The sequence below is a fragment of the Bufo gargarizans genome, chromosome 3 (genome assembly GCF_014858855.1).
Source record: "Bufo gargarizans isolate SCDJY-AF-19 chromosome 3, ASM1485885v1, whole genome shotgun sequence".
NCBI lineage: Eukaryota > Metazoa > Chordata > Amphibia > Anura > Bufonidae > Bufo > Bufo gargarizans.
In genome coordinates this window covers 105272463-105344551 of record NC_058082.1, presented here as the reverse complement: position 1 = coordinate 105344551, position 72089 = coordinate 105272463, and the positions used below count along the sequence as shown (strand labels likewise).

Sequence of the window (72089 nt, the reverse complement as noted above, 5' to 3'; positions counted from 1 at the left end):
GAATTTGTTGAATTGTTCATGAAATTTTATCAGTTCATGTTCAGAGTCAGTCCAGATTATTAGGATGTCATCAATGAAACGGAAGTAGGCCAAGGGTTTTTTGAGACAGGATACCAAAAAGTCATTTTCCAGTTTTGCCAGTTTTGTCTCATTCTGTATGTAAGTAAATAAGGATCGCAAATATGTATTCTGTATAAAAAATATGCCGATGTATCAGGGAGATACGGGCTTAAGTATAATCCTCATTGTAGGAACTGAACTTTGATGGGGTCATAAAACACTTGGAGGCCAATCCCTAGTCTTCACAGTCACTCTGCTGCCATTGGCTGACAGGAGTAAGTCTCCTGCCCATAGGAGAGTTCATAAAAATCTGTGCACAAGGACAGAGGAGAGAGACCCATGGAACATCACCAGACACTTAACTGGACATTGACGGCATATTCCTGTATCAGAAGAACTTTGAGGGTCTCCCCTGATACATACTGAACAGGGTTTGCAAGGATTCAAAAAGGACATATGAACGACCATCTGAAACCCTCCAGAGAAACTAAGTATTCTTTCATCTTTTTTCCCTTTCATTTGAACTGTCGTGATTATTTATATTGTTATTATTATTCTGTAGATTTATAGTCATTTTCATTAGACTTGTATGCACTGCTTTTTACCTCTTATTAAAGATTATAAAATCTAAATGGCCAAGTCTTCCATATTCTAAGCTGCTGAACAACGTACCTTGCCTTTGAAGAGACGTTACCAGGTAGTTAGTTAAATTGCATTTAGGAATTGTAGCTGGGGGTGATTGACTGCGGTTGGTCAGTAAGTGATATCCGGTTCATCCACTGATCTGTGTGATAGTGAATGACCCGGATAGTCGGCTCGTGGACCGGGAACCCACGTGGTGGCAGTTACCGAAGTGTAGTGGGGGGTGTTAGCTGGATGGTAATACCCCGGTCACGTGAGGTCTCTGTGTGTGCGCAGACTCCGTCACAGACCACTACGTCACAGCTGTGGGATCCGGAGCGATCGGATCCATAGTAATGACATTTTCTGGTATCAAACCTGCAATACTCTTATTTTGTTTTCTATTTTTCTATTGGCTAACACGGTACCAGACTTTTTCCTTTTTCTTATTATCCCTCAACATACAGTCCCATGTAAATAACATCACCCTACCCCAGCCACTTCCAAATTTCAGTCCCATGTAATTAACATCACTCCACCTCACTGTCCCATGTAAATAACGTCCCTCCCTTCAGCCCTAACATGCAGTCCCAGTTAAATAACTACAACTCCCAACATTGCTCTGCCTCTCACACTGAGTAATCTTCACTTACCACTCCTCATGTAGCAGATCTCACCTCAGCCTCTTCCCAGGACTTCTCTTAACTGCTGAGCCGTTGTTCCATGATATTTCCCCTACCCGTGAAATTTCCCTACCCTCGTCACTTCCTGTTGTGACACGGCCGAACCGGACATGATGTTCCCAGCTTTGGAAGGAGGTGTGCTGTGCCGCGCAGGCGCACGACGGGGTAGGGAAATTTCACACCAGAGTTCACCGCACGTGCACAGTAGGGAGATTTACCAGAATAAATGGCCATCAGATCTCCCTGGTGTAAAATTTCCCTACACCGTCATTGTGCTCCTGCGCGGCACACCTTCTTCCAAAGCTGGGAACGTTATGTCCGGTGCGGTCGTGTCACAACAGGAAGTGACAAGGGTAGGGAAATATCACGGAACACCATCCTCTCCTGCACTGGTCACATGATGGTGACATCATCCCAGGTCCTTTTCATCTACTGCATTTAGAACTGATCACATGACCTGTGAGGTCATCACAGGGCCTTTAGCACTTGCAGTGCATTAGATTCAATTGTATTTGCCGTCCTGACAGGCAGGACATTCGGGGCCTGGGACAAAACATCAGTGGCCTTGACCCCGAATGTTTAAACCTAGCAATGCCCCTGCCATTGACAGCAAAAAAAATCTGAGGGGTCGTGCAAACGGCAGCTATTGATGACTTAGGTGGCCCTGCACAGTCAATAGCTGTCAGCCGAATGCTTGTTCAGCTGATGGCTCTCTCCGGACTCCCCCATACACATACATGCTCAGTTCAGCCGAGCATGCCTGTGTTGTCCACTAGGAGACAGCTTATGGCCAGGAAGAAACATAGAAACATAGAAACATAGAATGTGTCGGCAGATAAGAACCATTTGGCCCATCTAGTCTGCCCAATATATCTGAATCCTATGAATAGTCCCTGGCCCTATCTTATATGAAGGATAGCCTTATGCCTATCCCATGCATGCTTAAACTCCTTCACTGTATTTGCAGCTACTACTTCTGCAGGAAGGCTATTCCATGCATCCACTACTCTCTCAGTAAAGTAAGGCTACTTTCACACTAGCGTTCGTCGGTCCGCTCGTGAGCTCCGTTTGAAGGAGCTCACGAGCGGACCCGAACGCCTCCGTCCAGCCCTGATGCAGTCTGAATGGATGCGGATCCGCTCAGACTGCATCAGTCTGGCGGCGTTCAGCCTCCGCTCCGCTCGCCTCCGCACGGACAGGTGGACAGCTGAACGCTGCTTGCAGCGTTCGGGTGTCCGCCTGGCCGTGCGGAGGCGTGCGGATCCGTTCAGACTTACAATGTAAGTCAATGGGAACGGATCCGCTTGAAGATGTCACCATATGGCTCAATCTTCAAGCGGATCCGTCCCCCATTGACTTTACATTGAAAGTCTGAACGGATCCGCGCAGGCTACTTGCGCACTTGCGAAATTTTTTAAAGTTATTAATGCAGACGGATCCGTACTGAACGGAGCCTCCGTCTGCATTAATATGATCGGATCCGTTCAGAACGGATCCGATCAAGCGCAAGTGTGAAAGTAGCCTAATACTTCCTTATATTACTTTTAAACCTTTGCCCCTCTAATTTAAAACTGTGTCCTCTTGTGGTAGTTTTTCTTCTTTTAAATATGCTCTCCTCCTTTACCGAGTTGATTCCCTTTATGTATTTAAAAGTTTCTATCATATCCCCTCTGTCTCGTCTTTCTTCCAAGCTATACATGTTAAGGTCCTTTAATCTTTCCTGGTAAGTTTTATCCTGCAATCCATGTACCAGTTTAGTAGCTCTTCTCTGAACTCTCTCTAGAGTATCTATATCCTTCTGGAGATATGGCCTCCAGTACTGCGCACAATACTCCAAGTGAGGTCTCACCAGTGTTCTGTACAGCGGCATAAGCACTTCACTCTTTCTACTGCTTATACCTCTCCCTATACATCCAAGCATTCTGCTGGCATTTCGTGCTGCTTTATTACATTGTCTTCCCACCTTTAAGTCTTCTGAAATAATTACTCCTAAATCCCTTTCCTCAGATACTGAGGTCAGGACTGTGTCAAATATTCTATATTCTGCCCTTGGGTTTTTACGCCCCAGGTGCATTATCTTGCACTTATCCACATTAAATTTCAGTTGCCAGAGTTCTGACCATTCTTCTAGTTTTCCTAAATCCTAAATAAATTCCTAAATAAATGTCTCGTTCACCCGATCCCAGTCGGGAGTTCCCTATAGACATTAGATTGTTTGCTGTTCTCAGCAGTTTCCGCTGTGTTTGGGGGCCTTAAAGGGGATCTGTCAGCAGGATCAACCTTATTAAACCAGACGTTCTGCATGGTAGGATTGATCCTGCAGATTAAAATAGTACCTGTCTTGTGAAAATCGGTTGTGATGTTCCCAAGATAAAAAAAAGGCTTGAATCCTTTGTAAAATATGGAGCCTCAGTGCAGCAAGGGGCGTGGCCAGCACTAAGAGGAGGTCCAACAAGGGGCTAGGCCCCGCCTCTTGGTGCACATAAGTCTTTATTTGCAGAAAAAATAAAATTCTTTTTTCTCAGAAATGCCACAACTGATTTTCACAAGACAGGTATCCTTTTAATCACCAGTGTCAACCCTGCCAGGCGGTGTTGCTAGTGTCATAGGGTTAATCCTGCTGTCAGGTGCTCTTTTAAGCTAAATGCACAAGGCATATCTGTGTGTACGGAGCCTTGTACGCTCTGTGGGGTGCTGTATGTACTAAACGACTTACCTCTAGACGTAATCCTTCCCGTGGACTAAACCTCCCAATATGCAGCATCTGATAGCGCATGCTGTGCTACAGGCTCTGTGCACACTGCTCTGCCAGGTTTTACCAGTTATGTCTTATTGCAATTGGTTACAGATGACCTTGCTGTGGCGATATTACCGCCTAAGGTGAATTATGTTCCTGAGTTCTGTAGAATAGCCCAGTATTCATCTAGATGTGACGATTGTGATGACATGCTACATCCTTGTATCGATAGGCACTTAAGTGGGCCAAGTAATTTGGGATGTGCCTTATGCCACTCTGAGACGCCAGCTAAGAAAGCGTGAAATGTAGCGCTGGGGTCCTAGGTTTGAATCCAACCAAGGACAACATCTGCATGGAGTTTGTATGTTCTCCCCATGTTTGCGTGGGTTTCCTCCCACACTCCAAAGACATACTGACAGGGACCTTAAATTGTGAGCTCCTTTGGGGACAGCGTGATGGAAATGTCCGCAAAGTGCAGCGGAATATAGCAGCGCTATAAAAGTAAGTAAAATAGAGAGTGAAAATGTAGATTCCTGAAGGTACAAACCTTTTGGGCTATTCTAGAATGTACCAGTAAGCTCCTTGTAGGCTACCTCCCCTGCTCAGGATAGCGCTACAGCTTGTAGATCACTGGTGGATTCCCATCATAGGAGAGATATAGCCCTGGGACAATTTATTTCTATCACCCTTGAAATCCATGGCCCCACCTGTATTATCCTAAGTTTAGGGCTCATGCACACAACCGTGATCGGCTTGGGAAACGCGGTCCATGTGTCGGTGCACCTCCGACCCAAACTGACTGTATCATAGTGATTTATGATCCGGGGTCTCTTGTACTGTACTCATATAATAGCCCTGTGATCAGGCTGCACGATAAGTCACTATGATACAGTCCGGTCAGGGGAGCTGCGCTCAGCCTGAGAGATGCAGCCGACCCACAGAACGCATGTCTCCGGCCGATCGCGGTCGTGTGCATGACATGACCCCTTCTGCACATATTTGTTAGGTTGTAGTATTTCCTTGACTCAATTACCTGTTCAAGACTTTTCACACGAGCGATATGGATTGTGTCAGGATCTGTTCAGGAAAAAAATTGATGGTTTTCCACTCAAGTTCAATCAGTTTTTCTGCGATAGCATTGGATGCCATCAGTTTTGATGTGTTTTTCACGCACATGAAGAAAGACTGAAGAATAATCTACATCTCCTAGCAGCCATCAATGAAAAACACATTGACAGACATTTATTAAGCTCTTAACGCCGCTAGTGTGGCGTAAAAAAGTCGCAGATTATGGCGCACACCATAATGATATATCTCCCCCCCATTGCATCCGGATGCCTACCGTTTTTCACAAAAGCTCTATTCATTGCTATCAATCCAGAGCGGAGTGTAAAACACACATTGTAGAACATGCTGCAGTTTGCCCTTAACACAGAATGCTACGTGTTCACTACACGCATCGCACGTAAAAACTCGCTCTTGTGAAAGAGGACTTAGGCCTAGAAACCATCTCACCATATGCACATAATGTAGCTGGTGAGGAGTAGGGATGAGCGAATCAACTTCGGATGCTTCCTTCTAAGTCGATTCGCATAAAACTTTGTTGTAATACTGTACAGAGCGGGAGCTCTGATGAGCCGAACCTATTACTTTGCCAAGTCTCGCGAGACTGTGTAATAACTTTGTGAACTAATTATCACTGTAAAAAACCTTGATACCGAACTCTGGTTCGGTTCCAAGGTACCACTGTAAACGAAACCACAGTTCGGCATCAAATTTTTTTTCAGTGATAATTAAAAGGGGTTGTCCGGGATTAGGGACATTGTTGTAATAGTACTAGAGTGACATACATAATACATACATGTCCTACCTTTGCCACATATTTCTGAAGCCCCATTGTCATATAGGATATTCTTAGCCGGAAGTGACTGTGTTCTTATACCCGGTGACGTACCGGGTCTCTTGCAGGCTAGCTGAAGCCTCTTCTTCCGGCTGCTCAGGGAACCCAGTGACATCACCGGCACTGATGGCCGGGCTTTAGCGCTGCTGTAGCCAGTAAAACTGCTAGGGCAGCACTAAAGCCCGCCCATCAGAGCCGGTGATGTCACCGAACACACTGCTGGGCGGAAGCCTCCGCCTGGCAGTGTGTTATTGTAAACAACAGAGCCTTTGCCTTGCGCAATTTAGCGCAGCGCAAAGGAGAGCATCGGAGCATGAACTGCTCCGATGCTCAAGTCAGGGGGACTGTCTGGGTGAAAATGGAGGTTTGTCCGGGTTCAGCTCTGAATTCACGAAGTTATTACGCAAAGTCTCGCGAGACTTCGCAAAGTAATAAGTTCAGCTCATCGGAGCCAATACATTCTAATACTACTCAAATATTACATTTTATGCAAATCAACTTCAGATGAAGCATCCGAAGTTGAATAGCTCATCCATAGTGAGGAGTCTCTATAAAATATATATATATTTATTGGGGAGGGGGGGGGGGGGGTGATCCTGCTATGTCTCAGTTTCACAGGGCATCTTTAAAAAGTAAACCCCAGCTGAATAACAGCATGCTGGTGATTCAGCATCCCAAAGGCACGTGACCGGTTCCATGTAATCTTGTCATCTGCCCTCCATTCAACCGTTGTGACTTCCGGTCTGGCCGGAGCTCCTGTTTCTCTATGATATTTGAAAATCGTGCGTAAAAATACCCCATCAGGCACGAAACCTATTTCCCACGCGTCTGCTCTGCTTTGGAGAAAATGCAGCGTTACCAAAGCACAGGAACAACTGTAATAAACAGCGCAGCTGCCAATATCATGGCAACAAAAAGAGGACCTGGCAGAGAGGCCGAGCAGCTGGTCCACAGCTTCCACAGCCCGGACAGATAACCATGTGAGCAATGCGGTATAGTAGTCTCCAGCTGAAGGATCTGGAAGCATTTATCTACTCGATCCTGGCGTCTAGGATCCGATTGACGATTGCACATGGAGCCTGGTTTAGTTTATACTCCAAACACTGCAGCCTCCGGCAGTGACTTATTCCGCTCCCCACTGAGAACACATGCTAAGCAGGCATGTGTATGAGGAGAACTGGGAAGAAAGGCTGTCGGCAGAACAATCCCTCAGCTGTGGAAGGTGTATGGGCACCTTGGATAGAAATTCCAAATGCACCAGACTTAAGAGGCGTGTACCTTTTAATAAATCAAGCACAATCATCACCAATTACACCTTCTAATTTCAGGGGCATATTCACCATGGAGATAGACCATTACACTGCAATGGGTCCTGTGGTGAGGGAAAGCATGGTACCAGACATGAAACCACAGCATTTTACTGCAGCCCCAACTAAGGGAGCTGCCATTGAGTTCAGTGGTAGCTGTATAGATGCCTAGGCACTGTGCTCCCCCTAGTGGTGACAGCATGCAAGTTTTATCACATACTTTGTGAGAAGTAGGGATTAGGGAGGTTATTCAGTAAATGATAACCTATCCTCAGGACAGGTCATCATTATCCGATCAGCAGAGGTCTAAGGCCCGGCACCCCCGCTAATCAGCTGTTTCAGGGAGCCGCCGTCCTCTAACAGCTGATCGGGTGTCAGACCTCCACCGATCTGAGATTGATGACATATCCTGAGGATAGGTCATCAATATCTATTCCTGGAAACCCCCTGTAATAGCTGTAGAGGGGGGAAACTTATCAGTGTGATTACATCACTTGTCTGGTGTAATACATTGAGAAATAAGCAGTTCAGAATGAGCCCCATATTTATAAAGCACCTCTTGCAGTCAGGTAAAATGGGTGTGGTGGAGTGAAATGGTAATTTTTTTTATATTAAAAGGATTCCTCCACTTAAAAGGGTTGTCTAGTTTCAGGTCATTAATGACCTATTCCCAGGAATAGGTCATCAATATCAGATCAGCAGGGGTGGGCATCCCCACTGATCCACTGTTTGAAGGGGCCGTGGCACTTGTGTGAGCACTGCATCCTCTTCAGTACTTACCTGCACATAGTATACATGTGGTACAGCGGTACATGGTGACTACACCTTCCTTTCCCATTCACGTGAACAGGAGAGGAAGCACACGTGTGGATTTAACACAATCTGTAGGCAGTAAAGCTCGCCTAATCTACACATTGCAGAAATTTACTGAATTATAGCATTAAACATTTAAGATCATAATTATCCTGGTCCTGAACCATTTAATTCTGATGTGGAGCTAAAAAGGCAGGAAGGCGAATATATGCAAACAGGACGCTAGGTTCAGACTGTGCAGGTAACGCATTGTAAATCCATCCATGGCTAATAGAAAAGATCCAGCACCAAGGAAATGTAAAGCTGTGCGCTCCTTTATTACAGTGGTAAAATTCATGCAGCAAATCAACGACATCCAGTGACATCCATCTGTTAAGTCAACGCGTTTCAAACAAAACTGTTCTTAATCATGACTTGTGGGATTTATCTCCATAGCTGAGTTTATAACTATATTACATATTACTTACCGGTAATTTCCTTTTCGTGAATCCTCCATGACGGCATACCATGAGAGATGATCCGCCTCCAACCAGGTAGGGACAAGAAGTATAAAATAGACCCTCCTCCAGCATATCTCAGTGTCTTCTGGACCGACAGCCTAGAGAATCTATTCTTCCAAGTCATATATAATGTATATTATTTTTTTTTTGGGAGGGGGGGGGGGGGGGGGGAGAATCCCTGCCGTCATGGAGGATTCATGAAAAGGAAATTACCGGTAAGTAATATGGTTTTTCCCTTTCATTCTCCATGACGGCATACCATGAGATATATCAGATCAATATTATCCTAGGGATGAACGATGGCTTCTAAAAACTCTCCTACCGAAGGAAAGCTCCTGCTTTGACTGCATATCTACCCTATAATGCTTTATAAAGGTGTGAGGGTTGGACCATGTTGCTGCCCTACAGTTCTGTTCTATTGAAACATTAGCCTTTTCTGCCCATGAAGTGGAAATCGATCTTGTGGATTGGGCTTTGAAATTTTTTGGCGGAGAAGCCCCCATAGAGTTGTAAGTTTCTAGTATTGCCGACTTGATCCACCTGGCTAAGGAGTCTTTTGTGGCTCTATAGCCTTTAAATTTTCCCAGGAACTGGCAAACAAATAGTCTGATTTTCTGAAATCCTTTGTGGCCTCCAAATAAACTGAGATGGCTCTGCACACATCCAGTTTGTGAAATTTTTCTTCACCTTCAGTTTTTGGATTGGGACAAAAGGAAGGAACCACAATCTCCTCCCGTCTATGAAAATTTTTAACCACTTTAGGTAGAAGAAAGGAGGCATCCAACCTAAACACCATTCTATCTGGAAATATCATGAAAAAGGGTTCCACTATCTTCAGTGCCTGAATCTCACATATCCTGCGGGCTGATGTGATAGCCACTAAAAACAAGACCTTTAGTGTGATATATTTTAAGGACACATCTGACAATGGTTCAAAGGGTGCTATCGTTAACCCTGAAAGGACCAGATTAAGAACCCAAGGAGAGACATAAGGTCTAGTAAAGGGTTTCAATCTATCCGCTCCTTTCAAAAACCTGATAATCCAAGCTCAGTGCTGATACATGCACCCTTAAAGTATTAGGATATAACCCTTTATCTAAACCAGATTGTAAGAATCCTAATACCGTCTAAATGGAAAAAATCTGGCATGAATTTTTAGATTGAGAACACCAAGCACACAATTTTGACCAGACTCTGGAATAAATCTTTGAGGTCACCACCTTCCTGCTAGCCGCCATTGTATTTATTATATCATCTGAAAGTCCCTTGGCTTTTAAAGTTAACCTTTCAGATTCCAGGCAGCCAGGTGTAGTTTCTCTCCTTGGGGGTGACAGATTGGACCTTGGACTAGTAGGTTCATTGTCCAGGGAAGAATCCATGGACTCTCTAATGACAGAATTTTCAACAGAGGGAACCATGATTTTTTTTTCAGCCATAGTGGGGCTATCAGTATTACATGAGCCCTTTCTTGTCTGATCTTCCTCAATACTCTGGGAATTAATGCTAGGGGAGGAAACGCATATGCTAGGCGGAAATCCCACTTTTGTGCTAGCGCATCCACCCCTATGTTTCCGTCGAACGGATTTAAAAAGAACTTCTCGAGTTTTGTATTTTGTGCTGTGGCAAAAAGGTCTACTTGCGGAATCCCCCACGTTGAGGTTATTTGTGTAAAGACCTGCTTCTCCAGACTCCATTCTGTGGATTTTAGAGGAACCCGACTTAAGTCCGCTTTTACGTTTAAGGATCCCTTGAGATTTACTGCTGATAGGGAATTTACGTGATTTTCTGCCAATTGGCCCAGACTCTCGCTCCTTGTTCCTCCCTGATTATTTAGGTAGGCTACTACCGTTGTATTGTTGGATCTTATTTGTATATCTTTCCTTATTATATCCTGAGGCAGAGCTTTTAATGCTTCCCAATCTGCTGTCACTACCAGAGCTTTGAGACGTTCTCACAGCTCTGTGTCTCCACCCCTGTGATGATGTCACTTAGAGTTTGGAGGTGTTCTCACTGTTCTGTCTCTCCGCCCCTGTGATGAGGTCTTTACTCTCAGCTGTTCCTCCTGCGTTTGATTTCCCTGCCTTTAAATCACCCCTCCTCCTATTGCAGGGCGTGGATTATACTTCTCTTTTCAGTTGTAGCTCTGCCTTGAGTATCTTCACTTCTTAAGCTACTAGTTCTCTGGACCTGTGTTCTGCTGCTGTAAGCACTCCGGATATTGCCAGCGGCCCTTGGATCCGTCTTCTCTGCGGCTGCAGCTCCATCAGCTAAGTGTGCAGACTTTGTTGTGTACCTGGTGATTTCCTGACTGGATCTGAGGTGGCCACGGTTCCCTCCATATTCTGAGCAGGGCATCGGTGGCCGTGCCCCTTCCACTATTGTAGGGGTTACAGGGCTCATCAGTCTAAGGTACGCGGGCATGCCTCGTTCCACCATTTGGATCCGGGCATGTGCTTTAGCAGCATAGGGAGAGTGTTGAGGGTCTGACAGGGGTCACCCTTTCTCTTCCCTAGTTTGGGTCCGGTCAGTAGCTCTTCTTACTGTGTATGCTCTGGTTACCCTTAAACAGCCGTGACATCTGCCCAGAGTTCCCTCTGATTTGAGGATTGACTCATCTGATCCATGGACCATCGTCCTTGGCAGGTATGGAGGGAGCAGTAAGCTCCCCACCCCCCACAGACTTGCGTCAGTGGTGATTGTTTGAATCTGATCGGGAAACCAATCTACTCCTTCTCTTAGGTGGTCCGGGTTTAACCACCACTGGAGGGAGTTTTTTTTACCCAAGGAGGAATAGGAATTATTAGATCTAAGGCCTCTTGCCTTCTGTTCCAACATCCGAGTAACAACTGTTGCAGAGTGCGGGTGTGGAATTGGCCCCATTTTACTGCAGGGATGCACGATGTTAGGGAGCCTAACAGTCTCATGCTTTCCCTGACTGAACAACTTGCCATTTTTGTGAATCTTGATACTCTTTTTATTGTTTCTGATACTTTCTGGTCCAGGAGAAACATCTTTTGAAGTATGGAGTCTAGACATACGCCTAAAAAGATTAGTCTCTGTGAAGGGGAGAGTTTTGACTTTTCCTAGTTTACGATGCACCCTAATTGGGACAGAATCTGACATGTTTTTGATATATTTATCTCTAGATCTTCCTCTGAGTTACAAAGGTCATCAAAGTAGGGTATTAAGATATTTCGTCTTATTGAATGTGCCATGACCTGTCATCACCTTCGTGAACACTCTTGGCGCGGAGGTGATCCCGAAGGGAAGAACCTGAAATTGATAAAACCTCTTCCCCAGAAATACCACAGACCTGTCACAACCAGACAGCTGAGAAGCTCTGACAGAAGCCTTTCAGAACCTCCTCCTTGAGTTTCTTTGTTGTGATGTTCAGTTCCTCATCTCGTTAGCCTCTCTCAGCTGTCATGTGGTTGGACTGATTGCATCCCTTTAAATTCCGCCCCATAATGCATTACTGGGCGGCTTATACTTCTTCCTGGAGTGTGTGTGCATGCTGATCTTGTTTTCCAGTCTGCTACAAAGTTAAGTGCTGTACATTTATCTGTTATTTTCTGTTTGCTGGATCCCAGCTGACCCTGACTCCCTCCGTGTCTGGTGTAGGGAGCCGGTGGTCGTGTCCCCTCACTATTGTAGGGTGTTCAGGGGTTATATAGTCGAGGTACGTGGATATGCAACCATCCACCTCTGGGATCGTTGCATAGGCTGAGCAGCCAGGGAAAGTCTCAGGTCTTGTGCAGGGGTCTCCCTTATGGTTCCTTAGCTTTGGATCCAGTGAGTCATATATGCATGTTGCTTTGTCTTGTTTCCTGTACACCGTCCGTGACATTATAAGCCGCCAAAACCGTCTCAAGCATGGATCCGGTTTCACTTTTGGCTGAACGCTTCCAGGGTCTTTCATTGGAGGTAGCTGATCTCCGTAAGACTTTTTCTCAGCTTCAAGTGACCGGTTCAGCTTGCGTTCATGGAGTTTGTTCTGAGCCTAAGATCTCGCTCCCGGATACGTTCTCCGGGGGTAGTGAGAATTTTGTGCGTTTTAGAGAGGCTTGCAAACTCCATTTTCGCCTTCTTCCCCATTCCTCTGGTGATGAGGAACGGAGGGTGGGGATCATTATATCGCTGCTCAGGGGTAACGCTCAGTCTTGGGCCTTTTCGCTGCCGGAGGGGGCACGGCCTCTCCGTTCAGTGGATGAATTCTTTTTAGCCCTGGGTCAGATATATGATGATCCGGATCGTATTGCTCTGGCTGAGTCTAGACTACGTCTATTATGCCAGGGTAAACAATCCGCAGAAATATACTGCTCAGAATTTCGGAGATGGGCAGCTGATACTGGTTGGAATGATGCTGCACTCCGAAGTCAATTTTGCCATGGTCTTTCAGAGGGATTGAAAGATGCATTTGCCTTTCATGAGAGGCCTATTTCTTTGGACTCTGCTATGTCTCAGGCCGTTCGTATTGACAGGCGTCTTAGAGAGAGAGGAGAGATGTCCCCTTCCTGTCATACTCAGTCCCAGGACAGTGCAGCGGTCTCATTCTGTGCGCAGGGGTCTCGGTCGCTGTCAGCCCCTGCTGAGCAGGAGCCCATGCAGCTGGGGTTGATTGCTTCTGACAATAGAAGATTCAGCTCGCATGGGAGGGTTTGTTTTTGTTGTGGAGGTATAAATCATTTGGCAAATGTTTGTCCTTCTAGGAGATTCAGGCAGTTTTCTGGGAGTAATAAAGAAACAAACAGGAAAAAATCTTTTAAAAATGTTCCGTCTGTTACTATTGGCAGGGTTGAGGCGGAGATTGAAGGTTTTCCGTTTGCTTGTAGTTCCCGTTTTGTCCTGCCGGCTAGGGTGGCGCTAGAGAGCAAGAACATTTTTTGTGAGATTTTTGTGGATAGTGGAGCAGCTGTCAATCTCATTGATAATCAATTTGCAATAACTCATGGTTTCCAGGTGCGCACTTTGGGAAAGGATATTCCTGTTTTTGCTATTGATTCCGCTCCACTTTCTCAGAAATCATTAAAGGGCATAGTTCACAATATCCGTTTAATTGTGAGTGATGCTCATGTTGAGGATGTGTCATGTTTCGTCCTTAGCGGTTTGCCTACTCCTCTAGTGTTGGGGCTACCCTGGCTCACTAAACATAACCCCACCATTGATTGGCAAGCGAGGCAAATAAATGGTTGGAGTGACTTTTGCAGAGAGAATTGCCTCACGACATCTGTTTCTGAGGTTGCTACTAAGACTGTACCATCTTTTCTCTCTGAATTTTCGGATGTCTTCTCTGAGAGTGGAGTTCAGGATTTGCCCCCGCACAGGGAGTACGATTGCCCTATTAATCTCATCCCAGGCGCCAAACTGCCTAAATCTCGTTTATACAATCTTTCCCAACCTGAGAGGATCGCTATGCGTGCTTATATCTCTGAGAGTCTGAGAAAAGGACACATACGACCCTCGAAGTCACCTGTTGCCGCTGGTTTTTTCTTTGTTAAGAAAAAAGATGGTTCTTTAAGACCTTGTCTGGATTTCAGGGAGCTGAACAGTATCACTATTCGTGACCCTTATCCGCTTCCTCTGATCCCGGACCTGTTTAACCAGGTTGTTGGGGCTAAAGTCTTTTCCAAATTAGATCTAAGAGGGGCATACAACCTGGTCAGGGTCAGAGAAGGAGACGAATGGAAGACGGCCTTCAATACCCCTGAGGGCCATTTTGAGAATTTGGTTATGCCTTTTGGTTTGATGAATGCCCCAGCCGTTTTTCAGCATTTCGTGAACAGCATTTTTTATCATTTGATGGGAAAATTTGTATTAGTGTATTTGGATGACATTTTGATTTTTTCTCCTGATTTCAAAACTCATAAGGAACATTTACGTCAGGTCTTGCTCATCCTGCGGGAGAATAAATTATATGCGAAACTGGAAAAATGTGTGTTTGCGGTTCCAGAAATTCAATTTCTGGGGTTTCTTCTCTCCGCTTCTGGTTTTCGCATGGACCCCGAGAAGGTCCGCGCTGTGCTTGAGTGGGAGCTTCCTGAGAATCAGAAGGCGCTGATGCGTTTTTTGGGCTTTGCCAATTATTACAGGAAGTTTATTTTGAATTATTCCTCTATTGTTAAACCACTCACTGATATGACCAGAAAGGGGGTAGATTTTTCTTCTTGGTCAGTAGAGGCGCGTAAGGCTTTTTCTAATATCAAGGAGAGTTTTGCTTCCGCTCCCATCTTGGTGCAACCTGATATTTCTTTACCCTTCATAGTTGAGGTTGATGCTTCTGAGGTGGGTGTGGGGGCGGTCTTGTCTCAGGGTTCCTCTCCTGCCAAATGGCGACCGTGTGCCTTTTTCTCGAAAAAACTCTCCTCCGCAGAGAGAAATTACGATGTGGGAGATAGGGAATTGTTGGCCATCAAGTTGGCTTTTGAGGAATGGCGCCATTGGCTAGAGGGAGCCAGACACCCTATTACCGTATTTACTGACCATAAAAATCTGGCCTACTTGGAGTCAGCCAAGCGTCTGAACCCGAGACAGGCCAGATGGTCTTTGTTCTTTTCTAGGTTTAATTTTGTTGTCACGTTCCGCCCTGGAGTTAAGAATGTGAAGGCAGATGCCCTGTCACGTTGTTTTCCGGGAGGCGGGAATTTTGAAGACCCGGGTCCCATTTTGGCTGAAGGTGTGGTGGTCTCTGCTCTTTTTTCTGAATTGGAGGCAGAGGTGCAGGCAGCCCAGTCAGAGGCTCCTGATCTTTGTCCTCCTGGGAGGTTGTTTGTGCCTATCGCTTTAAGACACAAGATTTTTAAGGAACACCACGATACGGTCCTTGCTGGGCACCCGGGGGCAAGAGCCACACTGGATCTCATCGCTCGGAGATTCTGGTGGCCTGCGCTTCGTAAGTCGGTTGAGGGTTTTGTGGCAGCCTGCGAGACTTGCGCTCGTGCCAAAGTCCCTCATTCACGGCCATCAGGTCCTCTCCTTCCCTTACCCATTCCTTCCCGTCCTTGGACACATCTGTCCATGGACTTCATAACGGACCTGCCTCGTTCCTCAGGGAAGACTGTGATTCTGGTGGTGGTGGACCGTTTTAGCAAAATGGTGCATTTCATCCCTTTTCCTGGTTTGCCCAATGCTAAGACGCTGGCGCAGGCATTTATTGATCACATTGTCAAATTGCACGGTATTCCTTCAGACATAGTCTCTGATAGGGGCACGCAGTTTGTTTCCAGATTCTGGAAGGCTTTCTGTTCTCGCTTGGGGGTTCGGTTGTCATTCTCTTCTGCTTTCCACCCGCAGTCGAATGGCCAGACAGAGCGCGTCAATCAGAATCTGGAGACATATCTGCGCTGTTTTGTGGCGGAGAATCAAGAGGATTGGTGTTCTTTTTTGTCCCTTGCTGAGTTTGCTTTAAATAACCGTCGTCAGGAGTCCTCTGATAAGTCACCATTTTTTGGTGCATATGGGTTTCATCCGCAGTTTGGGACTTTCTCGGGAGAGGGGTCTTCTGGTTTACCTGATGAGGACAGATTCTCCTCGTCTTTGTCATCTATTTGGCAAAAGATTCAGGATAATCTAAAGAGCATGAGTGAGAGATATAAGCGTGTGGCAGATAAGAGACGTGTGCTTGGTCCGGACCTGAATGTTGGTGATCTGGTGTGGTTGTCTACCAAGAATATCAAATTGAAGGTTCCCTCCTGGAAGTTGGGTCCTAGGTTTATTGGGCCTTACAAAATCCTGTCTGTCATCAATCCTGTTGCCTACCGTCTTGATCTTCCTCAGACTTGGAAGATCCATAATGTTTTTCATAAGTCCTTATTGAAACCTTATGTTCAACCCATTGTACCCTCGCCTTTGCCTCCTCCTCCGATTATGGTTGATGGGAATCTTGAATTTCAGGTCTCTAGGATTGTGGATTCTCGGCTTGTCCGCGGTTCTCTCCAGTACCTTGTTCATTGGGAGGGTTATGGTCCTGAGGAGAGGATGTGGGTCCCAGTGACGGACATTAAGGCCTCTCGTCTCATCAGGGCTTTCCATAGGTCCCATCCTGAGAAGGTGGGCTCTGAGTGTCCGGAGTCCACTCGTAGAGGGAGGGGTACTGTCACAACCAGACAGCTGAGAAGCTCTGACAGAAGCCTTTCAGAACCTCCTCCTTGAGTTTCTTTGTTGTGATGTTCAGTTCCTCATCTCGTTAGCCTCTCTCAGCTTTCATGTGGTTGGACTGATTGCATCCCTTTAAATTCCGCCCCATAATGCATTACTGGGCGGCTTATACTTCTTCCTGGAGTGTGTGTGTGCATGCTGATCTTGTTTTTCCAGTCTGCTACAAAGTTAAGTGCTGTACATTTATCTGTTATTTTCTGTTTGCTGGATCCCAGGTGACACTGACTCCCTCCGTGTCTAGTGTAGGGAGCCGGTGGTCGTGTCCCCTCACTATTGTAGGGTGTTCAGGGGTTATATAGTCGAGGTACGTGGATATGCAACCATCCACCTCTGGGATCTTTGCATAGGCTGAGCAGCCAGGGAAAGTCTCAGGTCTTGTGCAGGGGGTCTCCCTTATGGTTCCTTAGCTTTGGATCCAGTGAGTCATATATGCATGTTGCTTTGTCTTGTTTCCTGTACACCGTCCGTGACAAAACCGCAGATATCTCTGAGCTTCTTTGCATATTGGTACATGGTAATATGCGTTTCTTAGATCTATGGATGCTAAGAAGTCGCCTTTTTTCAATAAGTTTATGGTTGACCTTAGGGTTTCCATCTTGAACATTTTGTATTTTATGAATTTGTAAATTATTTTTTTTTTTTTATTTAGGATCAACCGGAACTTCCCACTGGGTTTTCTCACCAAAAACACTGTTGAGTAGTATCATCTCTCTTGTTGAGAATAGGGTACTGGGAATAATGGCTCTTTGAGACAAAAGATTCCGGATACCCTCCTCGAGAGATTTCTGAAGGAGGGATGTCTTTTGGATGGGTGTTACCCTGAAAAAAATTTCTGGGGGAAGAAGATGGAAGGAAATATCGAGACCTTCTGCTATGATGTTTAGCACCCATGCATTTTGGGTGATATTTTCCCTTTTTTTTTTTGAAAAAATTGTAGCCATCCCCCCCCACTTGAATCTTGGAGTCATTGTTTAGAACAGGCATGCTCAACCTGCGGCCCTCCAGCTGTTGCAAAACTACAACTCCCATCATTACGTGACAGCCTACAGCAGGGCATTGTGGGAGTTGTAGTTTTACAACAGCTGGAGGGCCACAGGTTGAGCATGCCTGGTTTAGAAGCTTCCGTATTTTTTGGGGGTGAACATGAAACCTCTGTTCCTTCCCATATTTTGATTTTTCCCTTTTGACCACTGTCGTGCTCTATCTGTTCTTTTAGACTAAAATCAACCCCTTTTCATTGGCTTAGAAAACAGAAATTTTCTTTTATTAGTTTCTTTTGGAAAGGACTTTTTTTTTTTTTTTTTTTAATCTGCTGCTTTCTCTAATATAGATTCCAAATCCTGCCCGAACATCAACCTGCTATGAAAAGGCAAATTACACAATTTTATTTTAGATGTAACATCCCCCGTCCAGGATTTTAACTATAGGGCCCTCCTTGCTACTACTGATAGACTAGAGCATGGATGTCAAACTCATGGCCTTCCAGATGTTGCAAAACTACAACTCCCATCATTCCCTGATAGCTGTAGTATGCCCAGGCATGATGGGAGTTGTAGTTTTGCAACAGCTGGAGGGCCACGAGTTTGACATCCCTGGACTAGAGGTTCTGGCGGCTATCCTAACCGAGACCTGCAGACCTCAGATCAGTGGACGACCTCAGTCTTGATTTGCCGTGCCAAATTAAGCTCCACCCCCCTACGGCCGTCATGCAAACCGGAAGTCCCTGTGGAACGCATCGGCACTTCCTTTGACGTCATCACTATGCACCCGAGGAAGCGCTGTGATGAGGAACGTCTTTCTGAGACCGGAGGAACTAAGTAAGTGTCCGGTCAGCAGATGGCCCCTCAAAGCCGGCGCAAGCAAGGAGGTAAGGAGCAGGATACTTACTTCAACTTTTCAGCACAAATACAACTCCAATATAGGAGGTTGGTGCTGCCTGCCCCCTCATGTGCAATAAGGCATCCTCGACTCTTCCCCACCTCTGCCTGCCTACACAGAAGTGGACCCACAGCAAATGCCATGAGTGTTAACCCATCTCCCACCTGGAGGGACAGGAAGACACTGAGGATATGCTGGAGGAGGGTCTATTTTATACTTCCTGTCCCTACCTGGTTGGAGGCAGGTTATCTCTCATGGTATGCCGTCAATGAGGACGAAAGGAGGGGTGGAAAGAAAGGAGGATCATGTGTGATCACTCATTCAGCTAATGGGGAGAAATCCATGGGATTCAGTTGACAGCATAAAAAAAAAACCATACAAAAAAAATTATCAAATAAAACCATGGTGATCATGTGGTTAAAATAGAGAAACATGCTATAAAGACTATGCAGATAAGTCAGCAAAAAGAGTACCAATCAACCACTAAATATACCATATATGGTGGCGCTGGAGTCTGCTGACAAACCGCATAGTCTGAATGCTGGCATATGCTGAAAACATATACTATACAGGGCTGAGACAGTCCACTTGGAGGTCTGTTTGAAATGAGTATAGTATAGCAAGGGCCTCATGTATGTTTTTATGTATGCGTGTCAACTGAATCCCATGGATTTCTCCCCATTAGCTGAATGAGTGATCACACATGATCCTCCTTTCTCTTCCCCCTCCCCCCCCCCCCATTTAGGGGAGGAACCTAAACAGAAATGTCCTTTATAAACCCAGCTATGGAGATAAATCCCACAAGTCATGGATTAAGAAAGTTTTGTTTGAAACATGTTGACTTAACAGATGGATGTCACTGGATGTCAATTTGCTGCATGAATTTTACCACTGTAATAAAGGAACGCACAGCTTTACATTTCCTTGGTGCTGGATCTTTTCTATTAGGCAAGTTTCCCAAGGTCCTACCTTTTCCACGCACCAGGCGATCATTGTGACAGAATGCCTTAAGCAGGTGGGCTGGACTCTATCTACTATTTAAATCCATCCATGTGGGATACAGATTTTCCTATTCAAATGAAGAGGAGTAACACCGCTACAGAGAAGACATGCTGCAAGTCCTCCAGGTCTTCTTCAGTGTCATTATTTAGGGTGGCTGCACACTGTGCAGATTACGTGCAGTTTTTGCATTAGGATTTTTGTGGGAATTAAAAAAAAAAAACGCAGGATGATAATATACCAGCAAAGTGACTGAGATTTCACAAATCTCAAGTACGCTTTGTTTTTTTTCTTAGGTGCAGAAACTGACCTGTTGTAAGGATTTTAAAATCTGCAGCATGTCCAGATTTCAGCAGATTTTCTGCACACAACTCTGTACCCTAAGAGCTCACTTCAGATATCTTACCATCCTGTAGTCTAATAGAGAATACAGACCAAAAAGAAACATGTTCTTTAATTTATTAATATCCCAGCAATTACTGGCAGATCTTGTGGCAAGGGAACCACCCCTAAAAACAGAGCCACAGAGCACTAGTAGGACATACAGGAATCTGCAGGACAGGAGACCCTTCACATGGCAAACAGGATGAGGAAAGCAACCATGAGACAGAACAGTCCCATTGCTTCAGACAGGGCAAAGCCCAAGATGGCGTAGGAGAAGAGCTGCTGCTTAAGAGACGGGTTCCTGCAAGGCAAAGATAAAGACAAAGGATTACTGCAGATGTCACACAGTATGAGAACACGTCCTACTGTAAATGCATATCTCTGTATTCTGCACATTTCAGCTCATGTACCAGTCCCACTCCGCACAGAGTATTTCTAGCATGGGCAGAGCAGTGGTACTGGATATGGCACATATAAAGAGGACTCCTGACATGTCTAAGTAAATAATTGCATTCCACGAGAAATGTCCATTCTGGAGCCAACTACAGGTCCTTCTCAAAAAATTAGCATATTGTGATAAAGTTCATTATTTTCTGTAATGTACTGATAAACATTAGACTTTCATATATTTTAGATTCATTACACACCAACTGAAGTAGTTCAAGCCTTTTATTGTTTTAATATTGATGATTTTGGCATACAGCTCATGAAAACCCAAATTTCCTATCTCAAAAAATTAGCATATTTCATCCGACCAATAAAAGAAAAGTGTTTTTAATACAAAAAAAGTCAACCTTCAAATAATTATGTTCAGTTATGCACTCAATACTTGGTCGGGAATCCTTTTGCAGAAATGACTGCTTCAATGCGGCGTGGCATGGAGGCAATCGGCCTGTGGCACTGCTGAGGTGTTATGGAGGCCCAGGATGCTTCGATAGCGGCCTTAAGCTCATCCAGAGTGTTGGGTCTTGCGTCTCTCAACTTTCTCTTCCCAATATCCCACAGATTCTCTATGGGGTTCAGGTCAGGAGAGTTGGCAGGCCAATTGAGCACAGTAATACCATGGTCAGTAAACCATTTACCAGTGGTTTTGGCACTGTGAGCAGGTGCCAGGTCGTGCTGAAAAATGAAATCTTCATCTCCATAAAGCTTTTCATCAGATGGAAGCATGAAGTGCTCCAAAATCTCCTGATAGCTAGCTGCATTGACCCTGCCCTTGATAAAACACAGTGGACCAACACCAGCAGCTGACATGGCACCCCAGACCATCACTGACTGTGGGTACTTGACACTGGACTTCAGGCATTTTGGCATTTCCCTCTCCCCAGTCTTCCTCCAGACTCTGGCACCTTGATTTCCGAATGACATGCAACAGTCCAGTGCTGCTTCTCTGTAGCCCAGGTCAGGCGCCTCTGCCGCTGTTTCTGGTTCAAAAGTGGCTTGACCTGGGGAATGCGGCACCTGTAGCCCATTTCCTGCACACGCCTGTACACGGTGGCTCTGGATGTTTCTACTCCAGACTCAGTCCACTGCATCCGCAGGTCCCCCAAGGTCTGGAATCGGTCCTTCTCCACAATCTTCCTCAGGGTCCGGTCACCTCTTCTCATTGTGCAGCGTTTTCTGTCACACTTTTTCCTTCCCACAGACTTCCCACTGAGGTGCCTTGATACAGCACTCTGGGAACAGCCTATTCGTTCAGAAATTCCTTTCTTTGTCTTACCCTCTTGCTTGAGGGTGTCAATGATGGCCTTCTGGACAGCAGTCAGGTCGGCAGTCTTACCCATGATTGCGGTTTTGAGTAATGAACCAGGCTGGGAGTTTTTAAAAGCCTCAGGAATATTTTGCAGGTGTTTAGAGTTAATTAGTTGATTCAGATGATTAGGTTAATAGCTCGTTTAGAGAACCTTTTCATGATATGCTAATTTTTTGAGATAGGAATTTTGGGTTTTCATGAGCTGTATGCCAAAATCATCAATATTAAAACAATAAAAGGCTTGAACTACTTCAGTTGGTGTGTAATGAATCTAAAATATATGAAAGTCTAATGTTTATCAGTACATTACAGAAAATAATGAACTTTATCACAATATGCTAATTTTTTGAGAAGGACCTGTATGTTGTGTCATCCACATTCCTATCAGCCATACCAGCGCCGGTGCTGCTGCACAACTCTCAGTGCAGTACCAAACATCAGCTCTCTCTGTCTGCTAGACTATTTACACTACCTGTATCATCTATGCCCTATAAGCTCCTGATGAATGGAGAAACACGTCAAGCACAGGGTGTGATTATTAGCCAGACTTACAGCATAGCGGTAGCAAGGGTTCCGTGAGATCATGGAATCTAATTCAGTACATGGGTCTTAGATGCTTTAGGGACGCTAGCTACCTAATACTGGGGTGACAGCACTGGGACTGGACACAATTAGAGTCCCAGCTTGATCACAGTTACCGCAGTAGCGGCAGTGAGGTTTTGTTACTGTGGATCAGCTCTGGCTCACTGGACATAGTACAAACAGCCAGCTGACTGTCCACCTAAACTGTGGGGGTTGGAGAATTTTCTGCTCTGCGTTCCATTTGCGGCACAAATGACCCATGCCCTTCATCCTTTGGGTCAGTACGATTACAACGATACCCCATATGTATAGTTTTTTAATGTCTAAATAGTGTAAACATTTTTTTACATCACCATATTCTGACCCTCATAACTTTTTTTATAGTTGTATCTACTTGGCTGTGTAGGGGCTAATTTTTTTGCAGGACAATCTGTAGTTTTTAATGGTACCATCATGGAGTGGGTGTGACTTATCTATCAACATTTTTTATTTTTTTTGGGCAAGATAAGCAATTAAAAAAATTAAAAATTGGCTTTTTTGACCCTTTTTTCCGTTACGCCATTCGCCGTATTGGAAAAATATTTTTATATTTTAATAGTACGGGCGTTTTCGGTTGCGGCAATACCCATGAGGTTTATATTTTTTGTTATTTACGTATTTATATTATTAAATTGCCCCCCTTTCTGTATTTTTTATATATTTAACATTTTTAATTTTGTGATATTTTGAAGCTCATATGAGCCTACAAAATCTATTTTTTTTATTTTGAACAATTATGTATTTTTAAACTGCGCTTATTATTGAGAATTGCTTATTTCTTATGTTGGCCTGCCATCTGGTGGCCAAAATAAGAATAGAACTTTGAATGTTCTCAGCCTCTTTAGCAAGGCTGAGCCCGTTCAAATCAATTACTGGCGTCCCCTGCGGCCAATGGAGACGCCGGTAACGCTCCCGGAAGTGCGAGCTTCCGTTTTTTTTTTCATTTAGATTTTGTGATCTCACTTGATCACGGCATCTAAATCCTTTAATTACTGCGATCGGCATTATTGCCGGTCGCGGTAATTAGCAGCAGGCCTTGACGCTGGTAGCGAAGGGGTACAAAGCCTTTCAGAAGGTAAATTAAAATAAATTCTCACCTCCTTCAGGGTGAATGTGTAGTCAACCTGAAGTCACACGAGACTTTGCTTAATTCCTATTGTATTCATAACTGCATTTCAAAAGGCAATTTAAAATGGCAATCCGAAGTGGGCTTTGGTACAAAGGTACCAGCCACTACCGAAGCCCACTTTGGATTGCTATTTTAAATAGTTTCTGTACGGAAACAGCATTAAAATCAAGGTATTTGAATGAATCAATTCGGATCTATGATCACTCAAGTCTAATTGTAACCTTAGAACTTTACACATAAATTGACAACTGGGTGTTACCAGTGGGGTTATGTCCCTGCACTGTCCAGTCAGTGCTGCCGATGTCAGATTGTGTAGGGACAGTACACACCCATTAGATAAGGGTAATGGTAACATCCGGTTGACAATTTATCCATAAAACTTCTAACAGGAATAGCAGAGGAATGACAACATAAAAGATGCTCTAGAATGGCTACTTAATGAGGAAAGCAAGTAGTTACTAAAACAGAAATGTCAGAAGTGACTGGTTCTGTTTAAAGGGGTTTTCCCCGAGACACATACGGATAAACTATTGTCTGGACCCCCACCGATCAGCAGTTTGAGAAGACACTGGTACTTACAGTGGCATCAGACTTCTCTCAGCTTTTCCTAGGCCAGTGATGACACATTCATCAGTCACGTGGCCTAGGCATAGCTCATAGAAGTGAATGGGGCTGAGCGCGTTACCAAGCACATCCGCTATACAATGTGCGGCACTGTGCTTGGTGAGCTGCGAAGGCAGCGGTGCTTACAGAAGCGCCAGTGTCTTCCGAAACAGCAGATTGGTGGGGGTCCCAGTTGTCAGACACCTACCAATCAGATGACGACCTATCCAGTTTCGGAAAACCCTCTTAAAGCTCACCTCAATTTCAGAGGTATCATGGGTAAAACAAAATTATTTGCTATTCCCAAAATTATTAAATTGGGTCTCTTACTATTAATGTGAGGCTGTGGATAAGGGATAAACTATCAGATCGGTGGGGGAATACCCCTTTAAGTACACAATAGAGCAGATTAGTATAAAAATACTGACAATGTCAGTATCGAACTGAACCGGGCATCAAAGTAACAACGCTGATGTGGTCGCACATGCTCAGTTCCATCTTTCATCTGCCACCGGCAGATGTGACAGGTACAGGGAGAAAGCTGCAGTAGAAAGGACCCTTCCCCCCCAAGCTGCCAGCCTGCAATAAATCTGGTAGAGCAACTGGAAACATGGATGGAGAGATCTCTGGATCAATGTGAGGTACAGAGCAGAGGTGGTTATGATGTCTGATTTTAATTTTTTACATTAATCATGGAAAAAACCCTTTAAGGAGATACTTTTTTTTTTTTTACTTGACAGACACATTTAGCATGTGACTATAGTATTGTATCGATACCCTAAAATGAAATTAGCTAATAAAATGTCTTTACCTGGCATATCCAATAATAAGGCTGCCGAACACTGTACCAATACCAGCACCAGAACCGGCCACACCTACAGTGGCAGCTCCAGCACCAATGAATTTTGCAGCAGTATCAATATCCCGGCACACAGCACTGCTCTGAATTCCTCGAGCTGGAACCAGCGCCATCTGATGGAAACACAAGCGAGAAAAGAAGTTGGAACTACACAAAAACCAGAACACAAAAACACAGTTCTCAACATACATGTCCGTATGGGATAGAAAAACGCTGCAGATTTTGCTTCTAGATGAGCAAAGGAAATCCACAGTTCAATCTGAACAAACCTCGTCCATGTGCTGTGCAAACTTTCGGCAAAGAAATTCACCTGCGGTGTGTGTCAGTGTCTGCTAAAGAATCCATGTTACACATGTGGAGAGACAGCAGACTTTTCTCACTGTGGGTAGACCTATTCTTCAAGGCACTGTCCAGGATTTTGATACCGACAGCCTATCAGTATAGGATCGGCAGAGTTCAGACACTCACGCTGATCAGCTGTTACCCTGTAGCCTGGTGCACGGTGTAATGGATTGAGCTGATCAGTGACATCGCTGCAGTTAAGTGAATCTCCACCAAGCACGTACTGACGGCCTATCCAGACGAAAACCCCTTTAACCACCTCAGCTCCCCTAGCTTAAACCCCCTTAATGACCAGACCACTTTTTACAATTCTGCACTACACTACTTTCACGGTTTATTGCTTGGTCATACAACTTACCACACAAATGAATTTTACCTCCTTTTCTTCTCACTAAGGCTACTTTCACACTTGCGTTCGGAGCGGATCCGTCTGGTGTCTGCACAGACGGATCCGCTCCTATAATGCAAACGATGGGATCCGTTCAGAACGGATCCGTCTGCATTATATTTCCGAAAAAAATCTAAGTCTAAAAGTTAGTCAGACGGATCCGTCCTGACTTTGCATTGAAAGTCAATGGGGGACGGATCCGTTTGAAATTGCACCATATTGTGTCAATGTCAAACGGATTTGTCCCCATTGATTTACATTGTAAGTCTGGATGGATCTGTTTCGCCCAGCACGGCCAGGCAGACACCCGAACGCTGCAAGCGCTGCTGACATTTTTACTTTTTTTAAAATATTAATATAATTAATATAATTTATTTATTATAAAATTTACCGAAATTTTTGCAAAAAAACTTCATTTTTCACTTTCGGTTGTAACATTTTTCAATAAAAAACTACATTTCTATATACATTTTTCTCTAAAGTTATTGTTCTACATGTCTTTGATTAAAAAAAAAAAAAATGCAATAAGTGTATATTTATTGGTTTGGGTAAAAGTTATAGCATTTACAAACTATGGTGCAAAAATGTGAATTTGCGCATTTTGAAGCAGCTCTGACTTTCTGAGCACCTGTCATGTTTCCTGAGGTTCTACAATGTCCAGACAGTGGAAAAACCCCACAAATGACCCCATTTCGGAAAGTAGACACCCTAAGGTATTCGCTGATGGGCATAGTGAGTTCATGGAAGTTTTTATTTTGTCACAGGTTAGCGGAAAATGATTTATTTTTTTATTTTTTTACAAAGTCTCATTCAACCAACTTGTGACAAAATAAAATTTTACATGAACTAATCATACCCCTCACGGAAGACCTTGGGGTGTCTTCTTTCCAAAATGGGGTATTTATACTGCTCTGGCATTTTAGGGGCCCTAAAGCGTGAGAAGTAGTTTGGAATCCAAATTCGTAAAAATGCCCTGTGAAATCCTGAAAGTACTCATTGAAAATTGGGCCCCTTTGCGCACCTTGGCTGCAAAAAAGTGTCACACATGTGGTTTCGCCGTACTCAGAAGAAGTAGGGCAATGTGTTTTTACATATACCCATGCTGGGTGAGAAATATCTCTCTAAAAGTCAACTTTTCCCATTTTTTTTTATACAAAGCTGTCAGATATTTCTCACACAAAGTTTGGGTATATGTAAAAAAATACACCCCAAAACACATTGCCCTACTTCTCCTGAGTACGGCGATACCACGTGACACTTTTTTGAAGCCTAGGTGCGCAAAGGGGCCCAAATTCCAAAGAGTATCTTTTAGGAGGGCATTTTTAGGCATTTGGATTCTCACGCTTTAGGGCCCCTAAAATGCCAGGGCAGTATAAATACCCAAGTGACCCCATTTTGGAAAGAAGACACCCCAAGGTATTCCGTGAATGGCATGGCGAGTTCCTAGAATATATATTTTTTTTCCTCCTTACAAAGTCTCATTCCACTAACTTGTGACAAAAAAAAAAAAAAAAAATCACCATACCCCTCACAGAATACCTTGGGGTGTCTTCTTTCAAAAAATGGGGACCCATGGGGTATTTATATTGCCCTGGCATTTTAGGGGCCTTAAAGCATGAGAAGTCTGGAATATAAATGTCTAAAATTTTTACGCATTTGGATTCCGTGAGGGGTATGGTGAGTTCATGTGAGATTTTATTTTTTGTCACAAGTTAGTGGAATATGAGACTTTGTAAGAAAAAAAAAAAAAAAAAACAATTTCCGCTAACTTGTGCAAAAAAAAAAAAGATATAATTCTTCTATGAACTCGCCATGCCCCTCAAAAGTGATCTTTTTATAGCGCTGCAGCGATTTTACGGTGTTTTTGCAGTGATCAGAAAAAAAAATATTCTGTTACTGCGGTGGGTCGGACTGAACGCAAGTGTGCGCACAAGATCAGGCCTGATCGGGCGAACACTGCGTCTTTTGTAGAGCCTAGAGAACATGTCCTATTCTTGTTTGCAATTGCGGACAAGAAAAGGCATTTTCTATATAGTTCTGGCAATGTGTGGATCCGCAAAATGCAGAAAGCACATTGCCGGTGTCCGTGTTTTGTGGATCCGCAAAACACATACGGACGTCTGAATGGAGCCTTACAGGGGGGTGATCAATCACAGGGGGGTGATCAGGGAGTCTATATGGGGTGATCAGGGGTTAATAAGTGACCGGGGGGGTGTAGTGTAGTGGAGTTTGGTGCTACTTTACAGAGCTGCCTGTGTCCTCTGGTGGTTGATCCAAGCAAAAGGGACCACCAGAGGACCAGGTAGCAGGTATATCAGACGCTGTTAACAAAACAGCGTCTGATATACCTCTCAAGGGTTTAAAAAAATAATAATAATCGCATCTACAGCCTGCCAGCAAATGATAGCTGCTGGCAGGCTGTAGATGCACTTGTTTACCTGCCGTTCCTGTGAACGCGCGGACAAGAATAGGACATGTTATATTTTTTTAGTGGGGCCACGGAACGATGCCATGGATGCGGACATCACACGGAGTGCTGTCCGCATCTTTTGTGGCCCCATTGAAGTGAATGGTTTCGCATTTAAGCCGCCGTTTTGCGGACCGAAACAACGTCCATGTGCATGAGGCCTAATCCAGCATCCGGCCTGGTTTTCAGTCAATACGCCTGTCAAATTTTCTCTTTTCTGACACCCCGCCAATCAGCTGTTTTAGGGTAGCTCCCGACACTCCACGGCTCTGTCCATTGTGTAGCGGACAAAGATGGTGACTGCAGGGCTGCTCCCATTCACATCACTGGGAGCAGGGCTGCATTAACCAGCTTCATCCACTACATAAAGATGGAACTTTGTAGCTCTGACACTACTGCAAAACAGCGGGATGTCAGACCTCCAATGGTCAGATATTGAGGTATTGAGGGGCTAAGTCCTGAAAACCCCTTTAAAAGTTACAGTAGCGATTCAAAGATGGTGGCATCCTTGTTTCACCATTGTTTCTGTTGACTCCAAGAAATCATTCATAGCTTGGACTAACTAAAAAAAAAAAAAAAAAAAAAAAAATAATTTCTGCATTAGGATATGTTCACATGGGCAAAATGCACTGTAGAGATTCAGCAGCGGAAAACAGGAAAACACCAACATTAACAGCTTCCCATTGACTTCAGTGTTAAAAAAACTCATACACATCGTCACTTTTTTCTGCAGTGGATTTTAAAAACCAAGGGAAGAGGCATGTTACTTCTTTTAAGCAGATTTGATGGTGATTTCCATAGAAGTCAATGGGAATGAAGTAAAATACGTTGATCAGCCAGAGGTGTACGTGGACTGTATTTGCCACCGCAAAAAAATAAAAGAAAGAATTTTTTTTAAAAAAAGGACCCGTTTTCAGCTGTTAATCACATAACTGATCTGCCACTGATTTCTGCTGTGGATTTTGCCGTGTGACTGTGATAGAATAGCAGTCTGTATAAAGCACATGTCCACAGAGGAGCAGCATTCCCCATACCTGCTCTGTCTTGACTGCAGGTTGGCTCAGCAGGGAGGCGGAGAGGGGTCTGGCGAGCAGGCATGCTCCGCTCCTCACCTGTGTATGGAAAGAAACAAAACAAATATATTAAGAGCCACAATCGCATACAAACAAAACAAGGGTGCAGCACAATGTGGCTATACCACAGGCCAGCCGCAGCTATAACTGCTCCCAACAGTAACCTGTGCCTCCAGTGGCAGCGCTGACGCTGCAGTCATCTACTCGTATAAATCTTCAAATCACTGCTCACCGTCACACAGACTAGCGAGCGTGGACCGCCCTTGTAAGCTCTTGATGCCCCCATACAGGTTAGTGTAATGTCAGATGAACATGTCTTGAATTGCTTGTTCAGCCGATAGATGGTGTCGGGAGCTCCTCGCACACATCAGACTATCGGGGGAGGGAAGGATCGGGTGAAGCTAATATTTTGTGTGTTTAGGTGTCTGGCAGCGGCTTTCTCCTCTCTCCCATTAAATAAACACTTGGCTGAACCGAAAACGTATGTGTATGAGGGACATGGGAGAGTCAGTTACTGAAGTGTATGACCACCTTTAGGCTGGCCATAAATATTACATATCCTAGTAAGGTAGGACAACGATCCAGTGGTTCTATGGACCACCAGACTGTTCCTCTGTGAAAGAAAGACGGATTATTGGATTTGAATAGGTCCGATTCCTTGTTCCCACAGGAGAAGGATCGAAGCCAGATGTATCTGGCTGGAAACTATTCCCTTTTCCACAGTGAACTAAACATCGGTCATCAGCCATAGACCTGTATGTGGAGCCATTTCTCTTGACACCATCATTGAGCAAAGAACCATCTCATTTGGCCCTAGTCTACAGCCTCCTGAATATTCTGGTTTATATCTATTATCAGTGGACATCTGGGAGCTTGAAAGGATATTGAGGACAAGGACATCTTTAGAAGAAGCCAATCGGAAACTGAGAAAACCGCCTTACAGAAATAATTATGGGATCTTAGTAGAGCACTAGATTTACACAGCTCTAGTCGTATGATCATTTATATCTTCACTTCAGAAGTGGATGCATTACTTAGTATGGATTATCGACTTAGGCCATTTGTGGTTCTGTAGTGAAGTAACAGGGTATAGATACCTACAACCATACAGGCAGCTGCTCTTCAGTACGCTAGGATGGCCGCCACACAATGGACGGAGGAGTCCACTTCCAGTTCCACACTCCGTTTAGTTTGTTTACTGCTGAAAACAGCTGAGCAGTTGGGGTGCCAGACATTGGTGACTAACCGGCACTCCAGCTGTGGCGAAACTACAACTCCCAGCATGCTCTATTCATTTCTATGGAGTTCTGAGAACAGCCAAGCAACTGTACATCTTGGGAGTCAGTTTTACCACAGCTGGAGGTTAGCCATCCTAGCTGGAATACCCCGTTAAAGGGTTTGTCCGGTTTCCGATATTGATGACATTCTCCAATTCCTGGTGTCCCCCCCCCCCCCCGCTGATCAGCCGTTTTAAGAGGATGTTACAGACCCCCACTGATCTAATATTGATGACCTATCCTGAGAAAAGGTCACCAATATTGGAAACTGGACAACCCCTTTAAGCTCAACCCAAGTCATAAGACCGTTTTCTGCAATGATCATTAGAGAGATACGCGATTATATATTTGTTCACCAATTTATAAATAGGGAATATATGCATTGATTCTATATAACAAGGACGCACTCAATTTTATTTCTACATTTGTAATTTTTTTTTATTAAAAGGAGGATCAATATACAATACTTTTGATATTATATACAATCAGTGGTTGAAATGGACCTACCTATATAACTAATAAAAATCATGATTCTATAGTGTATATGCATTGTTGGGATTAATTTAGATAGATAGGAGGATATATTAAAATGATCGCGTGTTGATTTTATATTTAGCATTATTATTTGTATTTTATTGACTTTTGATATATACCTTAAAAAGTAAAATGATTAATATAATATAGACTATTTTTTCAGGCTGTACTGGATGTCAGAGTGCCTGTCAAAAAAACTTTGACACATTAGAAATTTGACATGTATCTTTAGTAGAGGAAAACCAATGGACATGAGTGACAATGGGGCTAAGGCTACTTTCACACTAGCGTTCGGCTGTCCGCTCGTGAGCTCCGTTTGAAGGGGCTCACGAGCGGACCCGAACGCTTCCGTCCAGCCCTGATGCAGTCTGAATGGATGCGGATCCGCTCAGACTGCATCAGTCTGGCGGCGTTCAGCCTCCGCTCTGCTCGCCTCCGCACGGACAGGCGGACAGCTGAACGCTGCTTGCAGCGTTCGGGTGTCCGCCTGGCCGTGCGGAGGCGTGCGGATCCGTCCAGACTTACAATGTAAGTCAATGGGGACGGATCCGTTTGAAGATGCCACAATATGGCTCAATCTTCAAGCGGATCCGTCCCCCATTGACTTTACATTGAAAGTCTGGACGGATCCGTCCGAGGCTATTTTCACACTTAGCTTTTATATGCCAAAATAATGCAGACGGATCCGTACTGAACGGAGCCTCCGTCTGCATTATTATGATCGGATCCGTTCAGAACGGATCCGATCGAACGCTAGTGTGAAAGTAGCCTAATCCATGGCTTTTCTGTGAAGGTTCCACAAGAAGGTGCCACAGACCAATCTGCATTGATCTTTTCAACTGTACAGGTCCTTCTCAAAAAATTTGCATATTGTGATAAAGTTCATTATTTTCTGTAATGTACTGATAAACATTAGACTTTTATATATTTTAGATTCATTGCACACCAACTGAAGTAGTTCAAGCCTTTTTTTTATTTTAATATTGATGATTTTGGCATACAGCTCATGAAAACCCAAATTTCCTATCTCAAAAAATTAGCATATTTCATCCGACCAATAAAAGAAAAGTGTTTTTAATACAGAAAAAGTCAACCTTCAAATAATGATGTTCAGTTATGCACTCAATACTTGGTCGGGAATCCTTTTGCAGAAATGACTGCTTCAATGCGGCGTGGCATGGAGGCAATCAGCCTGTGGCACTGCTGAGGTGTTATGGAGGCCCAGGATGCTTCGATAGCGGCCTTAAGCTCATCCAGAGTGTTGGGTCTTGCGTCTCTCGACTTTCTCTTCCCAATATCCCACAGATTCTCTATGGGGTTTAGGTCAGGAGAGTTGGCAGGCCAATTGAGCACAGTAATACCATGGTCAGTAACCATTTACCAGTGGTTTTGGCACTGTGAGCAGGTGCCAGGTCGAGCTGAAAAATGAAATCTTCATCTCCATAAAGCTTTTCAGCAGGTGGAAGCATGAAGTGCTCCAAAATCTCCTGATAGCTAGCTGCATTGACCCTGCCCTTGATAAAACACAGTGGACCAACACCAGCAGCTGACATGGCACCCCAGACCATCACTGACTGTGGGTACTTGACACTGGACTTCAGACATTTTGGCATTTCCCTCTCCCCAGTCTTCCTCCAGACTCTGGCACCTTGATTTCCGAATGACATGCAAAATTTGCTTTCATCCGAAAAAAGTACTTTGGACCACTGAGCAACAGTCCAGGTGCTGCTTCTCTGTAGCCCAGGTCAGGCGCTTCTGCCGCTGTTTCTGGTTCAAAAGTGGCTTGACCTGGGGAATGCGGCACCTGTAGCCCATTTCCTGCACACTGCCTGTACACGGTGGCTCTGGATGTTTCTACTCCAGACTCAGTCCACTGCTTCCGCAGGTCCCCCAAGGACTGGAATCGGTCCTTCTCCACAATCTTCCTCAGGGTCCGGTCACCTCTTCTCGTTGTGCAGCGTTTTCTGCCAGACTTTTTCCTTCCCACAGACTTCCCACTGAGGTGCCTTGATACAGCACTCTGGGAACAGCCTATTCGTTCAGAAATTTCTTTCTGTGTCTTACCCTCTTGCTTGAGGGTGTCAATGATGGCCTTCTGGACAGCAGTCAGGTCGGCAGTCTTACCCATGATTGCGGTTTTGAGTAATGAACCAGGCTGGGAGTTTTTAAAAGCCTCAGGAATCTTTTGCAGGTGTTTAGAGTTAATTCGTTGAATCAGATGATTAGGTTAATCGCTCGTTTAGAGAACCTTTTCATGATATGCTAATTTTTTGAGATAGGAATTTTGGGTTTTCATGAGCTGTATGCCAAAATCATCAATATTAAAACAATAAAAGGCTTGAACTACTTCAGTTGGTGTGTAATCAGGGCCGGTTCTAGGTGAAATGGGGCCCTAGGGCGGAAAACAATAAGGGCCCCCCCCCACATGGCACACAATAGAATTATATATATATAGTAGTAGTTGTGGCCGGTGCTAGGGGCCCCTAAGGAGTCGGGGGCCCGGGGGCAATTGCCCCACTTGACTCTATGGTAGCACCGGCCCTGTGTGTAATGAATCTAAAATATATGAAAGTCTAATGTTTATCAGTACATTACAAAAAATAATGAACTTTATCACAATATGCTAATTTTTTGAGAAGGACCTGTATGTATGGAGTGTTGGAATCCCCTTTCAAGTGCCCAGGAGGCAGATGGAGCACGGATCTGTTGTGGATATCGGTGCAGAAATCTGTGGCATGTTCTCGATGTGTGCACCTAGGCTCAGAGCTAATAACTAGGGATAAACAAACTGTTTCTAAGGCCCCTTTCACACACACTGAATCCTGACCCATTCATTTCAATGGGGCTGTGCAGATGAGCGTTGTTTTTCACGTATCACTTGTGCATTGCGGGAAAATCGCAGCATGTTCTATATTCTGCCTTTTTCACGCAACACAGGCCCTATAGAAAGGAATGGGTCTGCGTGAAAATCTCAAGCATCCGCAAGCAAGTGTGGATGTTGTGCGATTTCCACACATTGTTGCTAGGAGATGATCGGGATGAGCAACCCCGGACCCCATTAAAGTAAATTCACTGTATTTTATCTTATAAAATGGTTATAAGGGAAAATAATAGCATTCTTAATACAGAATGCTTACTAAAATGATGCTTGAGGGGTTAAAAAATATCAAATAAAATGTACTCGCCTCATCCACTTGTTCACACAGCTGGCAGAGTCTTCTTTCAGGACCTGCCAAAGGACCTTTGATGACGTAATCGCGCTCACCACGTGGTGACGTCAGCGCAGGTCCTGCTGAATGAAGACCGAAGGATCTACATTCAGCAGGACCTGCGCTGACGTCACCACATTTACCACGTGGTGAGCGCGATTACGTCATCAAAGGTCCTTTGGCAGGTCCCGAAAGAAGACAATGTCGGCTGAGTGAACAAGAGGATGAGTAAATTTTTATATTTATTTTGTAACTCCTCAATTGACATTTTAGTAAGTATTCTGTATTAAGAATGCTATTATTTTCCCTTTTAACCATGTTATAAGCTAAAATAATAAAATCTACAGCACACCGAACCCAAACTTCAGTGAAGAAGTCCGGGTTCGGGTCTGGGTACCACATTCATTTTTTTTATCCCGCGCGTGCAAAACGCACTGCACCCGTGCGATTAAAAATGAATAACACAATGTAATCGCAGTAAAAAAATGACTGAAATTGCGTGCACACTCATGCCGGTTTCCCGCAATGCACGCGTGACGCATCCGGAGCAAATCCAGGACACCCGTGTTAAAGAGGCCTAAGTATTCCGCTACCATGGACTAAAAAAGTTATGGTCCGTGGTAACGATATTCTTAGATAACCCGAATCTTGGACGCCGAACTTAAAACACAAAGTTTGCTCAACACTACTAATAACTAAATTGCTAACTGAAGAGCTGCGTCAGTATAAAGCACTCACCATGGATGGGTTGGACATCAGCCTGACACAAGCGTACATTTTGCTAGTAAAGTGGACGGACTGAGTGCAAGAAGAACTGCTGCAAAAGAAAGAAACACGTTAAATGCATCAAGCGTCTCTCCGCACTCGCCGTCCATTCATTCCAACACTGACTCGGGGTGGCTACATGGATTGCAAAAAATGACCACTTAGAGCCCATCCTCATCGCCAGTATCACTGAATAGAGCATCTGCCAGTCACGATGAGACAATGGACGGATGTCGGATTTGCTGCAGGCAGCAGATGACAGCTCTGGTGAGCACTGAGGATCAGGACCATGCATGCAGCATACGTATCGGCAGGTGCACAGAAATGACATATCCCTTTAAGAAGAGATCCCCATTCCTATAGCTGACAGTCATAGGCTGCCCCTCTAGGCACAGGGAATGGGCGCCTCCCTGCAGCACTGATTGCCTATATAGCAGTATATCCACTTCAGCCGAGGCGGTGCCTTATATCACCGTGCACAGGGCTAAACTCGCACCACACACCCACCCTTCTACTCTGCATTACACCGCGGTAACCCCAAATGTCCACCCTGCAGACTGACCACTGCACTGACAGGGACATGCACAAGGTCACAGAAACCGCAGAGGCAGCCGGGACCGTAACACCAGGCAACCCGCTACAAACACCCGTTTACTACAACTATGCGAACCCGTTACGTTAGCTGACAGCACCCCCAACCGAATCCAGAGCGGCAGACCTGCAAGCAGGCTGCAGCAGCGCGGGGCCTCACCTTGGCGGGGAGAGAAGGAAGGAGCGCAGGCGCAATGACAGCCTTTGACAGAAGGTGATGCGCATGCCCGTTCTTCTAGAGCGGCTGTTAAAAAAAGGAAAAAGAGCCCAGAAACCGAGAGCTGAGACAAATCTCTACAGCGACATCTAGTGGATGGGGGATTAGCGTGCACGGGAAAAGACGTCAGTGACGTCAGCGCGTACCCGCACTTTTCACCACCACCCATTTCATGACCACGTGACGTGACCTAAACCTCTTAAACGCCCATACATTCTAAGCTTTACCCACCTCCTATATTCTTCTGAGTCTGACTTTCAAAGATTGTATGCCTGGTGTGACAGATGAAGGTTATTCAGAGCTGGTTGTGCGGATGTCATTGCCTATATGTAATCATACACACATATACGTATAAAACCATAGTAACACATAGGTTAGGTTTTCAGATAGCAAGATAAATATTAACATTTCTCCTTTAATACAAATGTATTTTAAAGGGGTTTTCCAAGAGTATAAAATGTCCCCTCATGTGCTGGGCTGCCCACATAGAATATATTAGCCAGCCAAGTGTCTCAAAAAGATGGGTGACAACTCTAGAGATGTTACCAAGGGGAGCTGCTGACAGGCAGGGGTAGATTGGGAATTTAAAGTGGCCCCATGTTGTAGGTGGCAGTGATGGTCAGTTCGCAGTGTTCGCCAATGAACACATGCGGGCTGCCATCTTGACTCACCCGTCCGGCGATGCACAGGTAAGCCCTTACCTGTGTCGGGAGCCGGTCTGAAATCGAATGCGGTCACCGGGAGCAGGCAGTTCCGAGAACAGCCCGATAAAGGCCCCCGGCGGCTGTTCTCCGAACTGCCTGCTCCCGGTGACCGCATTTGATTTCAGACCGGCTCCCGACACAGGTAAGGGCTTACCTGTGCATCGCCGGACGGGTGAGTCAAGATGGCAGCCCGCATGTGTTCATTGGCGAACACTGCAAACTGACCATCACTGGTAGGTGGGTCCAAACTGACAGAAGACAGGCCAAAACAAGTAGGCGGGACAACCAATGTAGGCGGGGCCTAAAATACTAGGGACCGACCAATTATCGGATTTACCGATATTATCAGCCGATATTCATGATTTTCAAAGTTATCGGTATCTGCATCTAACCTTGCCGATAATGCGGCCAACGCTGCTCGCTTATGAGAAAACTTGTTGCGCGCCGCCATGTTTAGTGGCCAGAGTCAGTAGAGAGGGAGGGAATACCTCCCTCCTATGACGCGGCCGCCGCAGAGCCCATTAAAATGAGCGGGCTCTGAAGCTGCCCGCACCCCTGCCACCAATGAATGTCTAATATATGGCTAACATTGAAGTAGGAGGAGGGACAGGGGAGGATTTACCGCTGCGCCATCTCAGCTAGTGTGCTCGGCGAACGGCAGCCTCCTCCCCAGAGTCAAGCAGCCAGCATAGCAGGTGCCTGGCCTGTGCCTGCAATGGTAATTTTAATACAAATTCAGGAGGCAGTTGCCGGCTGTACCCGCCTCCTGTATCTGTATTAAAGGTTAATTATCATTGGTGGTACAGTGCGCCCCTGCCCTTACCCAGTATTAAAGTTATTGATGGCAGTGGCCACAGGGTCTCCCCCCCAACCTAAGTAATTTCATTGGTGGCAGTGGCAGTTCTGATCAGAGCCCCAGCAGTGTAATCCTGGGGCTCCGATTGGTTACCATGGCAGCCAGGACGTTACTGAAGCCCTGGCTGCCATGGTAATCTCCCTGCTGCTGTGTGTACTATGCACAGGGCAGCAGGGACAGTGTAAGATCCTATTCACCCTAAGGGTACATTCACACTTGCGTTTTTCTTTTCCAGCATAGAGTTCCGTCCTAGGGGCTCTATACTGGAAAATAACTGATCACTTTTATCCCCATGCATTCTGTAATCCGTTCAGGATGCATCAGGATGTCTTCAGTTTAGTCTTTTTGACTGATCAGGACAGAGATAAAACCGCAAGCATGCTACGGTTTTATCTCCGGCCAAAAAAACTGAACACTTGCCTGAATGCCGGATCCAGCATTTTTTTCCATAGGATTGTATTAGTGCCGGATCCGGCATTCAAAACACCACAATGCCGGATCCGTCCTTCCTGTGCAGACCGAAAAAAATCTGTTTTTCCGGATGACAGTGGAAAGACGGATCCGGCATTTCAATGCACTTGTAAGGCGGATCAGGATCCTGATCAGTCTTACAAATGCCATCAGTTGGCATACATTTTGACAGATCCAGCAAGCAGTTCCGGCAACGGAACTGCTTGCCAGATCACTCTGCCGTAAGTGTGAAAGTAGCCTAAGACTAGGTCTACATAATTCATACAAGACGAATGGACGGCACTGCGCTTTCTTTAAGGTCCGGGTGCGCAGTCAATAGGTCGGATCCCCCAAGATATATATTTAGAAAGACCAGCACTCCGTTTTTTCTTTGCTGAAAAGAAACTTCTTTATTATTATTATTAATAAAGAAGTTTATTTTCAGCAAAGAAAAAACGGAGTGCTGGTCTTTCTAAATATAGGTCTACATGATGACATTTGTCACATGACATTTTGTCGCACCAATGTCGTGCGACAATTTTTATAATGATAGTCTATGGTGTCGCACTGCGACATGCAACATGCTGCGACTGCGACGCGACAGTCGCAAAAAATCCATTTGAGATGGATTTTTCTGCAACTGTTGCATCGCAGCATGTCGCAGTGCGACACCATAGACTATCATTATAAAAATTGACGCGCGACATTGGTGCGACAAATGTTGCAGTGCAGTTGTGTCATTGTGTAGACCTAGCCTTATAGAGCTCTATTAGGATGAATAGGGAATATCGGTATGTTATCGGGTATCGGCCTGAAAGTTCACAGGTTATCGGTATGGGCTCTAAAAAATCTATATTGATCGATCCCTATAAAATACCATAGTGCAGCACAGAATACTGCCCCAGCATAACCAAATACCACAGGACAGGACCCTGCCCCAGCCACAGTATTCAACTGTATCACTGTGATGAGGATAGTAATACAGTTGAGTTCAGAAGGGACCTGCGGCCGTTGAGCATCAGATCATTATGTACCTAGCCTGCAGCCATCAAGAGGGCATGAAATTTCCCTGTAGGGTCTATGGCTATGGCTATGGGGTTTTTTTTTTTTACTTTTTTTTTTTTAAATAAAACTTTATTTCTTTTTTTAACCAATTATAGGTTCTACAACGGGACTCTGACATGTGATCCTTTAATCGCTTATATAACACACTGTACTGATTATGTACTACAGTGTATTATACTGTCAGTACAATAGACAAGCAAGGCTTAATAGGCCATATACACATGGCAGACCTGGGGCCTTCATTGGACCCCCCCCAGCTGCCGAGTACAGACATCAGCACCCCATAATCTCATCTGGTCAGTGGCAATACCTGACGGAGGGAGCCTCCTCCCTCTGAAACTACTTAGGTACTGCACTCACTGTCGATCGTGACATCTAAGGGATTACATGACCAGGCATTTGCAGATGCAGGCCGTTAGATCAGGAGCCCAGCTATCGTGCGAGAGCTAAGCCCCTGCTCTTCACTTCATGGGAGACCTAGCTATTATTCTAGGCAGCCATAAATAGGCAGTGGCCTAGAATAAGGCCCGTTAATGACCGCCGTAAAAAGGCGTATTGGGTAAATGTATGTCATTAGCAGGAGCTAAATTCCACATTCTATTATATATGGTGGGTTTCCCTATTGACTTTAATGAAAAGCTGCACCAAAAAAATGAATAAAAACTAAAAAGAATGCCAATTTTGTGGAACAATTCTGCTCCATGAGAACGGTGAGAGCCACATGTGCAGCCACCTCTCAATTAACAGTGTGCCATTAATGTCAGAGATGGGAAAACCCCTTTAAATCACATCAATCCTGTTTTAGTTTTCCATACCATGAGTGGTCATAGGCATGCGCACGGGGTGTTCCAGGTGTGCCTGGGCACACCCTAATCAGGCCCGGCGGCTGTGAAACTTTTTTTTATTTTTTATAAATCACTTTCTTTGAGCTGCTGGCCACCCGCCCCCGTTCCATTGACTACAGTGGATCCCGTCCTCGTCCGCCATCTTTACACAGAGCAGGAGGAGCAAAGCTAGCGGGAGTCATGGGCCGCATCCAGTCTCCGCCTTCAGCCCCTGGGGTGAGTGACGCTACAGACAGGGCCAGCAGCATGGGCGCCCGGCAAACTTTCTAGTTGTGGAGTGAGAGGGAGCCCGGAGCAGGTGTGTCCCCAGCAGGTAAGTGAGCGCCGTGCACCCCTCTGACTGCAATGAGTGGGAGCGGAGTGAGTGCTGAAGTTGGGGTTCACCTTGCAGCCAGGCTGTTCTTATACTGGAGGGTAGTCATGTGGAGATGGTGACTTGGTTTGATGGTGACTTGGTTTGCTGAAGTGGGTGACCCCAACCCTCTGATAAAGTGGCAGTGATAAAGGGGCTTTCTGGGGATCTGCACCCCCTGATAGAGAGGCTTTGTGGAGACCACTACCCCCCTGATTGGGGGGCTTTGTGGGGACCTGCACCCCATGATAGAGGGGCATTGTGGGGACCTGCACCCCATGATAGAGGGGCATTGTGGGGACCTGCACCCCATGATAGAGGGGCATTGTGGGGACCTGCACCCCATGATAGAGGGGCATTGTGGGGACCTGCACCCCATGATAGAGGGGCATTGTGGGGACCTGCACCCCATGATAGAGGGGCATTGTGGGACCTGCACCCCATGATAGAGGGCATATAGTGAGCATATATATATATATATATATATACACACATGCGTGTGTGTGTTAGTGCTTTAGGGTGCACACCCTAATGCAATAGGCTGCGCACACCTATGTGAGTGGTGTTATTCATTGGAGGCTTTAGATACATTTTTCAGGTCTCATGTCCCTCTGTCAGCAGCCATGTTTGGAACCAGATTGCTGTACAGTCTGTGGAGAAGACTGGGCAAACAAGTAGATGGTGCTTTAAAAAGGAGCACATTCCTGAGGATAGGTCATCAATATCAGAATCTCAGACATTGATCACCCACCAACAGAATTGCTTAGCATCACCATGTTAATAGTAGTTGCCATCCACCAATAGAATTTTTCATCATAAGGGTCCATTCACACGTCCGCAACTGTGTTGCAGTCTGCAAATTGTGTGTCCGCAAAACACGGGCATAGGCAATGTGCTATTCTCATTTTGCGGACCGCACATGTCCGTCACTATGATAGAAATGCCTTTTCTTGTCCGTGGCTGTGGACAAGAATAGGACATGTTCTATTTTTTTCCGGGGCAGCGGAACCAAAGTGCGGATGCAGACAGCACACAGTGTGCTGTCCGCATCTTTTGCGGACCCATTTTGCAGATGTGTAAATGGACCCTTACCATGTTAGTAGCAGTAGCCATCCACCAATAGAATTGCTCGGTATTACTGTGTTACTAGTAGTAGCCATCCACCAATAGAATTGCTCGGTATTACTGTGTTATTAGTAGTAGCCATCCACCAATAGAATTGCTTGGTATTACTGTGTTATTAGTAGTAGCCATCCACCAATAGTGTTACTAGTAGTTGCCATCCACCAATAGAATTGCTTGATTTCAGTTTGAAAAGGTCAGTTGCTTCCAGTCAGTTGAACCTCAGCGACCAGTGAAGATGGACGTCGCCCGGCTCTGCCCCGTTCAGCAGGATCATCGTGTCATATCGTGGTCATTTTGGTTCTCAGATAAGTTCCTTTTATCTATGTAGAATGATTGTCTATAATAATACATTTCAGATATTAATAGAAGGAGAAGTAAGCATTCCCAGGATGCAATAGGACCTTTCCCCAGTGATAACTAGGATATTTGATCAGTGGTGTAATAACGCATTATCCTCCACTTCTTCCACTGAGAGTCAGAGTCCTGACAACTGCTGGTGTGGATGAAGTTATCCCCTGAGTGTGTCAGGCTGTATTCACACTTGCAAACCAGAAACTGCAATCCCTCGTATTATGACGGATATCACCAGGACCTATCATTGACTTACAGTAAGGTAGGTAGGTCAGGTTCTGCCGAGGTGTCCGTTGTTTTGATAGGAGTAATCACTCTGTATGTAGAGTTAATTTTCCTATCAAATATGACAGAATATGTTATGGGGGTTCTGACTTGAGTCAGGTGTGCACACCGCCTTACACAGGATCATACTGGAGGCACACGTCTTGTGTATGTGAGATTGGTGTATAGATATAGCGGTGATGCTGTATGTGCGGCTCCCTTGCTGCCCTATCATACAGACACTATTATAGCAGACATATACACCATGATACACAGCATAAAGTATAGTGGATGATTACAGCATACTATGTAATATTATCAAATACTATATGCACTATATATGTATAATATGATATACTGCATATAGTATAACCACTTCCATTACAACCGGGAGAACTCTATTAATCCTCCTACATCCTCCCCTAAGTATTTTTTCTTGTCTTAGGCCTCATGCGCACGACTGCAGTTTTCTCCTGCGTCCTATGCTCACTTTTTGCGGATCACATCACATACAGATGTCATCTGTCTGCTGGCCACATTCGTTCTGCAAGTTATAGCACATGCCCTATTCTTGTTCCTTTTGCAGACAAAAGCAAGTGAGGAAAGTGCGGCATACCCACGGACGGTATATGTATTTTACAGATCCGTGGTTTGCAGATTATAAAATGGATACAATCGCAAACTTTTTTTTTTTTTTTTTTATATAAAAGAGGTTGTCTCATCACAGACAATCTCTCTCATCTTAGATCTGCTGCAGTCATCAGGTGGCCCCTGGAGAACAGTTAGGCCTCATGCAGACGTCCGTGTCAGTTTTGGATCAGTGGTAACACGGACCGTGTTTTCTCCCATGACAGATCCGTGTTGGGTCCGTGGGTCCGTTTTTTGCTTTCCATGTTGCATCCGTGTTTAGCTAACACCCAACAGCTGAAAAATAATTTTTAAAGAATCTCTCTTGTTAATGATCCGTGAAACACGGATGCAATACGGATGGCATCCGTGGTTTTCACAGACCTATAGACTATATTGGGCATGATGGATCCATGAACACAGACAAAATAGAGCATGCACCTGTGATAAAAAAAAAAACGGACCCACGGACCGTGCTGAAACACTGATGTGTGAATACACACATTAAAATGAATAGGGACGTGTGCTGTCCGTGGAGAACACGTACAGCACACGTCCGTGAAACACTGACGTCTGCATGAGGCTTTGTTCAGCGCAGGGGAAATTAATATTAAAGGTGTTTTCTAGTTTCAGCAGATTGATGGCCTTGGGAAAAGCCATCAATATCAGATCTGTGGGGGCCAATTTTTGGGCACACTCTCTGGTCAGCTGTTTTTTTTGGGAATTACAGCTTTGTCTCGTTCACTTTAATGAGACAATGATGCAATATTCTGCAGGACCGCTACTAAGTAGATGGCATGCAGATAGCCTCATGTAAACAGTGGAGTGGCTGCAGTGCTTGCGCAAGCATGGTGGCCTCCTCAAACAGCAGATCAGTAAAGGTGTACAGAGTCAGCCCTCAGCAATCCAATGTTGATTGACCTATCCCGAGGACTGCTCACCACTCTCAAAGAGGAGAGTCCCAAGTCGGAGACACCACTTTATGGCATCCGCATGCACTAATGATGCATGTGGACACAAGTTGTACTGGTGGGACCAACAATACAGGTATATCAGCCGTCAGTGGGATAGAAGGATTATATATGTTGTCCTTCCTGCTCCCTATTGCAATTAACATGCATTCTTAGTCATTTTAAGCATGCATGTTTTTGGGAGAGTCAGTAGAGATCTGCTGTCAACTAGACAAATGTTTGGTCAGAACATTCCAGTATAAGTGGGATAAACCAGCCAGAGATCAAATAAAAGGACAGAGAAGCCCATTCAGGTGAACTATAGGACTATAGAGAAGCAGAACCAGAATACAGGCAGAATTGTGAACAAGCCACCTTAGGAGATACATGGAACAGAGGAGTCAGAACTGGAACCAGGAACACCAGACTGTACACCAGACATACCGCTACATGTGAAGGCATGGACTTTTAGGATTCTAGAAATGCATGTAAAAGGAAGCATACACCAAGGGACATAGATGTTAATGTGGCACCCACGCACTATGAGTGGTAAGTGCACAGGTAAGTGACGATTGTAGATGGATTATAAAATTAGCTCCGGTTTTCATTTGGTGACATTAAAGAGGTTTTCCAAGACTTTATAACTGATCTATACTCTGGATAGGTCATCAGTATCTGATCGGTGGGGGTCCAACGTCTGACACCCCCGCTGATCAGCTGTTTGGCAAGGCATCCAGGGGATCGGTCATCAGATCTAAGGTCTAGGAAAACCCATTTAAAATCTGACCATAGATGTTAGATTTATAATAGCAGAACCTTGGCAGGGTCAACCAACGATCTCATGTCTGTGGGGACCTTGGAAAGGACAGTGAACAGGTTGGATTTCGACCTGTCTGGTTCTATTATGTCCCCTGAGATCAGAAGTGTCTGACTGCCATAGACATTACATATTTATTCACATGGCTCAGAGGATTAAGACCCCTTTCACACGAGTAAGTATTCCACGCGGGTGCAGTGCGTGATGCGAACGCACTGAGCCCGCACGGAATCCGGACCCATTCATTTCAATGGGGCTGTGTACATGTGCGTTGATTTTCACGCATCACTTGTGCGTTGTGTGAAAATCGCAGCATGTTCTATATTCAGCGATTTTTCACGCCACGCTGGCCCCATAGAAGTGAATGGAGCTGCGTGAAAATCGCATCTGCAAGCAAGTTTTTCACGGATGGTTGCTAAGAGATGTTGTTTGCGTACATTCAGTTTTTTATCACGCGCGTGCAAAACGCATTAAATGACATTGCACTTGCGTGATAAAAACCGAACAACTGAACGCGATTGTAGGCAAAACTGAATAACTTTGCCTGCGAAATCGAGCTTTTTTCACTGAACGATCGTCTGCAAGGGGCCTAATAGTTTCAGATAAACGATTGTTCAGGCCACTTTTCAAAACTATTGGCAAAAAAGGGGGAACGACTGAATAAGAGTTCCCCTGGGTCCTCATTTTCAATGAAACGGAAGGTCCCAAATATTATCACACGTTAAGTAAAGTTGTGTGATCCCATCTGCCAAACCTTATGGCATCTTCATTCAGATGGGTCCCTACACTAACACTTTTATAACAGGAGATATTAAGTGGAAATGCTGTGGACATCTTTTGACCCCAGACCCCACAAATGTATAATGTGTGCAACATCTCTGGATGTCCAGTTAAAGGGGTTTTCTGGGTTCAGAGCTAAACCTAGGACATATCCCCATTTTCACCCAGGCAGCCCCCTGACTTGAGCATCAGAGCAGTTCATGCTCCGATGCTCTCTTTTGCCCTGCACTAAATCGTGCAGGACAAAGGCATTTTCAGGCGTTCCAGTGACATACCGGGCTCTCCATGGGGCTGCCAGGCGGAGGCTTCCGCCCATCTGTGAGCCCGCTGACGTCACTGGCACTGATGGGCGGGCTTTGCGCTGCCCTAGCCTGTAAAACGGTTAGGGCAGCGCTAAAGCCCGCCCATCAGAGCCGGTGACCTCACCGAACACACTGCTTGGCGGATGCCTCTGCCCGGCAGTGTGTTGCTATAAATAAATGCTCCGATGCTAACATCGGGGGGGGGGGGGGGGGGGGCTGCCTGGGTGAAATTATGGGTATGTCCGGGTTCAGCTCTGAACCCGGACAACCTCTTTAAACAAAGTCTTAGGGTAGGGACCCATCTGATTGAGGTCGCCTTGACGGGGCAGATGGGCTCACACAATTTCATTATATTGTGTGCTAAGAACCTTATGTTTAATTCTGAAGGTGTTGGGAGACTATTGGAGTATAACAATTTTCATCTGAATATTTTGAATCACGGAGCGTTCACTTCTCCATCATGGTAGATTTATAAAGCTACTACTGACCTCACTGAGGGCTGTGTACATCTAGGCAGTCTTACGCTGGGTTCACACCTGAGCGTTCTGAAAGGAGCGCTTTGTATGCGCGATTGTACCGGCGTTTACAATCGCGCATACAGAGACAAGCGAATGCCCATTGTTGCGCGTTCCCGAAAGCCTATGTACGGGAACGCGCGACAAGACGCCACAAAGAAGCTTATGTACTTCTTGGGGCGTCGGGCGTTTTACAGCGCGATCGTACGCGCTGTAAAACGCCCAGGTGAGAACCCTTACCATAGGGAATCATTGGTTTCTCCTTGTTGAGCGTTTTACAGCGCGTAGGAACGTGCTGTAAAACGCTCAGGTGTGAACCCAGCCTTAGTGTCATGCTGCTTTTCAGGGTCATGCTGTCATCATCCGCTGTGCCCCTTTCTTTGTCTCAGTGGGTGAGTGCAGGTTCACTCTATGATTACCCCACCACTTGTTCCTGTGCTGTGTGTGGACAGTCCTGGATAAAAATGTAGTAGGACTAGATAGGTAGATTGGATAGATTAGAGCAGTCCCAAACTGATAATCTTTCCTGCCGGGCAGAATACAGGTACTCTGCTCTTCAGGTCATAGCAGGGGCCCTGGTGCAAGAGTTCAGCTTGGGCCTCCCTTTCCCTCAGTGCTTTGTGGCAAGGGGCAGGGGTGCACATAGCCATGCTGCTGCTTGAGGTGTAAAAATTGAAATGGCACCCCCCTGCCAAATTCTCAACATAACCTCTTCTCTTCAGCCCTAATGTTAAAGACATACTTGGAAAACATAACATACAGCGCTACAAAACATACAGGGTAATACAGCACAACATACCTCTTACATCCAGTAATTTCTCCTCTGATGTAGATGTTCTCTTTCCTTATCTTCTCCTTTCAGACCACACCACCATGATGATTTCTTTCAGTCATCTCTTTTCTCTGCAGAGTTTGACAAACAGACATCTTAGTTTCCTACTTTTCCATTATCCTTCCACCTCCACACCCCAATACTGTGCTCCCCAATACTATACTGCAGAAACAGATAATCCCTCTGAAAATATTAGTACCACACAGATAGCACTCCGCTCTCTTGTCTCTTCTAGCCCACACCTGACTGCATGCGGCGTAAGGTCCTAGTGCGCGCACTACGTCCTGACGCTGTAAGCAGTCAGAACAGTGCAACGTGGTCACCACTCCCCCTGCCTCCTGCATCCATAGTGGAAGCGCTCACTAGTATTCGCTTTATTAGATGCATTGTGTCTTATAAAGGGAAAGATACTGTAATTGGCGGTGCACCACTGGCAAGGGGGGCTTTAGGGGCCTGGTCACAATTGCGACTGCTGCAACCCATATAGCTACCCCACTAGGTTATAGTATTGGCCGCCCGGCTTGTGCCTGTTAAATTAGACACTGGTAAGTAAAGGAATTGCAGCTGTTCCGGAGTCGCGTACCCCAGAAATGCACACAATGTTCGCTGTATGCAGAAGATTTAATGCTCATAGACAGTGATTTGCTGGTTAAGGGCTAATAAAATCTTTATGACTTATTATAAGGGGCTGGAGCTGTTACATTATGTATTGTGAGGGGCCGGGGGTGTTACGTTATATACTGTGAGGGGCCGGGGGTGTTACATTATATACTGTGAGGGGCCGGGGGTGTTACATTATATACTGTGAGGGGCCGGGGGTGTTACATTATATACTGTGAGGGGCCGGGGGTGTTACATTATATACTGTGAGGGGCCGGGGGTGTTACATTATATACTGTGAGGGCAGGATTTATGGGGGGTAAAAGAGGGTGTAACTTCAGATCAGTCTGGATTTATGCCTGGCAGGTCCACCACTGACAATATCAAAAGGGTGCAGGTGGTGACCCAGATTGGCCTTCAGAAACAGGAGAAATGGGCTCTGGCGTCATTGGACACAGCGAAGGCATTCGACTCGGTTGAATGGCCATATTTATTCCAGGTCCTCAAGAAATTTGGTTTTGGCCCAAATTTAGATGTTGGGTTGGGATGTTATACAAAAGTCCCAGAGCGGGTGTATTGGTGAATGGGATGCTGTCAGACTGCTTTTGCCTGGGGAGAGGAACTAGACAGGGCTGCCCCCTATCGCCACTGCTGTTTGCCTTAGCCATAGAGCCACTGGCCATGCGAATTCAAAATCACGGAACTCGAATAGGAGAACAGGAGGATAGGGTCGGGTTATATGCCGATGATATGTTGCTTTTTATGTCACAAACAGAATCCACACTCCCTAGGGCAATCGCCACGATTGAATTATTTAGCCAGTTCTCGGGATTGCGGATAAACTGGTCCAAGTCCACCCTATGCCCTCTATATCAACTGGAGGACACGTTTAACCCAGGAGAACTACCTATTGTGCATAGCTATAAATATTTAGGTGTACATATCACCAAAGATGTCACTTCCTTCCATATACTGAATACTCAGCCACTCCTGGCATATTGTAAGGAGAAATTCAGGGTATGGCAGAACCTGCCTCTATCTGTGCCGGGGAGGATCAATCTGATAAAACTGATTGTCCTGCCGAAATGTTTATATATTTTACAAGCATGCACCATATGCAGTCCCAAAAAAGTTCTTTCAGAACCTCACCTCGCTGTTGTCACCCTTTATCTGGGGTGCAAATAGACCCAAGCTGGCGATAACTAACCTGTCCCGCTTTAAAAAAGGAAGGGGGCATGTCCCTGCCTGATGTTTACCTATATTATTTAGCTGGGCAACTGAGGAGCATCAAATCTTGGTTGTCACTGGGAGGCGGTCTCTGTAGGCAAGAAAGGCAACTAGCCGATTACCTGGGCATTGTCAATCTATGGCCCGTGCTAGAACAGCCTAATTTATTCTCACGTAAGCTACTGCCAATTCATAGGGTGGCTATTCAGGTTTGAACAGCTAGTAAGAGACTATACAAAATGGAGTCGGATCTGTTGGAAACCCCGCTTTGGGATAACCCCATGTTCCCTGACCTGCTGACGATGCGAGAAGGGGCGTTCTGGAAGGAACATGGGGTTGTCACATTGGGCAATTTATACAGCAATAATGTATTCAACGATTATGAATCCATGAGTCGTAGGCATGAACTCCCTAGACGGGCATTCAATAGGTTCCTGCAATTGAGACACGCCATGCAAACCCACTACAGAGATGCCCCAATCTTACTGTCAACCTTTCCAATGATTGGAGTTATCCGTTCTCAAGGACCACGTGGTTTCATATCGGTATTGTATACCCACCTCCTAGATGTCAAGCTGAAGGGTGTCCCAATTCAAGCATTAAGTAGATGGAAAGCTAAAATCCCAGACTTAACTAATGAAGATGAGGTAGATATTCTAGAATCCCCCACACTAGTGTCACCTGCCATAAACAACAAGTTTATCCAAGTTTGCGTATGACATCAGAGCTACCTGACCCCGCTAAGGCTAAACAGGATGGGTAGGCTCACCCACTCTGAGTGTCACAGATGTGCGTCAGTGGATGCTGACTTCTGGGCGTGCCCCTATGTACATTCATTCTGGGAAGAGGTAATTGAGCTGCTCACTGATCTCCTAGGTTGTGCAGTACCATTACACCCGAAAACCTGTCTCTTCGGAATACTGGATGAGACTATTTACTCGCATCATGTCAGGATATTCCTGAGGGAAGTATTGTTCCTGGCGCGGAAGGCGATCGCCATGAGGTGGATGGGTGACAAATCACCCACCTTAGCACAGTGGAAACAACTAGTCAATTCTATCATCCCATATGAGAACATAGTCTTTAAAAATAGGGGTTGCATGCCTAAATTTCAAAAGGTGTGGGGGTTATGGTGCGCATCTCCGAGAACAGCTTATTCAACCCATAGGCTGACTGAGGCCTTAAGAGCAGAACGGGCTGAACAGTGGTGATTCTGTTGTGTGGGGAGGAATAGAACATAGTGAATTAGATCAGCTATGATTGGTATACAATGTCTGTGAAGTCTCATTTGTGAAGGAAAACACAAAAGAAAAGAAAAAAACCTGTATACGGCGCCAAATCCCTCAGAGGTAGTCAGCTGCTTGTAGTTGAATGGTAAAACAAGGGGTAGTCCCATGAACTGTTTTAAAATCACAATGTTTGTATAACCAAGCAGAGTTACTTTTAGGATTAATAGTGATAATGGTACATAAAAATAGTACATTAAAATAGCCCCCGTGAGAACAAATAAAATTTTCAAATATAAATTTTCTTTTCAAATAAAATTTTCAAGTAAAAACTCACTTCACCCAGGAGGGGCAGGGTGGGATAAAGCACATAACACCCACTCTGCTTCCTCCTGCGCCTGGGTCGCCTAATAGATTGTCCGGAAAAAAACGGCAGTCACAGCTGGAACGTCTGGTAAATTTCCTCTTTATTAGCCCAGGGTATGGGTAAGGGTAGGCTCAACGCGTTTCGAGGTCACCAAGGATCCCCTTCATCAGGAGCATGAATAAATCACATTTGTTTGCAAGCATTTATACAGAAAAAGAGCGCCAAAAAACCTGTTCGAAGGGCATCAGCAGCGGGGAGAGGAAGTGATGTCACTTCCGGTATGCGTTCCGGAGTGGAGCGCATGTTGGCCGGCTTGGGTTTTGAGTGAGTTTCGGTTTGCGTTCCAGCGTGGAACGCACCGGAACCTGGATGGTGAGGTGTCTGGCGCTGGAAGGGAAGTGACGTAATTTAAGATTGTGCTCCAGCTTTACAGTTTTTTTTTTTTTTTTTTTCTTTTGTGTTTTCCTTCCTGTACCATGTCCACCTTAGATTAACTCTATCTGGACATTATACCTGTGGCAGCCTACCACCTCCAAAACAACCGAATCTATTAAAATATATTAATAAATATATATATAAAAAAAATATACACCCGAAATATATCCTGGACCCTAGATATATCATATCACTACCTAACGGTCCTTTCTCCTTGGCGCCCTGCCTGGATATCCCAGAGGCTGGGTTCACACCTGAGCGTTTTACAGCGCGTTCCTACGCGCTGTAAAACGCTCAACAAGGAGAAACCAATGATTCCCTATGGGAATGGTTCACACTTGGGCGTTTTACAGCGCGTACGATCGCGCTGTAAAACGCCCGACGCTCCAAAAAGTACATGAGCGACTTTTGGGGCGTTTGTGGCCATAGGACACTGTAGTGAATCACACAAACGCGCGTCAAACGCGCGTTTACTATTACAAAAACGCGCATAAAAATGCGCGTCTAAAACGCGCGTTTGCGCAACGCTCAAGTGTGAACCCAGCCAGACTCTCTACATACAAAGGAGTGACTAATCCCCTCTTCTTTTTTCCCTGTATCTAAGTTTCATTTGTACCAGTTAAGCGGACCTTTTGCTTGATGTAACAAATATGCAGATACAGCACAGGTGTTTATTGTTTTTATTTACACTGTAATGCACATGTCATATGTACGCTCCTTTTGGAAGTCGCTGATTTGCAATTAATGATTGACTATGTACTGAGACTGTCATTATTTTTGGCTTTGAGTGAAGAATAACAAGTAACATCAATGAGAATTCGTACGTCCATTCATATCCCTCACTTGCCACAAGGGGGCATGCTGACACAGATGTAGAAGAACCTCAGCACATAATGCATTGCTTGAAATCCTTCCATGCCAAGAGGGCTTCTAATCAAATCCAGCAGAATAGTGTCTGATATTACTGCTGTAAATGAATGAGAAAGCCACAACGTTATCTCTGCAAATTGTGAATGACTGTCAGCTCAGGAAAGCGACTTTATCTCTTATCGTTTGCAAGTAGAACAACAAACACCCAGTCCAATAAGAAAAATGACACAGAAGATAGTGTATTATGTACATAATAGAAGAGAAATCCATGGTGTAAGAGTAATTCATTTATACAGTACCGTACAGAAAAACTAATATGGATCAAAGTGAGCTGATATGAGCACAATGACCTGCAATTCCTGAGAGAGGAAGGAAATAAGGGTAAAGCAAAAGGAGGACGGACAAGGGGATTTTACACATGGTTAAGGACAATAGGAGTCATTTATTATGATCTCCTAGGCCAGAAACAGGTGTAAAAAATTCGCACGACCGCAATTTGCAAGTTTTTGATTGTCAATGTGCCTAAATTTAGGTGCAGGTAGCGTTTCTACACTGCCTTCACCACTGGGGAGTGCCACGGCGGCGCTGTCTGCCCCAGGACATTCACTATCATTAAGGCCTCATGCACACGGCCATGGCCTGTATTGTGGCTCTCAAACAGCGGGTCCGCAATATGCGGGCATCGGCCGTGTGCACCCCGCATCATGGATGCGGATCCATTCAAGTGAATCCATTCACTCCATTCAAGTAATCCGGAACTGCGGTGTGGAACAGAGGCACAGAACCCCACGGTAGTATGCTTCCATGGTGTTTATGTCTGTGCCTCTGCACCGCAAAAAAATAGAACTTGTTTATTTTTATTTTTTTACGGTGCGGACGGATCACGGACCCATTCAAGTTGAATAAGTCTAGATCCGTCGCTGCTGCCGCATGGATGGGGCCCGTGCATTGGGGACCGCAAATTGCTTATGTGGCAGAAAAGTCCTCCTGAAGAAATGTTCTGCTGGGGAATAACATATTGCTGCATAAATAATGATGTGCTGTGGCTTTTCTAAAGCAGAATCTCTCCATTCGTTTCAGTGAGGGATGTAATCCGCACAGAAATCTGCAACAAAATCCGCAGGTAAAAATCTTCAACAAAATCCGCTGTTGTGTACATTCTGGAGGAATTTTCTACCATGTGTGAAGGCACCCTAATAGGCGCCCCTTCTTGGATTGTTCAGATCACTTTTCAACAGTCACCTCATTATCACACCAAGGATTGCAATGACAGATATCAACTACAGTCAGGTCCATAAATATTGGGACATCGACACAATTCTAACATTTTTGGCTCTATACACCACCACAATGGATTTGAAATGTAACAAACAAGATGTGCTTTAACTGCAGACTGTCAGCTTTAATTTGAGGGTATTTACATCCAAATCAGGTGAACGGTGTAGGAATTACAACAGTTTGCATATGTGCCTCCCACTTGTTAAGGGACCAAAATGGGACAATAGGCTTCTCAGCTGTTCCATGGCCAGGTGTGTGTTATTCCCTCATTATCCCAATTACAATAAGCAGATAAAAGGTCCAGAGTTCATTTCAGGTGTTCTATATGCATTTGGAATCTGTTGCTGTTAATGCTCAAGATGAGATCCAAAGAGCTGTCACTATCAGTGAAGCAAGCCATCATTAGGCTGAAAAAACAAAACAAACCCATCAGAGAGATAGCAAAAACATTAGGTGTGGCCAAAACAACTGTTTGGAACATCCTTAAAAAGAAGGAAAGCACCGGTGAGCTCAGTAACACCAAAAGACCCGGAAGACCACGGAAAACAACTGTGGTGGATGACCGAAGAATTCTTCCCCTGGTGAAGAAAACACCCTTTACAACAGTTGGCCAGATCAAAAACACTCTCCAGGAGGTAGGTGTCTGTGTGTCAAAGTCAACAATCAAGAGAAGACCACCAGAGTGAATACAGAGGGTTCACCTCAAGATGTAAACCATTGGTGAGCCTCAAAAACAGGAAGGCCAGATTAGAGTTTGCCAAGCGACATCTAAAAAAGCCTTCACAGTTCTGGAACAACATCCTATGGACAGATGAGACCAAGATCAACTTGTACCAGAGTGATGGGAAGAGAAGAGTATGGAGAAGGAAAGGAACTGCTCATGATCCTAAGCATACCACCTCATCAGTGAAGCATGGTGGTGGTAGTGTCATGGCATAGGCATGTATGGCTGCCAATGGAACTGGTTCTCTTGTATTTATTGATGATGTGACTGCTGACAAAAGCGGCAGGATGAATTCTGAAGTGTTTCGGGCAATATTATCTGCTCATATTCAGCCAAATGCTTCAGAACACATTGGACGGCGCTTCACAGTGCAGATGGACAATGACCCAAAGCATACTGCAAAAGCAACCAAAAAGTTTTTTAAGGGAAAGAAGTGGAATGTTATGCAATGGCCAATTCAATCACCTGACCTGAATCCGATTGAGCATGCATTTCCCTTGCTAAAGACAAAACTGAAGGTAAAATGCCCCAAGAACAAGCAGGAACGTAAGACAGTTGCTGTATTGGCCTGGCAGAGCATCACCAGGGATGAAACCCAGCGTCTGGTGATGTCTATGCGTTCCAGACTTCAGGCTGTAATTGACTGCAAAAGATTTGCAACCAAGTATTAAAAAGTGAAAGTTTGATTTATGATTATTATTCTGTCCCATTACTTTTGGTCCCTTAACAAGTGGAGGCACATATGCAAACTGTTGTAATTCCTACACCGTTCACCTGATTTGGATGTAAATACCCTCAAATTAGAGCTGACAGTCTGCAGTTAAAGCACATCGTGTTAGTTTCATTTCAAAGCGAGCCAAAAATTGTAGAATTGTGTCGGTCTCAATATTTATGGACCTGACTGTGTGTGTGTGTGTGTGTGTGTGTGCGTGTATATGTGTATATATATATATATATATATATACAGGTCCTTCTCAAAAAATTAGCATATTGTCATAAAGTTCATTATTTTCTGTAATGTACTGATAAACATTAGACTTTCATATATTTTAGATTCATTACACACCAACTGAAGTATTTCAAGCCTTTTATTGTTTTAATGTTGATGATTTTGGCATACAGCTCATGAAAACCCAAATTTCCTATCTAAAAAAATTAGCATATCATGAAAAGGTTCTCTAAACGAGCTATTAACCTAATCATCTGAATCAACTAATTAACTCTAAACACCTGCAAAAGATTCCTGAGGCTTTTAAAAACTCCCAGCCTGGTTCATTACTCAAAACCGCAATCATGGGTAAGACTGCCGACCTGACTGCTGTCCAGAAGGCCATCATTGACACCCTCAAGCAAGAGGGCAAGACACAGAAAGAAATTTCTGAACGAATAGGCTGTTCCCAGAGTGCTGTATCAAGGCACCTCAGTGGGAAGTCTGTGGGAAGGAAAAAGTGTGGCAGAAAACGCTGCACAACGAGAAGAGGTGACCGAACCCTGAGGAAGATTGTGGAGAAGGACCGATTCCAGACCTTGGGGGACCTGCGGAAGCAGTGGACTGAGTCTGGAGTAGAAACATCCAGAGCCACCGTGTACAGGCGTGTGCAGGAAATGGGCTACAGGTGCCGCATTCCCCAGGTCAAGCCACTTTTGAACCAGAAACAGCAGCAGAAGCGCCTGACCTGGGCTACAGAGAAGCAGCACTGGACTGTTGCATGTCATTCGGAAATCAAGGTGCCAGAGTCTGGAGGAAGACTGGGGGGAGGCAAATGCCAAAATGCCTGAAGTCCAGTGTCAAGTACCCACAGTCAGTGATGGTCTGGGGTGCCATGTCAGCTGCTGGTGTTGGTCCACTGTGTTTTATCAAGGGCAGGGTCAATGCAGCTAGCTATCAGGAGATTTTGGAGCACTTCATGCTTCCATCTGCTGAAAAGCTTTATGGAGATGAAGATTTCATTTTTCGGCACGACCTGGCACCTGCTCACAGTGCCAAAACCACTGGTAAATGGTTTACTGACCATGGTATTACTGTGCTCAATTGGCCTGCCAACTCTCCTGACCTGAACCCCATAGAGAATCTGTGGGTTATTGGGAAGAGAAAGTTGAGAGACGCAAGACCCAACACTCCGGATGAGCTTAAGGCCGCTATCGAAGCATCCTGGGCCTCCATAACACCTCAGCAGTGCCACAGGCTGATTGCCTCCATGCCACGCCGCACTGAAGCAGTCATTTCTGCAAAAGGATTCCCGACCAAGTATTGAGTGCATAACTGAACATAATTATTTGAAGGTTGACTTTTTTTGTATTAAAAACACTTTTCTTTTATTGGTCGGATGAAATATGCAAATTTTTTTAGATAGGAATTTTGTGTTTTCATGAGCTGTATGCCAAAATTATCAATATTAAAACAATAAAAGGCTTGAACTACTTCAGTTGGTGTGTAATGAATCTAAAATATATGAAAGTCTAATGTTTATCAGTACATTACAGAAAAGAATGAACTTTATCACAATATGCAAATTTTTTGAGAAGGACCTGTATGTATATATATATATATATATAACACAGGAACCACAATTTACAGTGGGTGATTGCCACAGCTATTCCTTCTTGTACAATGCACTTGTTCTGTACAGGTACACCTAGAAAACTCTTCTATAGAAGTCAACGAGTCCCCGTCCTGTCCATGGTGTCTATGGCCCATGGTGGCTATCGTAAAGCATATCTCTAAATGATGTTAATAACAGTTTAGGCAAATAGAATAAATAATTTAGAATCAGAAAATAAACACTAATGAAAAAAAAAAGGATGTGTGTCACTATCTGGTTTTAACTAGCATACAAAATTATAGGAGACCCATTCCTTTTAAAGGGGTTTTCCAGTAAGTAATATAAAAAGGTCAGAATGGGTTACATAAAATAGAGGGAAATAAACCTAAATCATTCTAAACTTTTTTTTTTTTTATATTCTCACTGGTAAACTGCACTTTCCCTGTTTCACCAGTCCAATGTCTCCTCATACCTTACAATTATGCACAGTCCTTTACGCCATGCAGATTCCAGGCCTTCTACCGCCAGCCATCTCCAGGTCAAAAACATATCTCGTATCTATTCTTTCCTCAACCTACAGTCAACCAAAATTCTTGTACATGCCCTCTTTATATCCCACCTAGATTATGGCAATGTTCTCCTTGGTAGCCCTCCTCTAAGGCTATATGTACACGACCGCTCCGTTTTTTGCGGTCCGCAAAAAACGAAAGCCGCCCGTGTGCCTTCTGCAATTTGCGGAACTGAACAGGTGGCCCATTGTAGACATGCCTATTCTTGTCCGCAAAACGGACAAGAATAGGACATGTTATATATTTTTTGCGGGGCCACGGAATGGAGCAACAGATGCGGACAGCACACGGAGTGCTGTCCGCATCTTTTGCGGCCCCATTGAAGTGAATGGGTCTGCACCCGAGCAGCAAAAAATGCAGCTCGGATGCGGACCACAAAAATGGACGTGTGCATGAGGCCTAAAACGGACAGGGTCCTCTCTTGTTCTGTCTCCTCATAACCTACAGTTATGCACACTCCTTTAGGCCACACATCCAGGCCTTCTACTGCCTGCCATCTTCAGATCAAAAATATTACTGTAATGTTCTTTGTGGCCTTCCTCTAATACTCTGGCGCCCCTCCAATCTCATCTTTTACTCCCACTTTGTCTGTTTCCCTTGTAGTTTGGAATCTCTTGCTGACAGGGTCCTCTCTCCTTCTGTGCCAGTCTGCCACTTAATAAGTGCTTGCTTTTTTTCAATTGTTTATGTTATGTATTTAAGCCCTCTGTATTTCATATGTATAGCGTATTAGTTATTAGGGTTATAAAATAAATGATCATATTTGTCCTCCCAATAGGTGATATATTGCTAAAGTAACCATCAGCGCCAGACTGTACTGCCCAGGCCATTTTGACCAAAAGTGGAAGGATGGCCACCAACTGGCACTGAAAAGAAAAACGACTTGCCTTTCCCTTCAAAAAGCTACCAGCTTGCAATGAAAGGCACTGGCACACCTGGATTTCTGCCATGTTTGTGCCAGCAGATGCACTGTCATTTAGTAGGGCAATGCTTTTCTGTGCTGAATCCATAGATATAATGAACATGCTGTGGATTATTATTTTTTTTTCCCTCACTTATATAGCGCTGACATATTCTGCAGCGCTTTAGAGACATTATCATCACTCTCTGTCGCCTATGGAGCTCACAATCTCGGTTCCCTATCAGTATGTCTTTGTAGTGTGGGAGGAAACCCACGCAAAGCCAAGCCCCATTATAATTCTGTCAGATAATGCACTGTTTGGTGGTTTTCTCTTATGATAGAAACCATGGTGCATGTGTGAACAGAGCTTTAAAGTTTTTTTTAAGTCTAAGGCCTCTTTCAGACGGGCGTTGCGGGAACATGCACGTTTTTTCCGCGCGAGTGCAAAACATTGTAATGCGTTTTGCACGCGTGTGAGAAAAATCGGCATGTTTGGTACGCAAACCCAAACTTCTTCACAGAAGTTCGGGCTTGGGATCTGTGTTCTGTACATAACATGGTTATAAGGGAAAATAATAGCATTCTGAATACAGAATGCATAGTACAATAGCGCTGGAGGGGTTTAAAATAAATAAATAATTTAACTCACCTTAATCCACTTGATCGCGCAGCCGGCTTCTCTTCTGTCTTCTTCTTTGCTGTGTGCAGGAAGAGGACCTGTGGTGACGTCACTCCGGTCATCACATGATCCATCACCATGGTAAAAGATCATGTGACGGACCATGTGATGACCGGAGTGACGTCACCACAGGTCCTTTTCCTGCACACAGGAAAGAAGAAGACAGAAGAGAAGTCAGGCTGCGAGATCAAGTGGATTAAGGTGAGTTAAATTATTATTTTTTTAACCCCTCCAGCGCTATTGTACTATGCATTCTGTATTCAGAATGTTATTATTTTCCCTTATAACAATGTTATAAGGGAAAATAATAATGATCGGGTCCCCATCCCGATCGTCTCCTAGCAACCGCGCGTGAAAATCGAACCGCATCCGCACTTGCTTGCGGATGCTTGCGATTTTCACGCAGCCCCATTCACTTCTATGGGGCCTGCGTTGCTTGAAAAACGCACAAAATAGAGCTTGCTGCAGTGATGCGTGAAAATCACCGCTCATGTGAACAGCCCTATAGAAATGAATGGGTCCTGATTCAGTGCGGGTGCAATGCGTTCAACCCACGCATTGCACCCGTGCGGAAAACTCGCCCGTGTGAAAGGGGCCTAAGTGAATAGAGTGTGCTGGTCTAGAGTTTGCAGCAGTCTCTTCAGTCTACTGACCATAAGTGTATATTTCCTCCCCGCCCCACATAAGTCATTAGCCCACTAATTTACACTGATGGCCCAATACTGTGCTCTGATAAGGGAATTAAATAAAATCAGTTTTCTATATGGGGAACCCATGAGCTCACCAGTCAGTAAAGAGTTTACCCCAATTTTCTGATGCCACATCATGTGCTTTGGGATATACTTTATTATTCTTTTGTTGCCATTACTGTGCTTCCAGCTCCCTTGTGGCTTACTTGTGGCACCACTGCACCATGTTTTATTTGTTTTGATGATGATATTATTGGCCCTTTGGTTTAGGCTACTTTCACACTAGCGTTTTTTGCGGATCCATTATGGATCTGCAAAAACACTTCCGTTACAATAATACAACCGCGTGCATCCTGTCACACCTGTGACCGGTGTTAAAAGGTCTGAAAGACTGACTGCACATGAGTGATCTGATTTGGTTTCACTTTGTGTGTTGCTGTAATGTCCACACCTCCTGTTCAGGTGTGGATCGTTTGACCTTTACCTCTCCCTATTTAGTCTGACTTTACCCATCACTCCTTGCTCTGGATAGCTTCATTTGGACCAAGTTACGGGGTTTGCGGCAGGGAGAACGTTCCACAGAGAGATATTGCTCTAAATTTAGTAGATGGGCTACTGATACAGAGTGGAACAATCCTGCTCTCCGTAGCCAATTCTGTCAGGGTCTCTCTGAGAGACTGCAGGATGCGTTGGCTTTTCATGAAAATCCTGTTTCATTGGAAGCAGCTATGTCCCTTGCTGTACGTCTTGATGGACGCCTGAGGGAGAGATCTAGGGGTCCTCACCTTCAAGACGTACTGTCCAACAAGGGTACTGCTTCCTTTGACACTTATGGTGGAGAGACATTGGTGGTTGCGCCTTGTGATGAGCCTATGCAGTTAAGAGGAGAAGACTCCTGGAACTACTGGCAAAAGCTTGGATCATGTGAAAGGAGTCTGCTTTTGTTGTGGCAAGAAGGGACATTTTGTGAATATTTGTCTGTACTTGCAGCATCAAGGTGTAAAAAAAAAAAAAAAAGAAAGACGTTTAATCCTTAAACTTGATTGATGGACAGTTTGTTCGCATTCATGGGTTGACTACTAATGCATTAAAGAAAAGTATTTCTGTCTTTGCAATTGACTCAGCACCTCTCGCCCAAAAATGCCTGTCGCAGGTAGTGAATGACATTTATTTAAGAGAGATTCCTGATGAAAATCACCCAATCTCCCGTTAGAGGGTCTGCCTGCTCGGTTGGTGTTGGGTCTACCGTGGTTAAGCAAACATAACCCTAACATCGACTGGCAAGCGAGACAGATTGTCGATTGGAGTGAGTGTTGCATGGACAACTGTCCTAATGCATCGTTCTCTATGGTTACCACTAAAATTGTGCCCTCGTTCACTTCTGAATTTTCTGATGTGTTCTCTGAGAGTGGTAATCAGGAGTTGCCTCTGCACCGGGAGTATGACTGTCCCGTCAATCTTATTCCCGGAGCTAAATTGCCCAAATCTCGGTTGTATAGTCTTTCGGAACCCGAAAGAAAGGCCATGCAAGAGTAAATCACCGAGAGTTTGGCAAAGGGACATATTAGACCATCCAAGTCCCCAGTGGCTGCTGGGTTTTTCTTTGTAAAGAAAAAAGATGGTACCCTGAGGCCATGTCTGGACTTCCGTGAGCTCAACCATATTTGCGTCCGTGATCCTTACTCCCGAAATGGTGACTGAACGGAGGCAAACTGATGCATTCTGAGCGGATCCTTTTACATTCAGAATGCATTAGGGCAAAACTGATCCGTTTTGTACCGCTTGTGAGAGCCCTGAACAGATCTCACAAATGGAAAGCCAAAACGCTAGTGTGAAAGTAGCCTTACCGATTGTGTATTTATTACAGGGGACAGGTATGGGAAGTACTTATCATGGCACGCTCCCAGTGTGCTTCACATTATTCCTGGGTTTATAAGAGATTTTAAGGGACCATTTTGTATAGTGTAGGACTTATATACAATAAAGAATATTAATAAAGGTGTGTCACTTCTTGTACGGTAACCATACATCTTTTTTCTTACTACTAAGCCAGAATATAAGCCATTACAGACCCAAAAACACACAGAGAGGGTAATATTAATGGCTGGGAGGTTTAGCAGGCCCCATAGTTTGCAAGGCTGAAAAAAGACATCTGTCCATCCAGTTCGGCCTGTTATCCTGCAAGTTGATCCAGAGGAAGGCAAAAATACCCTGAGAGGTAGAAGCCAATTTTCCCCACTTTAAGGGAAAAAATTCCTTCCCGACTACAATCAGAATAACTCCCTGGATCAACGACGCCTCCCTAGTAGCTATAGCCTGTAATATTATTACACTCCAGAAATACACCCAGGCCCCTCTTGAATTCCTTTATTGTACTCACCATCACCCCCTCCTCAGACAGAGAGTTCCATAGTCTCACTGCTTACTGTAAAGAATCCTCTTCTATGTTTGTGCACAAACCTTCTTTCCTCTAGACGCAGAGGATGTCCCCTCGTCACAGTCACCGTCCTGGGGATAAATAGATGATGGGAGAGATCTCTGTACTGACCCCTGATATATTTATACATAGTTATTAGATCTCCTCTCAGTCGTCTTTTTTCTAAAGTGAATAACCCTAATTTTGATAATCTTTCAGGGTACTGTAGTTGCCCCATTCCAGTTATTACTTTAGTTGCCCTCCTCTGAACCCTCTCCAGCTCTGCTATGTCTGCCTTGTTCACAGGAGCCCAGAACTGTACACAGTACTCCATGTGTGGTCTGACTAGTGATATGTGAAGTGGCAGGACTATGGGGGTCATTTATCAAACTGGTGTAAAAGTAGAACTGGCTTAGGTGCCCATAGCAACCAATCAGATTCCTCCTTTCATTTTCCAAAGGAGCTGTTCAAAATGAAAGGTGGAATCTGGTTGCTATGGGCAACTAAGCCAGTTCTACATTACACCAGTTTGATAAATCCCCCCCCCCCCCTATGTGTTGAAATGTTGCATCCTCCACCAGGCTCCCCTGGTCTACTTTTAAACATACAGGAGTAACCCACACTGCAATCACACCAAATATATTATTAAGGTGCGCCATAATTTAATAAATTTGGCGTAGACACACAAAGCAAAGACAGACTTAATAATGACACAAAATGATAATGTCCCTGTTTGTTTTTATTTTAAGACTTTTATAATAGTTTTTTTTCAGTATGAAAAATATTTATGTGCTTTTGTTAAGTATTCAAACCTGCACCTGGGTCTGAATACTATTGTAATTGCATGTAATAAAAAATCTAGTGTAGCCACTAATTATAATTATCTGTATAGCGCCACCTTCTTATTCCTTTTATTCTTTGCTCAGATGGGCACACATGCCCAGTTCCATCCTTCAGCTGCCACCAGCCCTCTCTTCTGTTAGAAGCTGTGACAGTTACAGGGAGACAGACACACCGCCTGAGAAAGGACACGCCCCCTGAGCTGCCAGCCTGAAATTAATCTAGCAGAGAAATGGCAGCAATTAATGGGGAGATCTCTGAATCCATGTGAGGTACAGGGCTGGTTCTAGCTTTGTTAGAAAGAGACTATCATGTACTATATTTTTTACATTAATCACGACATAACCCCGTTAATGTTATACATTTATTGTAAAAGATGTTACAGTCGTTAGAACACCAGTGATGCTCAGCCAATCACAAGCCTTAGTGATGTCCTGCCTCACTCCTTCATTGGCTGAGGGTCTTTCCTGGCTTTTGCTGCCAGTCAAGCCAGGACCAGGAAGTGGAGAGCGGTGGGGACTGGAGCAGCAGTGGAATGGAAGTGGTGTGGGAATTGATAGAAGTGAGTAAGGCTACTTTCACACTTGCGTTCGGGGTTCCGCTTGTGAGTTCCGTTTGAAGGCTCTCACAAGCGGCCCCGAACTGATCCGTACGGCCCCAATGCATTCTGAGTGGATGCGGATCCGCTCAGAATGCATCAGTATGGCTCCGTTTGGCCTCCGTTCCGCTCAGCTGGCAGGACACCCGAACGCAGCTTGCAGCGTTTTCATGTCCGCCTGGCCGTGCGGAGCCAGACGGATCCGTCCAGACTTACAATGCAAGTCAATGGGTACGGATCCGTTTGACGTTGACACAATATGGTGCAATTGCAAACGGATCCGTCCCCCGTTGACTTTCAATGTAAAGTCAGGAGTCCCTATTAATATACCATCTGATCGGAGTTTTCTCCAATCCGATGGTATATTTTAACTTGAAGCGTCCCCATCACCATGGGAACGCCTCTGTTATAATATACCATCGGATTTGAGTTAGATCGTGAAAACTCAGATCCGACAGTATATTCTAACACAGAGGCGTTCCCAGGCGTTCCCAGGCGTTAGAATATACTGAGAACTGTGTACATAACTGCCCCCTGCTGCCTGGCAGCACCCGATCTCTTACAGGGGGCTGAGATCCGGCCAATTAACCCCTCAGGTGCCGCACCTGAGGGGTTAATTGTGCAGATCTCAGCCCCTTGATCGGGTGCTGCCACCCCCCTCCCTCCCAAGTATTAAATTCATTGGTGGCCAATGCGGCCCCCCCCTCCCTCCCTCCCCAGTATTAAATTCATTGGTGGCCAGTGCGACCCCCCCCCCCCCCTCCCTCCCCAGTATTAAATTTATTGGTGGCCAGTAATTAAAATCACCCCCCCCCCCCAATCATTGGTGGCAGCGGAGAGTTCCAAATTTTAGAAGCATTATACTTACCTGCGCTGTCTGTGACCGGCCGGTCGCTCCTCCTACTGGTAAGTGACAGGTCTGTGCTATAAGCAATGCGCCGCTCAGACCTTTCACTTACCAGTAAGAGGAGCGACCGGCCTGCCACAGACAGCGCAGGTAAGTATAATGCTTCTAAAATTGCTAAGTAACCATGGTAGCCAGGACTGCAGTAGCGTTCTGGCTGCCATGGTAACTGATCGGAGCCCCAGCGATTAAACTCTCCGCTGCCACCAATAATGGGGGTGTGTGGTGATTTTAATTAGGGGGGGGGGAGAGGGCGGGCCGCACTGGCCACCAATGAATTTAATACTGGGGAGGGAGGGGGGATGCACTGGCCGCCAATGAATTTAATACTGGGGAGGGAGGGAGGGGGGCCGCACTGGCCGCCAAAGAATTTAATACTGGGGAGGGAGGGAGGGGGGCCGCACTGGCCACCAATGAATTTAAAACTTGGGAGGGAGGGGGGGGGGGTCTGGCCCCCTGCTGCCTGGCAGCACCTGATCTCTTACAGGGGGCTATGATACGCACAATTAACCCCTCAGGTGCGGCACCTGAGGGGTTAATTGTGCGGATCTCAGCCCCCTGTAAGAGATCGGGTGCTGCCAGGCAGCAGGGGGCAGTTATGTACACAGTTCTTAGTATATTCTAACTTGAAGCGTCCCCATCACTATAGGAACGCCTCTGTGTTAGAATCTACTGTCGGATCTGAGTTTTCACGATGTGAAAACTCAGATCTGAAAAAGATGTTATGCAGACGGATCCGTTCTGAACGGATGCAAGCATTTGCATTATAGGTGCGGATCCTAATGCTTTTTTTATTTTTAACTTCCTTCTGGGATTCACGTCCCCACCTATGCCTTGGTTGAACTTGATGGACGTTTGTCTTTTTTCAACCGTATTAACTATGTATCTATCTAACCTTCTCTGACCCATTTTTTTATATATCACATTGGAAAACCCCTTTAATTTTAGTAAATATAACCAGATAGAACAATCAGTACATCTGGAGGCTTGCAGGTACAAAATCAAGGTACTAAGGTAGAAGAAGCAGAGAGGATACCTGTGTGGTAGAGTCACTCAAGGGGATCCACGTCCTGAATCGTGATGCTATCTCAAGCTATGGTGATATTCACAGTGGGGAGGACCAGCTGAACGTGAGGCATTTTCGAGAAACTTACCTGGACTTCTGATATCCTTGGACATTTGAGATATCCCCACCCCGTATTTTCCTGCCATTCTGGACATCACTATTGCACATTACAACCCCCCTTGGACAATGCCATTTTGCCTATCATTTACCTCATACCACCTCTATATTCCTAGGGGAACACATGACCTTCCATTACAGCTCCAGGCTGCGAGTATCTCCTGTGTGTTGGACTTTTATATTTTACAACAGGCTGTAGTATTAGAGACATTTATTATGCGCCATGTGAAATTTTAAAGAATACATCTGCAACCTTTTTCAAAATTGACTTCTCTATGGAAATATTTATTCTCCAAAAAGCTGATATGGAGGACAATGTGGTTCCCATATGTGTTGTCCATATGAGAATTACCTTGTGTATGAGATGGTTGGGTGTAACGTGACATTTGGTACTTCATCCCACTGCCATCTTAAATGCAACTAAACTTCAAATAAAAAGGGATGGTTCCTGACTCTACTTAATATGCCTTTGTATATATGACAAAAAAAGAAACTGATGCTTTTATATAAACTATAGAACACCGTTACATAATAATCATTCCTTGTCCTTACAAAAAAAACCTTCAGGAAGATTTATCAGTAGTGTGTGCCTGAAGATGAATCTGGTGGAGGCTAACAACAATGCTACATCGAACATGTTAATACATGATTTAAACTTTACTCTGAAGACCACTTTTCTGGACATATTCATGTGTCAGAAAAAAAGGTATGAGGTGCATGAGGCAGTAGAGCCCAGGGAATCAGGAAATGATATTGGTGAGCAGGGGTGCACCCAGCCTTTCCGCTGCCTGAGGCGGAAACTGAAAGGATGCTCCCACTCCCCAATGCCAATTTCCTAACCTAATTCCCTTCAGCCCATAGCCCTTCAGCTGCCCATCTCTTGCCCCTACCTGGTGCTGCCTGAGGAGATCGCCTCACCCGGCCTCATTGGTGGTGCACCCCTGATGTTGAGGAACCAGAAGGTCTTGGAGCATATTATGGCTAGAACAATAGGGGGCCTATAACCTGGGTATGGGTTTTACTTAAAAAAAAAATTGTTACCCTCCCCATAAAAAGAATAGTTCTGTAATTCTGTAAATATGTAATAAGTTATTCTTAAAATGTAAAAATTGATACAAAAAAAAATCTTACATGGTATGCACATGTTTTCAACTGTCCTGGAAAAAAGGTCCATCGTGTTTCCCAGACCAACAGCGGCTCGCCTGATCTGAACTCACTGCATCATAGTGATCTATAATGCTGCGAATTCCAGCCCGACAGTAGGTCTACTGTTCCAATGTCACATGATGCTGTGAGTACTGTACAGTAGACAGGCTGGAATTCACAACATTATAGATCACTATGATGCAGTGAGTTTGGGTCAGCTCGGGAAATGTGGGCATCACACAAACCGTATTTCACAGACCACAAATGCTTGTGTGAAACGGGTCTAAGAGCGGAAATAAAGTTGATAGGTTATTGGGAGAACATGCAGATGTTTCAAATAGATGCACAATTTTTAATCTAGGCCATCACTATAAGATTGGGGAGGATCCACCTCTAGGCACCCAGATCGATTTGCCGTTTGAAGGGTCTGCACGCTCATACAAGCACTGGAGCCTCTTCACTGTTTACATTGGTCCAGACACTGTTCAGACTGCACATGCTGTACTTTTTATATCAGTGATGCAGGATATTACAGTGCTAGGGTGGCTCATTGGATGTGCGCCAACACTACCAACTTGTTGTTGATGCCTGTCAAGGAAGGAAGGCATGCTCATTAGCTAAAAATTCTGCCAGAATGCTGAGTTATTTACATGGGTTAACATCCTTCTAATAAGATGAGTACTCTACGTTCTACACTGTTGTAATTAAAATATCCCAAAGCCACAAAGAATTGGGTCATTGTACAAATTTAATTTTCTTAAGTATCATAGTAACCCATTTCTTTGAAATCTTATGGGACTTTTCTCTTTATAGGTCAACCACATTATGGCTTGAAAACATCTAGACGGATTCACTAGTAAAATTAAGTAGTAAAAATGCAATTAAACCTGACAAGGAATCCCTATTTTTATTTATGGCGTCTGTAACTCTTTCACTGCTGGTAGGTTCTGGCAGTCTATCGGGAAGACATATTTTCTAGGGGTAGACAGAGCGAAGTCTGTGGGTGGCCTGAACAGGAAAACAGAATTAGGCTTAAAGCAAAGAGTTAAAAAAAAAAGGCGCTGCAGAGGAATGTTTCAATTCTGGCCAGATCCATCTTCCTGAGGCGGGATTTATACGGGATGTTATTTCATCCTGAGTCCGTAATCTGCATTTTTATGGGGCTCTGCAGAGCTTATACACTGGTCTTTTCTTGGGGTGGGTAGGAGGGGGAGAAGCAATGGGGAGGAGAAGGGAAGGCAATGGGGGGATGGAGAGAAAGCTTTTACTCTAGTATGCTGAGTAAGTAAAGCATTCCTCTAAATGTCTCTGGGAAAAAACGGCATTAAAATTGTTACCCGCAGGGCAGAGGGGAGAGTGCCTGGAAATAAATTATTTCTCTCGCCATCTGCTACTCTCACTTTACATCGCACTGATTATTTTTATTATATTTTCTCTCCATTTTCTCCTTGTTACTGTAGCTCACTCACATGTTTATGTCTGCAAATTGTCACTTCCCTTCTCCTCATATTATTTGATTCCTTCATGTTTTATTTGCCATCTTTTACCATCATTCTTATCGGTTATGTTTTAGCGTTCTGAATAATGTGTTGTTTTTTAATTGAGCCATCTCCATTATGAAATGCGCCGATCAGCCATAACAATAAAGGCACCTGCCTTATATTGTGTAGGTTCCCCTCATGCTGCCAAAGTAGCTCTGACCCATCGAGGCATGGACTCCACAAAACCTCTAGAGTCCTGTGGTAGGTGTCACCAAGATGTTAGCAGCACATGCGGTATTTAGCAAATTGGGGCCTCCACAAATCAAATTAGTTTTTCCAGCCCATCCCGTAAGTACTCGTTTGGATTGAGATCTGGGGATTTGGAGGCCAAGTCAACATCTTGAGCTCTTGGTCATTTCTGAATTTTACAGGGCACAGTACCCTGCTGAAAGAACTGGCATTAGGGAATAGCGCTGCCATGAGGCTAGGTACCTGGCTTTCAACAATGTTCAAGTAGGTGGTACATGTCCATAGTCTATTTTGGGGCCATCTCTTCCTTGGGTAAGCAACACACTTGACCAGTCATATGATGTAAGAGAAAATGTGATACATCAGACAAAGCCATCTTCCTCCATTGTCCCGTTGTCCCAAGTTCTGAAGCTCACATGTCTATTGTAGAAGCTTTCATGATGGACAGAAGTCATCATGGGCATTGCGACCAGTCTGCAGCTATGCAGTCCTCTTTTGTAGCAAGTTGTGAAGTGTTATGTGTTCTGACAACTTTCTGCCATGGCCAGCGTTACATTTTTTTCAGCAGTTTGGTGTTACAGTTGCTTTTCTGTGGGAATGGACCAGACAGACTGATCTTCACTTCCCATGTGCGTCAGTGATCCTTGGGGACCCATGATCCTGTTGCTCGTTCACTAGTTGTCTTTCTTTGGACCACTTTTGGTAGATAATAACATATGCATACTGGGAACTCCCCACCTACCATTTTGGAGAGGCTCTAATTAATTCATCTAGCTATAACAATTTGGCTGTTGTCAGAGCCGCTCAGATCCTTATAGCCTTGTCATAAATTAGGCGACTCTATGGCAGTCTATGCGCCTGGCTTAAATACTACTCGAGCTCCTAGACTACACTTGTTTCAAGGCGTAATTGTTAGTAAATTTGCCATGGTCGGAGTTCCCGCACCAGCATAGCCCCTGATACACTCCCGCTCTGCCCTCATCCTGTCCAACTACAGAACACAGCGCAAAACTGGCTGAGCAACTAAATATTGACACGCGGCTGGTAAAAAAAAATGGACTTGTAACTATTTTTATAACTAAAATTGTGACAAATCCATTAATAAATGACTCACGTCAACTTCAAGAACTGACTGGTCTCTAGATGCCTCATATATCCTACCCATCAAGATTATTTATCTGTCACATGTCACCTGCCTCTGTTTGGCTGGGTTTACACATTTAGTTTTTTTTGATGCAGGAAAGCCTGGAATGGATCACAAATTGAATACAAAGGAAAGGCTGAGTTATCTCCTCGATTTGAATCCCCTCTGGCTTTGGCTTCAAAAACCTACATGTTCCACTCCTGCTTTTGGCTTCCAAATAGTGACGCAAAGCACTGGCTTCAGCGTGTTTCTGTGTAAGCCCATGTTCACGTGGCATCATTTTGAAGCTGAAGAGTATGGAGCTGATTTCAGACACTTTTTTGGTGTAATCCTTTATTTCCAGCAGCATTTTCAGCTGTGCAAATGCCTGCAGGCTGCGTTCATACAATATGTCTGCTGTGGCAGATCAAAAGGTAATTTGCCTCTGAGAACAGGTCATTTTTGGCAGCATGAACCACCAGATACTCATGAAGGTATTTAAACCATTTCACATGATCTAGTACACGAGAAACTCTTTCTAACAAAGCTAGAATCGGCCCTGTACCTCACATAGATCAAGATTAAAAAAATAATAATTCCGGATGGCACCGGAGAGACGGATCCAGTATTTCAATGCATTTGTCAGACGGATCCGTCTGACAAATGCCATCAGTTTGTGTCCGGATTGCGGCAGGCAATTCTGGCGACGGAACTGCCTGTCGATGTCCTCTGCCGCAAGTGTGAAAGTACCCTTATTTCAAACTGTCAGCTTAGGGGGGTGTCCTTTCTGCTGCAGCTGGTGGCTGTTGGATGGTACTGAGCATGTGCTTCCGTCTCAGTGAGCAGGACAGAGAAATTAGAAAAAGAGCAAACAGCAGGTGGCGCTATAACTCAGTAGTAATAATACATTTTTAATGATATTCAATTACAAAAGTATTCAGATCCAGGTGCTAGTTTGAAAACTGTGGAATATTTTTAGGCGACAACCCCTTTAACATTGAATTCAATGGGAAGCAGTTTGGTAGCTGCTTAAAATGCCTGTTTTTATGCTGTAGAATATGCACTTTTTTCGGTATGTGAACATAGCCGCAAAATGTACTTCAACAACTAAAACACTACAAAAAGGCGTTTTTTAAAACAGTGGCATAAAAATGTGTGGCGTGAACTATGGTGCAATTTCTCATTGAAAACAATTGAGAGGAGTCTCTGGTTTGGATGATACAAGGACAGCTAATCTGCATATTTTCCCATGGACCTTTGCCTGTAAGTACATCTCCATATGTAAGCTGGGTCTCTTCAATGATACCAGCACCCAAAAATTCTTAGTAATCAGTCATTATTTAATTGTGGGAAACAAAATTACCTGTAAGCCCCTATGGACATAAAATGGCAGATTACAGAATATCTGTAACCATAAGGAATTTTAATTGAACGCAGTAAAATAATCACTTTGCACAGATTATTAGACGGGTGAGTATTTACACCAGAGACATGTCTGGTTTTATATGGACGGTTGTAGCATGTTTACTCTGGATTGCTTTTCATTTCATACAGTGTCATACAATTAATCTCATCTGGTCTCGTGAATGGCGCTCATACTATGTCTCATTACATTGCACAATGCTGTGGGACATAAATTAAAACAACAGACGTCTGAACCGCGGCAAGCAATTAATCAGATGGCATTGCACATATGTTGCAGAAAGGTAATTTAATTGGACAACCACCGATCCATCCTTTATGGGGAGCACTGATATCTGAAAAGTAATGTTATTCTTGTCTATTTTATTATCCGCTATTTATTTAGCACCAGCTTTGTACACGAGTATGGGCTAAAATGAGCTCCCGTGCACTGTGGATCTCACAATCTAATTTCCTTATCACAGGATTTTTGGATAGGCAGTAAGGCCCCCAGCACACGATCAGGATTGCGTGCGTATTTTGCGTGCGGAAAATCCGCACCGTAGGTCATGTACATTGTATTCTTTGAGAATTTGGCCCCCTGCACACGATGCAGATTTTTTCCGCGCGGATTTTGACCTGCGGTGCGGATTTTAAAATCCGCGACAAGTCAATTATTTTTTTTCCTGACCGGATTTTCTTCATTCACTTAGTGAAATCCGCACCAAATCCGCACGCAAATCCGCACCAATTAATGCGGATTGACCGCACAGATTTGCCTGCGAACACCTGCGGATTCTCCGCACATGAATCCTGAACGTGTGCATGTACCCTAAAGGGATTTTCCGCGTATTCTTTAAAAAATTTTTGTTTTTTTTTGTTTTAAAGGTGTAAAAAGAAAACAAGGGATTGTCCACCGCTCCCATTCCTGCCGATCTCCACATCCTGGTGCTTCTTGGCACACAGGAAATGACTTCCTTCATAGGTGACCCACCTCAGCTAGTGATTGGCTGATTGTCAAGAAGAACCAGGAAGTGAAAATCACCAAAGACCAAAAAGCATCCGTTTGGGAAGGTGAGCATCACTTTGGTTTTTCGTTCCTATTCTGACCCTTTAAAAAAGAAAACCAATATTAACAGCGGGACAACCCTTTTAAAGAGCTATACCAATGAATGACGTTCATTCCATATCCACCTATGGCCACAGCCATAAAAGTCCGATTGGTGGGGGTCAAACAACAGAGACCATCAAAGTTATGAATGTTCTATTTAGGGTCCTGAGTGGGGGCCATAGCCGCTGGGTGTCTGATATTTTACACAGCAGACACTCGGAGCTAATGTCTGTGATCAGTGATAACCCTTCAGATGCTGTGGTCAATTTTGACCACGGCATCTAAGGCGACTTTCCCCCGGGTTCACTGCTTCCCTGGGGCCCGGATGGCTCCCCTGCGTTTTTAGACGCCGGTCTTAATACCCCTTACGCTGGTGGTGGATGCGCCTAAGTAATGTGGAGGCTCCGGCTTCTACATAACTTAGGTGCATCCACTGCCTGCCTAAATATACCTCGGCTCTCTTGCTGGCATAGATTTAGACCATTTTCTACACCTAAACAGGCATAGAAAATGATAAATAAGACTGGCCTGCCTGCCCGCTTGCTTCTCCGCACTTGCCCCATGGCGCCCTTTTTTTAGACCTGCCGTGAGCTGGGAAAAGTCGCAGATTGCGTCACAAATAACATTTGCGCCGCAATTTGAAACAGATATACACCAAAAACGGGCGTTTATCTGTTAGTAAATGACCCCCAATGTATCTGAGAGGAGCAATCACCGTAGCAATCCCTCATCCCAATTCAGCGGAGGTGGTTGCTGCATGTAAACGCAGCTCTCACCTTTCTTGACCAGCAGGCAGTTATCGGCAACAAACGGTTGGTTCCCGATAATTG

General features: G+C 44.7%; 1 protein-coding gene across 2 annotated transcripts; it reads right to left on the bottom strand.

The window, feature by feature from the left end:
* Nucleotides 1-20097: 20097 nt before the first annotated feature.
* Nucleotides 20098-35868, bottom strand: LOC122932903 (ATP synthase F(0) complex subunit C2, mitochondrial-like). 2 transcript variants are annotated; one of them, XM_044287573.1, is made up of 5 exons: nucleotides 35808-35868; nucleotides 35030-35108; nucleotides 29233-29310; nucleotides 24954-25114; nucleotides 20098-20337 (listed from the first exon to the last, which is right to left on the bottom strand). In XM_044287573.1, the coding sequence occupies exons 2-5, from the start codon at nucleotides 35066-35068 to the stop codon at nucleotides 20223-20225; spliced, it is 393 nt and encodes a 130-aa protein (XP_044143508.1). In that variant the 5' UTR covers nucleotides 35069-35108; nucleotides 35808-35868; the 3' UTR covers nucleotides 20098-20222. The 2 variants fall into 2 exon arrangements, with proteins under 2 accessions (XP_044143508.1, XP_044143509.1); XM_044287574.1 differs by lacking the exon at nucleotides 35808-35868 and adding an exon at nucleotides 35775-35795.
* Between the last annotated feature and the right edge of the window lie 36221 nt (nucleotides 35869-72089).

Bases quoted from the DNA above. Each gene is read 5' to 3' on its own strand.
- LOC122932903 (XM_044287573.1), bottom strand. From the start codon at position 35,068: ATGTACGCTTGTGTCAGGCTGATGTCCAACCCATCCATG. The intron at 25,115-29,232 runs GTATGGGGAATG...TGTTTCCATCAG, and splicing joins CTGCAGTCAAGACAGAGCAG to ATGGCGCTGGTTCCAGCTCG. The intron at 20,338-24,953 runs GTAAAGACATTT...TTTGCCTTGCAG, and splicing joins CTTATTATTGGATATGCCAG to GAACCCGTCTCTTAAGCAGC.